Source organism: Miscanthus floridulus, chromosome 12 (assembly GCF_019320115.1).
Source record: "Miscanthus floridulus cultivar M001 chromosome 12, ASM1932011v1, whole genome shotgun sequence".
NCBI classification, from domain to species: Eukaryota; Viridiplantae; Streptophyta; class Magnoliopsida; order Poales; family Poaceae; genus Miscanthus; species Miscanthus floridulus.
Window position 1 is genome coordinate 23,522,802 of NC_089591.1, and position 72,089 is coordinate 23,594,890.

At 44.2% G+C, this 72,089-nt stretch overlaps 1 protein-coding gene across 4 annotated transcripts; it reads left to right on the top strand.

The window, feature by feature from the left end:
* The first annotated feature begins 9,280 nt into the window (after nucleotides 1–9,280).
* On the top strand, nucleotides 9,281–38,305 carry LOC136496684 (protein TRANSPARENT TESTA 9-like). 4 transcript variants are annotated; one of them, XM_066492421.1, is made up of 23 exons: nucleotides 9,281–9,607; nucleotides 10,786–10,837; nucleotides 10,921–10,997; nucleotides 11,069–11,202; nucleotides 11,292–11,388; nucleotides 11,470–11,527; nucleotides 12,169–12,277; nucleotides 12,362–12,485; nucleotides 12,565–12,751; nucleotides 12,842–12,990; nucleotides 13,096–13,155; nucleotides 14,766–14,854; nucleotides 14,939–15,009; nucleotides 15,764–15,874; nucleotides 18,480–18,542; nucleotides 19,242–19,379; nucleotides 19,469–19,525; nucleotides 20,515–20,620; nucleotides 20,715–20,786; nucleotides 21,076–21,122; nucleotides 36,973–37,132; nucleotides 37,243–37,409; nucleotides 37,573–38,305. In XM_066492421.1, the coding sequence occupies exons 1-23, from the start codon at nucleotides 9,405–9,407 to the stop codon at nucleotides 37,876–37,878; spliced, it is 2,637 nt and encodes an 878-aa protein (XP_066348518.1). In that variant the 5' UTR covers nucleotides 9,281–9,404; the 3' UTR covers nucleotides 37,879–38,305. The 4 variants fall into 4 exon arrangements, with proteins under 4 accessions (XP_066348518.1, XP_066348516.1, XP_066348517.1 ...); XM_066492419.1 differs by having other exon boundaries at nucleotides 12,842–13,155; XM_066492420.1 differs by lacking the exon at nucleotides 19,469–19,525 and having other exon boundaries at nucleotides 12,842–13,155.
* Nucleotides 38,306–72,089: the final 33,784 nt, after the last annotated feature.

Here is a 72,089-nt window from a genome sequence, read left to right on the forward strand (position 1 = left end):
ACTCAGAATATCTCAAAAGGGTGCCCCGAACGCCCTTATATAGAGTTCGGGGCCAATGCGCTTACAACAAAGATGGTTCTCTCGACCGAAGGGTCATGAGCCTGAGGAAGGTCCTAGCTAACTTGGCTTGCAAGCTACGCCATCTTGTGGAGTATGTCTGGTCATGGCGGTCGTCATCATCTTGTGGCCATGTCATGGTAGGATGTTGTGTGGCACTTACAATGCCGGCCGTGGGGCACTGTAGGCACAATGGTGGTTTGCCAGCCATCCTATGCGACATGGTCTCCGTCATGGTCCTTGTCGTTGTCTCTTGGTTTTTTGGGGGTGGTACAAGAGTTGATAGCCGCCCTTAGGTCGTTGATCACCTAGACATCGCTGAGGAGTTGAGGACCACGATCCTGATCGTTGGGGTCATGGCTCTTGTTGGTTCGAGTGGCCTTTAAGTCAAGGCTCCCATCGTGGATCCCATCTCATAATGGGTGAGATCGTACATGCGTCTTGTCAGGCTGTGTCTGGCCAGTGATCATCGTGCTTGTCATCACCGCCTTAGGGCGATGTTATCTTATCCGATCTTTGTGGCGTAGGGCTAGCGTCTAACTAGACCGAGGTGACTGCTGTCCCCTCGGTCCTTATAGGGTCAATGAGGCATGTCTGCCCTTGCCACAATAGGTGTACTTGGCAGCACTCGACCTTTCCCTGTCCCTTTCAGGGGTCATGATAGGGGTGAGGTTGCACGCCTTTCGAGCGTCATGCGGCTAAAGCAGGAGGAAGAGGTCATGGCTGACCCTGGCCCCATCATCTAGCCTAGCTTGCTTGGCTTGGCTGGGCCTCGGTCGTTTGGGCCTTTGCAAACTAGCGTATTGTAGGTATATAGAAGTCATTTAAGTTAGCAACGAGAATTAAAGATATAATAAAATCCTTATGACTAGATTGATCTCAATCAGGAACCATGACATTTAATTGGGTAGTATGGATTGTATGCTGAGAATGTTATGAAGTTTTCTTATAAAATATCACATGGAAGACATCTGGTATCATATGAACATGAATCGTCAATATCTCGATTTCAATCCGGTGATGATTCTTTGACAATATCAAATATCTCATGAACTGTGTGATCTTTGCTCATAGCTGAGCACATATAGTTAGGAATTAACATGTATTGTTATTAACAGATAAGAAAACACTGAAATATATGGATAGTGCATAGTCTTTCTAGGATTTGGAGACTATTATTTTGAACTTTTCTTCATACTTTTTAAAATCAACATGTTCTTTTATTGCTTGCAATCTCCATCAATTGTTAATTCATAGGAACCACTATGTAACAAATGATGGGCATGTTTGGGACCATCGTGGCCACACCATGCGATGTGGTATCGATATCGTGACCTCCACCCAGCGATACAAAAAAATCACGAGTGCTAGTTCTCTAGGGTGGAAAGGATCATTGATTCTTGTGGGGTGTTTGGCAGGATTTTCTAGATTCTTGTGGTGAGGCGACCACAAATGTGATTTTAAGCGGTCCCAAACACGCCCGACAATAGTTATGAAGGAATAATTATGATAATTAGTTGAGTGTTGTTTGATCACTGCATGGAAATATGTTGACATTTTGATACAAACACTACTACAAAAGTACTTTGTAGCAACGACTCCTTTTTTAGGGGTGGCTCACTCTGCAGCCGCCCCTATAGTGCCCCCGCTAGGGTCCCACAAGGCTAGCTGTACCTACAAATGGCACAATAAGAGTGGCTGGTGATACGAGCCGTCCTTACAAATGGCTCAATTTGTTGGGGTGGCTCAATCACCAGCCGCCCCTATAAATATTTTCGTATTTTTAAATGTTAGTTCTGGATATTTTTTTATAAATGTATAAAAAACAATTTCCTATATTTGCCTGTACACATAAAAAACAACTTGCAGGTATATATATAATGATACATTTTCTTTTTAAAAAATAAAAAAAAATTTAAAATTTGAAAATTTGAATTTGTGAACTTTGAATTGAATTTTAAGTCAAAAATGATCTAAAATGAAAATCTTATAAACATAAAAGTTATAAAATTTATCAAGATTTACAACTTTTATTTTGGTCGTCCTTTTATGTGACTTAGTCTAAAAAGTTCAAATTTTGAATTTCATAAAATGGCAAGTTCAAACAACATTTTCAAAGAGTAAACGATTTCAGCTAGAAAAGTCATGAATATAAAAGTTGCATAACTTATCAAGATTTAAAACTTTTTTTAATCATTTCTTTATCTGACAAAGTGATAAGAACATTGTTCACAAATTTTACATATCTCTCATATAGTTTCATAAACAATATGAGAGAGATAAAAGTTTTGTGAACAATGTTACTTTTACTTTATCGGATGAAAAATGACCAAAATAAAAGTTATAGGTCTTGATGAGTTTTACAATTTTGGTATTCATTACTTTTTCGGCTGAAATCATTTGGTATTTCAAAATCTAGTTTGAACTTGTCATTTTTTTAAATTTTGTGATTTCTCTTTTTAATCTCTAGCTAAAACTTGTAATTAGTCTTTCTCCCTCATACTAACTTTAAATGTGATAATTTTTCCTAAAATTTTCTAAAATCATGCTCTATTAAGGTATTATATTGATTTTGTCAATCTTTTCATGTGACAAAGTTTGAGCAACTCAAATTTTAAAAAATGACAAGTTCAAACCATATTTTGAAATAACAAATGATTTGAGCTGAAAAAGTGATAAATACCAAAGTTTTAAAACTCATCAAGACCTACAACTTTTATTTTGGTCATTTCTTCATCCGACAAAGTGATAATAAATATTATTCACTAATTCATAAATCTCTTATAGTGTTTATGAAACTATATGAAAGACATGTTGATTTGTGAACAATGTATGCTAACACTTTGTCAGATGAATAAATGACCAAAATAAAAGTTGTAGATCCTGGTGAATTATACAACTTTGGTATTCATCACTTTTTTAGATGAAATCATTTGGTGTTTTAAAATTTGATTTGAACTTATGATTTTTTTAAAATTCAAAATTTGAATTGCTCTAACTTTGTCACACGAAAAGCTAACCAAAATAAATTTTATAGATCTTGATGAGTTCTACAACTTTGGCATTCATGACATTTTCAACTGAAATCATTTGATATTTCAAAATATGGATTGAAGTTGTAATTTTTTAAAATTCAAAATTTAAATTGTCAAAATTTAGTCACATGAATAGATGACCAAAATAAAAAATTTGCATCTCAATGAGTTCTATAACTTTAATATTTACAACATTTTTATTTGAGGTCATTTAGTGTCCTAAAATTCTATTGAAATTTTTGAAATTCAATTTTTTAAATTTTTAAAATGTTTTAAGAAGAAAAATAGAATTATATACATACATATCAACAATTTGTTTTAATATATATGTACTTTTTTACATATATAGAGTAATCCAAATAATTTTATTTATAAAATACAGATATAATATATATAGATTTAATAATTTATATAAATGGAAAAAATTATAGGAACAGCTTAATCAGGAAGCGCTCCTACAAATATATTTGTAGGGGCGGCTGATGTTTTAAGCCGCCTCTACAAATCGTCCTAGATATATAAGCACGGGCACTCGAAGGCTGAAATCAACTAAGTCTTGGACGCTCTCTTCTTTCTCCCGACGCCAGTCAGGTTGTCCAATTTTTCCCCCACGCCCCACCACCGCCATCGCCACCTCCTAGCCCTCTCCCCCTCTCCACACCCTTGAGCCGCACATCGACACCACCAGCCCCCGACGACCAACACTGTGCCTCCCCGCCCATCCCCTGACCTCGACCAACGTCCGCACTACCTCCCCTAATGGCTCTAGTGTCCGCGCGCGCTACACCAGCGGGCCCTGCACTAGTGGCCATGTCCTCCGGCATCCACGCCTCCTCCCCCAGCTGGGCTGCCCCCATGTGCTCTAGCGTCAGCGCTGCCTCCCCCATCGGGCTTGCCTCGATGGCCGTGCATCTAGTGTGCGCATGCTCCATCGCCCCATATGAAAGCTCTAGTTTGGTTTTAGGTGAATTGATAACCCCTAAGTACTAACCTAGTTTATCAAAGTGATCATAAGATAGGTAGCACTATTCTAAGTGATGGAGCAATGGTGAAGATCATGATAATGGTGTGGTGACCATTATGATCAAGTGCTTAGACTTGGAAAAGAAGAAAGAGAAAAATAAAAAGCTCAAGACAAAGGTGAAACTTAATAGGAGCTTTTTGGTTTGGGGATCGAGACACTATAGATAGTGTGATCACATTTAGGATAGATGGTCGTACTATTAAGAGGGGAGCTCTTATCGGACAACTCGATCATCTAGTGCCACTAGGTGTTGAAAAACTTGCATTACATTTTAGCCCTAGTGCACAATCGGTGAGAAGTGAATAACCTTTGAAAAATGTTTGTGAAAATGCTAACACACTTGCACGTGACGGTGAAACACTTGGAGTATTAGCACATTTGTAAAGGTGGTGAAAAATGTGAAGAAAAGGAGGCGTTGCCAGGCTCGGGTGTTGCCCCGAGGGCACCGCCACCCTTGTGACGGTGCACCACCACCCCTGTGGTGGTGACCGTCAGAGGAGGCTGAGAGGGAGGTGCTCTGAGGGGGCACTACCACCCTTGTGGTGTGCCTACCTGGATATGGTTGAGAAGGGTTGGTGCTGGGGCTGGCACCGAAAGTGGTGGTGTGCACCACCATAGGCGCACCGGTGCACCGCTGTGGGCACCGTCACCCTATCTAGGGGCACCGCCCCTTTTCAACAGAGAGCGGGTGAACTGGAGTTGGGCACCCCTAGGCGATGCACCACCCCATTTTTCTAGAGAGCATAGATTTTTGGGTGTTGGCCAGGGTGTCACCGCCACCCCCTATTCGGTGTCCGCCGCCGCCTGTTCAATAACCACTAACAGTCAAACTAGCTGTTGGATTCGACCATTGGAGGGGCACCGCCACCCCATGTTCGGTGCCGCACCGACATGTCCAGTGACACCGCAAAAGCTGACTCAAAGGGGTAATGGCTCCATTTACTTGTGGCTTATAAATAGAGCTAGTAGACGGCCTTGGCCACTCTCTTGGCACCTCTAACAGCTGCAAACACCCTTTGAGAGGTGAGCACACCACTCCACTCACTTGCACACTTGATTTCATCATCTTAAGTGAGATTGGAGAGCCTCTAGTGCATTGCTTAGTGTACCATCTTGTGGCACTAGTTGAGTGATTTGGGCTGGTTGAGTTATTTTTACTCTTGGTGTTGGCTGACACCTAGACGGCCCAATGATTGGTGGATCATCGAGCGTAGGAAGGTAATTGTCTTCAGCTTCGATTATTATGATTATGAGGGGTTATTGTGCCTTCCCCGATGGAGCGCCAAAGGTAACTCTAATGGATTATGCGTGGTTTGTGGATCCTTATCTTGTGTTGGTTGTGTGGCACCCGGTTGTGGGTTTGGCATGTGATGCCAATTAGCGCGTGAACCTCCAAGTGAGTGAATTATCACAACGGAGACTAGCTTGCCGACAAGCAAGTGAACCTCAGAGGAAAAATCATTGTGTCTTGATTGTCTCCTTAATATTCATTGGTATTCATTGATTGATCACTTGTCATGGCGGTATACCTCTCTACTACCCTCTTGTAATACATTGTGCGTTTACTTGTGTAGAGCTTATGGTAGTTGAAACTAGTTAGTGTAGCTTTTAGTTGTAGTTCTCTTGCTAGCTTGCTCACCTAGGTGTAAATTAATGACTTAGCCTTGTTGTGATATACTAGAGATCATAGATTTTAGAATTGGGTAGATGGCTTGCAACACAAGTGTAGTGCTAGCGTAAAATTCGCTTTGTCATCTTATTTACTAATAACTTGTCTTAGTGTTGTTGTAGAATTTTTTAATAGACTATTCACCCCCTTTAGACATTATGACCTTTCACCATGCCCGCCACCCCTTTCTTTGGCTAGGTCTTCTACAGGTATCCCTCACCCCTTCTCCTCCATTCCTGTTCTACTAAGTTCATGTAGTGCTTGCATTTGGTGAATGTGTGTGCTGGTAGCCTTGTAAAATAGAGCTAATAGCCATTGGATGGTAGGAATGATTTTTATTGGGCACTATGTTTGTGCTGTTAAAGAACATGAATTTTTTCTTAAGCTCAACACTAGTAGCATGATATGCCCATTGTTTTTAGACATACTCACTATTTTTATATATGCATATTATTTTTAGACATGCTCACTATTTTTATATATACCCATTGTTTTTAGACATGCTCACTGTGATTACACATGCTCACTGTTTTTATATATGCTCATTGTTTTTAGACATGCTCACTGCTTTTATATATGCCCATTATTTTTAGACATGCTCACTGTTTTTATATATGCCCATTGTTTTTGGACATGCTCACGGTTTTTATATATGCTCATTGTTTTTAGACATGCTCACTGTTTTATATATGCCCATTATTTTTAGACATGCTCACTGTGATTATATATGCCCCCTATTTTTATATATGTCCAGTGCTTTTATATATGCCCACTATGTTTATTTATGCTCACTGTGATTATATATACTTACTGTTTTTATATATGCCTATGATTATATATGCCCACTGTTTTTATATATGCCCACAGTATTTATATATGCTCACTATGATTATATATGTCCCCTGTTTTTATATATGCCCATTATGTTTATATATGCCCACTATGATTGTATATGCCCACTGTTTTTATATATGCTCCTTTTAACATGCAGCAACTGCTTCATAGAGACTCCTCTTCTACTTCTACTGCTTCTACTACTCTTCTGTCCTCTCCTACTACTCCTCTCCTCTCCTACTACTCCTACTTCTACTACTTCTACTATTACTCTCCTCTTCCTTTCCTACTACTCCTTTTACTAATTCTACTACTACTCTCCCTCCTCTCCTCCTACTCCTACTTCTATTACTTCTACTACTACTACTCTCTTGTCCTCTCCTACTACTCCTAGTTCTACTACTTTAACTACTACTTTGTAGAGCCTCCTCTTACTGTGTTTTTATATATGCCCATTGTCTTTATATATGTTCACTGTTTTTGTTTGACCTCCTCTCCTTTCCTCTACTACTACTATGTTTGGGAAGCAACAACTGCTTTTTGACCACTTTTTCCTCTTCTCTATGTTTGGGAAGCAACAACTATTTTTTGCCAACTTTCCTCTCCTCTCCTCTCTCTTTTACTAGAATTATCTAACTCCAGAAAAAATCTGGAATATGAGCTGATGATCATGAACTTGTGAGGAACTTGTCATCATTACCAGACGCCCCTACTGTCTTTTTCTTTATGCTCACTGTGATTATACATGCTCACTGTGTTTATGATGCTATAATGCTCCAAGTTCATGATCAAATAATGATTGATATGTTTCTGAGGCATCCACTATTGCTACTACTCAGTTTTTTTATCTATTGCTATGTTTTTTATCTTCTCGCATATCTAAAGTCAACTTTTTTTGTTCTATTAGAACAAAATGTGAAATGATGCGGACAAGAGATAGTGCAACTCCAAGCCTTGAGCACAGGCCAATCTTTGAAGAGCCAGAACCAGAGCACATTACTTAGGAGCAGTTCAACGATGAGCTAGACAAGAGTCTAGCAAAGATGCTTACTCAGGATCATTCCAACGAGGAAGAGGGAAGAGCAGGAGAGGTTGCTGAAGCGATGACGAAGAAGAAGATGATGATGAAGACAATGATGACGAGGATGAAGATGAGGCATATGAAAGTCCCGAGGATCCTTTCCCATGTGAAGTTAGAAGGAAGGCAACGAAAGAGGAGTTAGACAAGGATTTTGACCCGAACGAGGAGATAGGAATAAAGCCTTAAATTGTAAATTTTGCTAATGCTTTGATCGTGTTACAATTACTAACACTTTGACCTCCTGCATATATAGGCCCCTCCTGAAACTCCAAAAAGACGACATCAACGTCCGCGACATCTTGTTGAATAAGACAGAGTAGAGGGAGGGAGATCAGAGGCAACAACCACAGAGTTAGACATTGCCACCTCTACTCCACAACCCCTTGCCACGGCCACAAACTTGGGTACCAAACCGAAGAGGAAACGGGGTTAAAAAAACCAATATCCAGATAAGACATGCTATGTGATTATAGAGGTCGGGCCAGCATGGAAGATAAAAAGGTTCTGTACAAATGTTATCGCACTAGAAACATAGACAACTACCGTCCTATTTGTTTTCCTCAGGCAAAAGTTTATCCCTGTCACATCGAATATTTAATACATGCATGGAGTATTAAATATAGACAAATTACGAAACTAAAGCATAGATTGAGACTAATTTACGAAACGATTTTTTTAAGACTAATTAGTCCATAATTCGATAATGTGGTGCTATAGTAATATGTGCTAATGATGGATTCATTATGTTTAATAAATTCATCTCGCGGATTACGGATGACTTCTGCAATTTGTTTTTTTATTACTATCCGAGCCCTCGATATGACACCTCATGTGACACCCCATATGATACCCCTAAACTTTAGCTCCTGAATTTAAATACCCCCTTCCTTTCGTTTTCTCTATTTTTTGAGCCAGCTCATCTATATGACATGGCCTAAGACTATCTTCAACAACAACACCCAAAATATAAGACCTATTCGATCTTTGGATAACGCTACAGGCAAAGGGTTCAATACCCATTCAGCATCTTCTTCAACAACGTGATCCAAAAAAGAATTATTTTTGTAAATAGATTTCTAGAAGAGAGGATGCTCATATTTGAATTGTGTCTCTCAGGTAACCTAAAATGAGTTTTCCATATAGGTAACATGTTGTAGGTTGATTTTAGTTTTTTTATTATTCATTTTAGGTTTGGGTGTTCATATGAGTCATTTGGATACCGTCTAAGGCCTTGTTTAAATTCAGGATATAAAGTTTTAGGGTGTCACATGGGGTGTCGCATGGGTATTCGTATACTAATAAAAAAACAAAGTACAGAATAATCCGCAAGACGAATTTATTAAGTCTAATTAATCCGCCATTAGCACATGTGTACCATAGCATATTATTAAATCATAAACTAATTAGATTTAAAAAAATTTATCTCATAAATTAGTCGTAAACTGTGTAATTAGTTTTTTTTAAGTCCTATCTGTCCGGTGCCTATCAACACCGTCGCCGCATCAGCCGAACCTAAACCGGTAGGCCGTAGGTAAAGGCTGCCGAATCCGGCTTGCCTCCAGCCCTCCACTACAGTTGCTGCACCGCATCAGAAGGTGAGGAAAAAAACAAAAGAAAAGAAAAGGAGAATCGAAAAGGCAAAAGGCGAGCCCCCTCGACCCGCGATCCCCGCGCACCGGCCGCCGGCGATCGCCGCCGCCGCGGATGCGATGCGCTCCCCCTCCGGCGGCGGCAGCGTGGTGGCCCGCGCACGTTCGTGACTGGCCTTCCGCCACGCGCCCCGGTTCCTGTGGCTCCGAGTCCGAGCTCGCTCCCCGCGCCCGCGCCATCGCCGCGGGGCGGAGCGGATTCACCAACATGTGGCTTTTCTGGCGCACTAGGAACCGCTTCTCCCTTGAGGAACTCCGGTGAGTCACGTACCCCTTGCGCAGCCCTCCCTGGCTCGACGGCCGACGTGGTCGAATTAGGTCACAGGATGGAGCCGCCCGTAGATCCACGCGGTTGCTCGCCCGGATGTTTTTTCCTCAAAGAACATGCACGAGAGCTGCTATCATTGCATTAAGCCCCGCCGCGCCCCCCCCCCCCCCCCAACTAGAAGAGGATTACAGAAGCTCCACTTAATTTATTAAACATGACCCAAAGCAGATGCAGCAAAAGTCGCCTAGCGACTATGAAACCCCAGAGATAAGATTAAGTGTATTTCACTAGTAATTTTCCATTCAATACAAATGGAAGAGGATCTTACTTCTTACCGAAAGAAAGAAGTTGATAAGTGACCACACGTCCGTGCTATCACTCAAAACTCTTTTGCTTCATGAGTGTAATAGTGGTAGGGAGTTAAAGTGTTGCAGTAGCTGCCAGTTTGATTTCTTCAATTCACAAATATTTATTCTGAAATGTGTCTCCTGTGTACAAAAACAAATTGAGGCCAAGGGATTATATAAAAACTAAACACGTATGAAGTGTACATGATGTAACTGTGTACTTTTCATCTGCAATAATCTTTACCTGGGCATAAAAATTCTGGCTTTATTATGCCCATTTTATTGTTAATCAGCAACAGCAGTCTGTACATAGCACATAAACTCAAATATTTCTGCTAGCTAATACCCTTTTATGAGCTTATTAGAACAAAAAATTAATCTTAAAGGGCGTACCCAGTGCAAAGAGCTCCCGCTCTATGCGGGGTCTGGGGAAGGGTGTTAGTGGCAAGCCTTACCCTCGCCTGTGCAATGCGAGGAGACCGCGACTCGAACCCGGGACCTTCCGGTCACAGGCGTGTATATTCTTCTTATCTTTTGGTTTGTGCAGTTTGATTGCGTATTTTGTCAGTGTTGAAATTGTTTGTTGAAGAAGACAATCCACTGCCAAAAATATCAAAATAGATCCTATGTTGCTATGGTCAATTTCAATTTTTCAGACACTAAGATCCCATTACCTTCCTACTCTTCCCTCCTCAATGTGATTGATGTAAAAAAGTTCTTGCAATTTGATTCTGTATTCATGTTATGTGCTAGAATTTCAAATTCTTCATCATGATCATAATTGTTTCATATTTTGTGATAAGTCAGATCTTTTTCTTCAGGTATCTAACAGACCATCTACAAAAGGTTCATGTTGTCAATGAAGCTAACAAGGCAGGTTTAGCTGGCCATCCTAATATTTTTGAATTCAGTTAGACTTCATAGTTGTTCCATTGATGCTGATGTTTGTCATATAGGATTTTGTGATTGAAGCATTGAGATCAATTGCGGAACTTATGATATATGGTGACCAGCATGATCCTTCGTTTTTTGAGTAAGTGTTGAACAATCAAGTGTTGCAGGAAATTTGCTCTGGTTCTATTTATTTATTGTTTTCTCTTTCAGATATTTTATGGAGAAACAGATCATGGGTGAATTCGCTCGTGTCCTAAGGATCTCTAAGCTGTCAAGAGTGTCACTCCAACTGCTACAGACAATGGGTATCATGATCCAAAATCTGAGAAACGAACATTCAATTTGTATGTTCTCCTACTTTGCAGCATCCACTCAGTTTTTGCAATGCAGATAGTTGAAAGGCCTAATATGCAAGTGTTTATGTTTTCTGCAGATTACATTTTTAGCAATGAGCACATCAACTTCTTGATTACATACCCATTTGACTTTCGAATTGATGAGATGTTATCGTACTACATATCTTTTCTGCGGTTCGTAATACCTGCATATATAACTTTAGTTTTAGTACTGACCATTATATGTATCGGCTTACCTGGTACCATTTTGTGAAGGGCGATAAGTGGGAAGTTGAACAAGAATACAATTTCTTTGCTCGTGAAGACGAAAAATGTATATATCTGAACTTCTGGAAGACAGATACTCTAGCCTTGTTCCTTGCTTCTTTTGTTTGGACTGCTAAGTATATTCTATTCTGTTCCCTTTCATACTTCTTGGTTTGTTTTATGTGTCCAATTAGTGTAGCACAACATTTTTTCTGTATCCAACCAACAATTGTGACTCCTCAGATGTAATGCGGCTTCACTGAGTGGACTGCATTAAAAAAAAAAACTGTTGCCATGTTATTGAGGTCAGCAGCAGCATTTTATCACTTTAAGGACAAATATGCCCAAATAAGAACTCTGGCACTACCGCGGTTAAGTTTGGGATACGAGTGTGCTGTGGGCAATGTTTAGGGATCTGGTTCTTGCCCTGTTTTGCTAGGGGTGTGCCACCCATATTGTTGTTACCCAGTTTTGCTAGGGGTGTGCCACCCATATTGTGCTTACCCTGTTTTGCTAGGGGTGTGCCACCCATATTGAAATATAGGCATATTCTGAAGATAGTTATTTGCTTGTCTCACGCGGCTACTCTAATCGCATCATTCATTTGTTTGCCCATTAAAAGTTTGGACTAGTTGAGCTTTAGAGGCTTGTTGTGCATCGCAGATCCCTTGTTTACTAGCTTCCTCTCACCCCCTTTGTTCTATACAGGATGAGGTTACTTCCTTTCCTCTTTATGTTGAGGCCTTAAAGTTTGCTTTTCATGAGGATAGCATGATTCGAGTTGCTATACGTACCTTGACACTCAATGTCTATCATGGTAAGTTGGTAAGCCCTTGGTGTCCATTATGAATGCTTGTGTCCTGTATCCACTTTTGCTTATTGGGCAATTCTTTGTTTTCAGTTGGAGATGAATCTGTTAACAGATTCATTTCCCGTGTGCCTCTATCAGATTATTTTTCAGACATGGTTCAGTATTTTCAGAAGCAGTGCATTGACTTGGATAAGTTGGTTGCACGCTCCTCACGGTAACTTAGTGACATCACTAGAATGGGTTTTTTGTGTTAAATTTATATTCCTTATGCTGGATTATTTATTTTATTACAGAAATGCGAATTCTTCTTTGCCAATGTCTTCTGTTGAAGATGCAATTGTGCAAATTGAAGACACACTGTATTATTTCAGTGATGTTATGTCTTCTGGTATTCCTGATCTTGAAAGGTTCATCACTGAAAATATCTTGCAAGTTCTGGTATTTCGGTTCTTACTCCCATCATTGCAGAGGCAGAGCACAGTAAGTGCTGAGAAACATTTTACATATTATCTCATCTACTTCTGCGTTTGTTTCTTATTTCTTATATTTTATTATAATGTTTTTCTTTAGGATTTGGACTTAAGTGTCACTACATCCATGTATCTGCTTTGTTGTATACTACACATTTTTAAGAATAAGGATATGGCAAGTACTGTAGCTGCTGCCCTTTTTCATCAACCTGATGGCCCTCATGATAGGAAGCAAGGGACGCCTAATGGGTATACATCTGAGCATGATAATTGCAAATTTGAGAATCATTGCACTACTGCCTCTGCTGTCAAGCAATCAAATGAGGATGAGCCAAATTCTTTGTCTTCTGTTAGTTGGAAATGCTTGCCCGACAATTCACCGCCAAGTGATTGCTGCCAAGGCAACACACCAAGGTCTGTTACTGTTGCTGAAAAGGTGCTTCCATTATGCAAGTTTGTCCTATTCATACTTTATCTGTTCAATGATAGAGGATAAATGCCATATGTAAGATAACAAAATGCATGCTTTTATAGGACTGGGCATTCTGTTTTTTTGGTTTTGTTTCGAGTGCTGCAGTTACATTTTTGAGTGCTGCAATATTCTAATGGCATGCCTTATGCCTTACTAATAATGCTGCAAAGTGAAAATGTCTACTTAGGCCCTATTTCAAAGAGCTCCAGCTCTCACCTTTATGTAAGATCTGGAGTTTGTATGCTAAAAGCCTAACATAAAGTGGTTTAGATCTCTAAAATGTAAAGAAAGTGAACCACCTAAAGATTTTGTTGTACCCCCAGTTCTAGCTCCATGAGTTATTGGAGATATGAATTCCCAGTTTCAAGAACTCGTGGAGCTGGAGCTCTGTCAAACTGGGCTTTATGATCTATGGGCACACACAGCTGTGCCTCAGCTCCCTAGGCATGCTCAGCAGTTTTCCATGTTGGTCCCTAAACTTTGAAATCAAATTTATTTTGGCAGGCCCCTTAATTTGAACATTGTGCTGTGTAAATCAGGACATTTCTCATGATTATGTGCTTTGATGATTTGGTTGTAGAGTAAAGATTGGTGTCTTAGGTAAATGTGTACAAGTGGTTATGGCATAATGGTGTCATGTTAAGCTCATGTTTGTTGGAAGTAACTATAATAGGAGCTATAAAGAACTCATCTGTGCCTTACTGTGCAGTTGTCTTTTACATATCTATTTGTTTTTATATGTAAATTGTGTCCTTGAACCCACTTGTAGTTGTAAGTTTTGGGACCTATGTTTCATTAGATCTGGTTTGTTGGGCATCTGTGTGACAGACAAGGGATTGTGTTCCCTGGTCCCTGAAACTGTTTTGGTTGCTGTCCCAACCTGAATTTCAAATGACTAATTTGCACTTTGATATCCTATCAAAACCTGATAGAGTTCTGAATTCATGAAACTGTTTTCGAGAAAAATGGCAAATCCACTAGTTTAAATATTTATAGATATGTTGTCTGTCTAAATTTAGTAAGTTGACTAGAGAAATTCCAGAATGTCCCCTCTTTTGAGCAGAAGCAGCAGTACCGTTGTTGATAATATAATAGATAACTATATCTACCTTTCTCTGTGGGCTTACATTTTAAAAAAAATGGTTTAAATCTGCATACTATTAATATTCTTTTTCCTTAATGGGACAATCGTGAATTTATTACTATAAATGCTACAAAATTACAAGATTCTAGTGAACAAACGACCACTTAAACGATGGCATCAACTACTATTACACAACTAGAATAAAGCTGAAACCAGACTGAGAGCACCCAGGGCTCCAGATCTGGCCAGTACAAGAACTACAAACTTCGCACAAAGCAATACAACTACATCAAAGCAAGCTCCATTCCTAAAAAGTAGCAACGACTTTAAAGAATTTCCTCCAATGATACATCTAAATAGTATGTTCCTCATCACAACTAGCATACTATTTAGATATTGGAGTATTGCTTTCCGCAGTTCACATATCAGATTATTGTATACAGTGCGTGTTGACTCCTGCAATTTCAGGGAACACTTGCTGTCCTATATCACAGAAGGAGATGATTCACAAGCTTTGGGTTCATTGTGCTTATTCGCTACATTATTGCAGACGAAAGGTGTGCTTGACATTTTCTAATATGCTTAAGCTTTTCACTGTGTCTTTCCCAGAAAATAATTGTAAGTAATTATTGGCTTTATAGAACTTGATGAATCAATGCTGGATGCACTTGGAATCCTCCCTCAAAGAAAGCAGCATAAGAAACTTCTATTAGTAAGTATACTGTCACCTTCCCACTTGGAGAGAAAAACAGTTCTTTTACTTGTTTTCTTACTCTAGTGTGGTCAGTTGTAGAATGCACCCATGTTTTCCTCAACATTAGTCGACTATGTTGTTAGCATCCTAAAATTCTGACACCTTGTTTGTAGATGTCTATGTGAATGGTTATTGTGCTATATTTTTCTTATTTTTTTAGTAGCTACAGTTTGTTCTATACCATGTGCAGGGTTTCTCTTCCCATTAAAAATCACGTAAGGCAGCTAGTATAATGTTTTATGGGTAGTCATGATTGGCGTTAATGTGTTGAAGTATAAAGTGGATTGCCCAACCCTTCCCAAAGGCTTAAGCGTTTGGGTTCATCTGGTTGGTGCATGAAACCTTACATTGTATCAAAGCCAGAGGTCTCGAGTTCGAGTCCTGGCAGAGGCGTCATTTAAGTCCTCCGCTCCTTTATTTCCACGTTTGCACCTTATTATCTGTGGCTGCACGTGAGTGGGAGTGTTGAAGTATAAAGTGGATTGCCCACCTCTTCCCAAAGGCTTAAGCTTTGGGTTCATCTAGTTGGTGCATGAAACCTTACAAAATGAACAAGATTTGGCAGATTTATTGGCCCTTCATTGTTTTGCAGTCCCCTGTTCCTTTCCTTGGTTCTAGTTATGTCTTAGTATTACCTCCTTTGTATTTGAAAACTTGATCATGGTACTACATTTTACTTTGATTTTCTGACACCTGTCTTCTCTACCTGCAGCAAGCTTTAGTAGGTGAAGACCTTGCTGAAAGACAATTATTTTCGTCAAGCAGCGGTCTAACTGATGATAGCATTTGTAGTGATTTTGATATTTATGCAAGGAAGCTTCAGGTACACTGCTGCTCTTTATCCCTACATTTTTTTTTCTCGAATACGCATATTATTTCATTAAATTAGAAGAAATAAAGTGTACAGGTCTTGACACACACATTATAATAAGCGTCTACTTTAAAATGAAAAGAACAATCTCGCTGGAAAAACATGCTAAGGAAAATAAGTATAGCCTATTCCCAATAATAGAATCCGGAGCTCCTTAGCTCTTGCCATGCACCACAAAGTTTCTTACTTGATCACCCTCACGACATTGTTTTATTCTGAAACAGCATCACTGAAACAGCGTTGTTGTGATGTTTCCAAAGCTCCCAGGCAACAAGGATAAGTAGTGAATTTAAACCCTTGTCTTTGTTGTTTATCCACTTGCTTGAGAGTGACTCGACAAAACTAGAAAAACTCCCAGCAGCATTAAAAGGAGAAATCCTCTCAAGTCCAGCCTGTTGGAGAACATTCAACCAAATTTGCTGAGACAACACAACATATAAGGATGTGCTGCGTGGTCTCATCAGCTTGATTACAAAGAGGACATCAAGGAGGATGAGGGAGACCTCTTTTCGCCAACCTATTGGCTGTCTAACATCGTTTAAGAACAGCCAACCATATGAAATATCCACAACATAGAGGAGCCCACGATTTCCAAATTCTTTTCTATGGTGCAAACCTGATGTTGCCCACAAAGATGGCCTTATAGGCAGATTTGCATGTGTATACGCCCAAACTAGACAGCTTCGAAATATGTTGATCCTTCACATCATGTTGCAAGACCATATCCTCGACCAAATCCCAAATCAGTAGATATTCCTCAGTGGCTTGTCTTGTACTGTCAAAGCTCTTTTTATATGAACCACCCAGCGATGATTATCGTAATACAATTTATTTAATACTTGCACCAGTCTCATGCGTCTTCAAACTCCTGTTTTGTACATCAACATGGTCTACAGCAGCATAATGCATATATTATGGGTGTTGGGCCCAGGATGGCCCAGCCTGGGCTGGCGCGAACAGTACCCGTGGTACTGTAGCGCGGCCTATAGCACCCTCCGTTAAGGAAGGAATAAGGATTAGGAAAGAGATTAGGTTAGATCAATTAGAGGGATTTGATCAGTTAGAGACAGGATTAGATTTGGGTCAATTAGTGATAGGATTGGATATGATTTGGTATTATTTGATTGGGCCTTCCTTAGGTGGCCAGGAGTCCTCTCTATATAAAGGGAGGTGATCTACCAAGGAAAGGAATGAAGAAAGAACAAACAATCCAATTCCCCTAAATACTCTAGTCTCTCTAGTCTCCCTCCAAGCAGACTTTTCCCAGCTATCTTCCTGGCAATGGTTCTCCCTATCCCCAAATGAACCTTCATAACATACTAGTGGGAGAATTTTGAAAAGGTGCTTGCTTTCTAAGATATCAGAAAGAGAAAGGGGGTATCTGGGTATCGAATGTTTCAGATTGGCTGTCTGGTAACACACGCTATTCATATAAGAAAAAAAGAATTTGACCGCAAATCCCCTCTTATGTCTCACAAATTGGCATATCATGCCATATACTTGAATTTCTAGAAAGAGAACAGAATAAGTGCTTTGAGTTACCTACCAACTATTGCAGTCCTGGGTCTATGGTAAAACGTATCAAGTGCTCGAAGCCATTTAGCCATCGGATGAAAAACAAATTAATGTGATTGTGGAAGTGGGATTCAGCATCTTCTTGTACATTTGCACCTCAGCCCCTTAGCAATGCATAGAGCGCAATGTCTATCACTCATCCATTACATTCTGTTCTTAGATTCTGATCATATTGGAGCAGAAGATACACTCTGAGTCCCCATTTGTTTGAAGAAACTTCAAAATTAGAAGATAAATGGACTTTTGTTATATATAGACTTTGTATGGTGGTAGACTACCACAACTTTATTCAATTTCTCTTTGTTTTTGGAAATTCATATTTATTTTCTGAATAATAGGGATGAAGTGAATCTGATGTGAACTGTGTGGTTGCACCACTCATCCATGTTTTGTAAGCGAATATGAATATTCAAAATAGATTGAGTGGCATATAATTACAAATATCTACTCAATTCTGTACGTTAATGGTGGGATATTAGTGATATTTCAACCTCATACCATCACAGCTCATGGTTGTAATTTATTCATTCAACCTAAACAAAGATGTATCACATTAATTCTGAAGTTCTGTTCAACTATCTGGAGTTTCTGGAACTGCATTAATCTTTTTTTATTATAAATATATGCACTGCTGTGATAAACTTTTGCTTGATGCAACTGTATGTGGAACATGTGACTTAGTTGAGTAAATTTAAGAGAACTACACATGGTCTGAATTAAAAACCACAGCTTCTGGAATACATCATAAACTATTTTGTCTGACGTGCGGGACTGAATGCTAATTGATGTCCAAGCTATCGGTGTAGGTTTGTGAAATTTAGATCAAGTATGGTTATCCAAAATTTACTCTAATTCGATTTCATATATGAAATACTGATAGCAGTTTTATTTAGTTTCTCACACTTGCTATCTTAACTTTTTATCGTTCTTTAGATTCTTAGTTTGTCAGGACATCCTTAATATACCATTTTCCTCTCTACAGGATAAATATGGGCTACAGTGTCACCATCCACGGCAAATGACTTCCAAAGTTCACAGATATCAGGTTTATTTGTTGATCCTCACACAAATTACCTGTTTGGTTCCTTTATCTGTGGAGTACTGGAGTGTGTTTTCTTGAAATAATGATGGCATCCTTCATTTGTGTACTTTGAATCAGAAAATAACATTGCTTTTGTATCAATGCAGAAATAATCTTTATTGCTTTGCTTTCATTGAGAGCATGTGCATGTACCAAACACCTCTAGGCACCTTAATAAAGTGTATCCTAAGGTGTTGGATGTGATGTCTCCAAATTACTTCAACTTTTCGTCTAGGCTAATGTTACAGTTCATCCATTGAGATTTTGTGTTACCACTGTGGGCATCTCTATTGGGCATCCCAGTAACTGATATAACTTGTCTTTTAATTCTTTTATTAGGATTATCTTGTAAGTTAGTAACCTAGAAAGGTTATTTTAAGTAATTGTTTACAGCATTAGAATTTTTATCCAGACCTATCTGTGTCACAGATGCTGATCTCCTGGACTTAGCTAATAATATTGTATCTGCTCGCTAGTTTTAGTTATAGTTCTTCGTTAATGTTTGGAGGGTGATTGTGACACATGCTATCAACTTTAAACTTACATTTAAAATATTGACCTTTTGCTTTATGAGCCTTTTTTTTTTCTGAACACGTGATGCTTTATGATGTCGTGGGATGCTTACGTGTTTCTTTGCCATTTATACACCTTGATTGTTTGTAGGTGCTCGATGCTTTAGTCGACCTTTTCTGCAGATCAAAGGTTTCTGCAGATGTTCGATTGGTTGGTGGCTGGCTTTTCCGGCAACTGCTGCCCCATGGAGAGGAAGAATTCACTGCTTTTCATCTAAGGCGACTAAAGGTACATTCGTACTGCCTTATCATTCCTGTAATACTTATGCTGGGGTTTAGAGATATAATAACAGTCTGCTTCCTTGATTTCTTTCCCAGCAAAATGCAAGGGGAGAACTACGATTCTTTTCCTGTTTATTATTATCAAATTTCGCTGTGAGAACACTTTTCTTGGAATCAGTTCATATTGGTGCCTCAACAAAATACAGTAGAGTTTTAACTTTCTGTGGTCTCTATGTTATTGGTGCTGTAGTGACAATTCTTGCTTGTTTGCATTGAAGCAACATTGCCTCATCTCACTTATGTTTTTAAGCAGCTTTCTTTGAATGCCATGAGATGTGTCTGGAACCTGTCAGATAAAATTATATTAGAGCTGGGTTTCCACATTGATATTTTCTCTTCGGTTTCTTGCAACCCAGCTTTCTATCTTTCACTAGATGTTGCTTTTTCTGTTCAAAATTGCATATAAAGAAAACACTGTACTTCCTCCGTTCCAAATTGCAAGTCGTTTTGTCTTTTCTAGGTACATAGCTTTTATTATGCATCTAGATATATGCTATGTTTGGATATGTAGTAAAAACAATGTATCTAAAAACGCCAAAACGACTTACAATTTGGAAAGGAGTAGATGTGAAGTAGGCACTATATTTAAATTCCTAACTGGGCTTTAGGGCACTCCCAATGCAGAAACCAGCATGGTTTGTATCTCTATTAATTACCTTGCCAGGTAGACATTTTGCTGATGTGGCAAGTAATTTATTGAGGAGAGATTAAAAATCGAAGAAACAGTTTCTAAACAAAAACTGTGCCTTCACGCAAATCGATGGTAGAAGAAACTACAGGCATTGCATTGGGGAGGGCTGCTAGTTTCTTCCTGTTCTTGGACATGGAGAGCGGATTGGATGGAGGTAAGAAAGGGCCCCATACAAAAAATTCTGCATTGTGAGTTGTGGTTTCCATGGGTAGTTTCTTAGGCTATGGAAAATATCCAGCTGTATTGAGAGTGCCCTTACCCAAACGTATAGAAGTCTTGCAGAGAAGTGAAATGCCTTTCTTAAATGTTTATCCTATTGAATCAGCCTTACCAGAGATGTAGACATATTAGTGTTCTTTGCCTCCTGCTGATTATTAAGTGCTATCTGTAGGATTCACACAAGGATTGTAGCTCAAAGCTTTCTGAGGAATCTGTAGGATGCTGGTGTGACATGCTTCTTCCTATTGTTAAAGAGGCTTGGAGGAACTGCAAGAAAGGTAAATTTCAATCTTGATATGAATGTTATCTGTTTTTATATGTGTTCTGTACGTAACATTCCCACCTAATATTTGTGTTTTTCTTTGGAGTTAGCAATTGAGGCATCTTCGCCACCAAAAGGATCCAAATCTATTATTGTACCCATGAATTTGTGTTCATTTGGAGGTCAGTATTAGAGCATAAACATGCTTCTGTATATTGATTGATTGATAACAGCAGAGGTTACAAGGATTTATAGAAGCTAAGGTAGTAATTAAGAAAGGGGGAGAATCCCAGACAACACGCCAGGGAAGAATCCCAGGCAACAGCATGCTGGCAATAAACACAGTATTAAACATGCTAACAGTTAGGACTAATTGATATATTATCCTCGGCCCAAATTATGTCTTACGAATACACAGTGATAAGTTTCCATAAACTTGTGATGTACTGAGTCATATGCACTGTATTTCAGGTGATTCTTCTGTTGCCATCGCAGAGGGAGTCTATGAGATGGTTAAGGTATGGATGGATCTTTATTAGTTGATATCCCACATTTTGCTTTTTCCCCTAAAATGTATACAATTCCAAATCACAAGCTTGTTCTGTCCTCCCATTGGATAAGGAGCTCGTAATAATAATCATGAATGGAATGAATGTTATCTTTACCTTTCCAAGCGGTGCTTAATGCTTATATGGTCAAACTACACCTTACTGAGATTATTAATTGTTAGCACATCTCACAAGAAAGTGCTTACCGGCAATGTTTTCAAGGTGGTAAGGCGAGGCGAGGCGACTGACTACCACCTTACGCTTAAGCGACTAAAGCGTGAGGCGAGGCGACGCCTTAAGAAATTAATTAAAAAATGAAAACAGCAGCTTAGAGCAGTAGATGAAGAAAAAAGGAAAGGAAAAAAAGAAAAAGAAAGGAGCCGAGTAAGAAGTGGGCTCGCCCAGCCCACTAGGCAGACCATGTGCTCCTTCCCCTCCTGGCAGTGTGGCTTCATCGAAGTCCCTATCCCGAGTTCCCGAACCCATCAGCGCCGCCGCTCCCCACTGCTATTCCGCCTCCACACGACGGCACGACCGCACGAGTGGCTGCTCTGCTTCCCTCCGCCCCTCTCCGGATGCCCTGCTCTGCTTCCCTCTCCTCCTGATGCGCTGCTCTGCTCTTCCCTCCGCCCCTCTGCTTCCCCTTCCTCTCTCTCCTCTGCTTCCCCTTCCTCTCTGGTCAGTGCTCTCAGATCGACAGCCGCCGCCGTCTCCCCTTCAAGATCTCCCTCGTGCTCCTCTCTTTGCACTGTATTTCTCCGCGCATCTCTCTCTGCGCGCGTGCCAATTTCTCCTGCGTGCCAGCTCTCTCTGCGCACTCTTGTTTGCCGCCCAGAATTAGACCTGTGTATGGCGCCCGCCACGCACGATTTGGCGCGAATCGGACGCCAAAGCGACGATTTCTGGACGTCACGGTCATAAGGCGGACGCCATACGAATCTAAGGCGAGTCGTCTGTTGTGGCGTCCTGCATGGAGCGCCTTGGCGATTAAGCGACGACAAAGCGACGCCTTGAAAACATTGCTTACCGGCGTTAGCCTTCATATGCAGATGCATTATCCAATGTCAAAGAAGAAACAAGTTATGTTCATATTCATGCATTGTTTCTAAAGATGCTTTACTCAGATTTGCTTCTGAATTTTGCCTTCTAAATGTGCATGAAGTTTGTAGTCATTTTTGTATTTTGTGACCATTGAGCAAGTGACACAATATCCCTTATTTGATTACAAAATATGCAATTCAATTGAATGGTTAAGATGTACAACCAAATTTCTTAATAGAAAATGCCATAACTTTTCCCTGGTGGTTGTGCTGGACTCTAGGAAATTGGGGCACAAAATACGATAAATCAATTGGATGTGCTTACACTCAGGAAAACTGAAGGAAAAAGTACACTTTACTCCTGTGAAGTGAATAGGATTTTATAGGGATAGTGAATGAATGAGATTTTAATTTAAGAGCTGGAATGAACAAAGGAGCATGACTGCAGGAATTTATCCACACATGTTTTGAATACCTATTTCTTTTGGAATGTCATTACTGATTCCTCAACTATCAAATGGTCATAACGACTTTAATTTTTTATTTCTATTAAGCAAATCTTGTGATTGGAACACAATACCAAACGCTAAATATTTTCATACATGCAGCATTGCATTCTTGCTAGTTGTAGAATTACGAAAGACGATGAAGACTGCCAAGAGGAAAGCCCACCCAAATACTTAGGATACCCTCCATGCATCTCCAAGGACATAGAAACATTTTCCTGGTGCAAGCAACCAATGGGGGAAGAAGAGATCTATACTAGCAGAATGGAGGAATACTCACACAGCTACATTAAACCGCTGATGTCGTCGACTCATGATGCAAAGAGAGGTTGTAGAAGGCAGACTTTCAGCAGCTACAAGCTGCAACTGCTTACTGTGCTGAACAATTGCTATAAACTGCAACAGCTTAACACGCTGAACACTTGAGTTGAACATTTGGGAAGCTTACAGAAGAGGATCGGGTTGCTTGGCCAGTTGCCATATACTAGGGGTTGCTTCAGGACTATGGATTCAACTGTGCTTCAGTGTTTTCTTCTTTGTATAATTCGATCAACCCTATATTACCTCAATGCAAGTGCATAACTATGCATGTCTGATATATTTTACATCTTGATTGAAATTGGAAAATTTAGGTTCATACCATTGCTTCAATTGGCGTTTACCTCTGCCTTTTGAATTATTATAGGCTCATGCCTCTAGCCCCAAAACCTTTTCAGGGTCATGCCACGTAAGAGCAAATGCTATCTGGTGATTCATTTGATCATTCCAAATGACCCTCCCTTTTCTTTCCGCCCCATTGTTTTTCTTCTTCCTCTGGCAGGAGCGCACAACACAATACTGCCCAAAATCTAGCTCCATGCAGCCAGACTTGGTTCCATGTGGCTATCACATAGCAGTGCCCAGAGCGCTGCTGTGCTCCCTCTTTGTCCTCTATCTAGAAAAAACTCAGACCTCTGGGGGGTAAGGCAGCCCTCGGGCGTTGCATAAGAAGACCTTGTCACGCAGGTCGAGAGAACCCCCGAACCCCTTAGCCACCCATGTTGGAAGACCTTGTCATGCAGGTCAAGATTATGTATACCTGAACCACCAAATTCCAAAGGCATCTGAACCCTTTGCCAGGACATAAGACAATTGCCCTCCATTGGCTTGTTCTTGACCTTTCCAAAGAAAACCTTGACGTTTCTTGTCAATTTCTTTAATTACGCACTTCGGGAGGTCAGGGGCAGTCATAAGATAAACGGGAGTAGCAGTCAGCAACGTTGGGACCATTATCAGACGCCCAGCTTGGTTCATCAAGGATGCCTTCCATCCTGGGAGGTGATGTGTGTAAGACATAATCTGCTGCTGCTCTCCCTCTCTTTTCCTGCGCAGCAGGAGTTGGCAAAGGTCAGCTCTTGCTGTCCTGTTTCTTGTTCAAGTATGGCAATAGGCCATCACTTGTACCTGGGTGTACCTTAGGTAGATATGGCTTAGCTCAGCCATCTTTAGTTGTTGGGGCTGATATCAGCCATGTCCTAGAGGACATTGTAGTAGGTGTACTAGTGCACCTTGTATGGTACTAAGTAGTTGTATATACTCTACATTCAAGCAATGGAAAATTCATTTCAGCTGAGCCACATTTCAGAGCAGTAGTGCTGTTGTTCGTGCTGTGTGTGTGTGCTGTGCTCCTCCCCTTCTTCCACCTCGAGCCGACTGAGTTTGAGTGTGTTGGTGAGATAGCTGCTCACCTGTGTGGCAAGATCGAGGGCCCACAAGTGGTAGCGGAGCCGAGGCTGTCATTGCGGTTGATCACCGGAAATGACCGGTGAGGATGGCTGATTGGTGTAGGGTGGTGGAATAGAGGTTCCATTGCGCTAGGAGGTCATCGTGCAGAGGATCGTGTGGGAGGTTAGCGATGGCTGGTCCTCACCCGCACAAACTACGGCGGGTGGGCGGTGCATGTGAAGGTCAAGCTCAGGGTATGGAAGCTCTGGAAGGCCATCGATGAGGGCACCGAGGATGAAGAGGACTGCTCGGCGATGGATGTGATCCTCTCCGCCGTGCCTCATGAGTACGTGGAATCGCTGCTTGGGACGCCCTCAAGGCCATGCGCATCGGGTCTGATCGCGCGAAGATGGCGAAGGCACATTAGCTTCGGCGGGAGTATGACGTGTTGGTGTTCCGCGACGGCGAGGCAGTGGAGGATTTCTCACTCCGTCTGCAGTCGTTCATCAGCCAATTGGCGGCGCATGGCGTCACCATCACCGACGAGGAGGCGGTCGCCAAGTACCTGCGCGTCGTGCCGCCCAAGTACATGCAGATCTCACTCCACCCTCACAATTGAAGATGTGACTAGGCGGTTGAGGGCGGTGGATGATCGTGTGGAGGAGGCCACGACAGCGGCTGGCGACAATTTGTTGATGACCGGGGAGTGGACGGCCCGAATGCAGGAGAAGCGGTCCGGGGAAGGCTCCTCAAGCCGCGGCGGCGACGACAAGCGCCGCGGCAAGGCCCCGCAGAAGGACGGTGAGCCTCTCGACAGGGACACCTGTCGTCTTTGTGGGAAGACAGGCCATTGCAAGAATCTGAAGGAGAAGGCGGAGGCTCACCTCACGCAGGTGGACGACGATGAGCCTACTCTCCTGATGGCGACGTTCTACGCATTGCATGACGTCGAGCCAGAGCCAGAGCAAGAGGCGAAGGAGGAGGTGGTGGCTGTGGAGCAGGGGAAGGCATCATAGGTCATCTACCTCGACGAGTCGCGCGCCCAAGTCCACCTCGGACGAGTGGGCAGTGGCATGGAGCAGAGGTGGTACCTGGACTCGGGCTGCTAGCAACCACATGACCGGCTCTAGGGAGGCCTTCTCCGAGCTCAACGGCGGTGTGATGGGCTCAGTCAAGTTCGGTGATGGCTCGATGGTGGTGATTCGAGGCGGTGGCAAAGTGATCTTCCGATGCCTAGAACGGGGAGCATCGCGCGCTGACGGATGTCTATTGCATCCCTTAGCTACACTTGAGCATCGTCAGCATCGGCCAACTGGATGAGCGTGGCTGAAGTGCTCGTCAAGAGCAGCGTGCTTGAGGATTAGGGACCGGGCGCAACGACTTCTCGCTAAGGTACAACGCTCCCGTAACCGTTTGTACTTGCTCGATTTGAAGTGGAGCAGCCGGTGTGCCTGGCGGCGCGACACGCGCGGTTCGGGCACTTGAGCTTGGACGCGATCAGGCGGTTGGAGAAGATGGTGCGAGGGCTGCCCCACATCGAGCACGTCGGCGAGCTTTGTGACAGTTGCTTGGCGGGAAAGTAGAGGAGGACGTTGTTTCCGAAGACGGCCAAGTTTCGCTCGGGGAACGTGCTCGAGCTCGTCCACGGCGACCTTTGCGGGCCTATCGTGTCGGCCGCACACGGCGGGCGGCGCTACTTGCTGCTCGTGGATGATTGCAGCCGCTATATGTAGCTGCAGCTCCTAACGAGCAAGGATGTGGCGGCGGCGGCGATCAGGCGTTTCCAGGCGCGGGCTGAGGTAGAGTCTGGGAAGAAGCTGCGAGGATGGATCGCGGTGGCGAGTTCACATCGGTGGAAATCACCGCCTATTGCCACGCCATACTCGTCGCAACAAAATGGCGTGGTGGAGTGGCGGAACCAGACGATGGTGGGCGTGGCTCGAAGCATGATGAAGGCATAGGGCATGCCGATAGAATTCTAGGGAGAGGCGGTGAGCATGGCGGTGTTCATCCTTAATTGTTCGCCTTCGAGGAGCTTGAAGGGCATGACGCCGTTCGAGGGCGAAAGCTGGGCGTCTCCTTCCTCAGGACATTCAGGTGCATCGGCCACGTCAAGAAGAACAAGCCAAACCTCACCAAGCTAGAAGATAGGAGCACACCGATTGTGCTCCTGGGTTACGAGGAGGGCAGCAAGGCCTACCAGATGTTTGATCCGCGTGGAGGCAAGGTGGTGGACTTGTAGGATATGGTGTTCGATGAAATGGCGGCCTGGGATTGGAAGGATTCGGGCGCGGGGGAAGCCAGCGGCGTCGGCGAGACGTTCGTCAACACATGGTCATCCGCGGAGGAGATGTAGACCAGCAGCTGTGGCGGCACCCGATGAGCCGCCAAGTCTGGCCATGGCGGGCGCGGGTGAGCAGACTCCACCAGCATTCGCGCACACACTACCACTGTCCCCTGATGCAACATGGCAGGGGACACCGCTAGCGACACCGGTCGAGTTTGCCTCTCCTCCGAGCAACAATGACGAGTATGTGGATGCCTTCCATGACGGCGAGGAGTTGATCTTCCGCACCATGGACAACCTCATCGGCGACTTGGCTGCACTAGGTTTGGCGAGTTGGCTACTCGGTGATCAGGAGCTACTCCTTGTCAGTGCAGCCCACGTTCGCGTAGGCCAAGCGAGATGCCAATTGGAGGGCGGCGATGTTGGAAGACATGAAGGCGATCGAAGAAAATAAGACTTGGGAGCTCATCGATCTGCCTCCAGGCTGCTGTCTGATCGGGCTGAAATGGGTCTACAAAGTGAAGCGGGACGAGCGCGGCGCCATCGTCAAAGCACAAAGCGCGTCTTGTCGCCCGCGGCTTCATCTAGCGCGAGGACATTGATTTCGAGAAAGTCTTTGCGCCGGTGGCACGCATGGAGTAGGTCTGCCTGCCGTTGGCTTTGGCAATGACGAAGGATTGGCGCGTTCACCACCGGAACTCAAATCGGTCTTCCTCAACGGCGAGCTGGCTGAGACTGATAGTCTTCGTCAACCAAGCTCTGGTCTTCGCCGTCGACGGAGCAGAGCACAAGGTGCTGTGGCTTCACAAGGCCCTGTACGGGCTGAGGCAGGCACCACGGGCATGGAATGCCAAGCTCGACGCCACGCTGGGTGCGCTTGGGTTCGCACGCTGTCCACCGGAGCATGGCTCTACACGTGGTGACGGGGAAGGAGGAGCTCGTCGTCGGCGTGTACGTGGACGACTTGATCGTCACCAGAGCGCACGCGGAGGACATCAACGGCTTCAAGCGCGAGACGGCGGCTTGGTTCCACATGAGCGATCTCGGCCAACTCTCCTACTACCTCGGCATTGAGTTGAAGCAGAGAGCGACTCCAATCTCCCTGGGCCAGCGCGCCTACGCAGAGAAGTTGCTGGAACGCGGTGGCATGGCTAATTGCAAGCTGTATGCGACTCCGACGGAGGAGCGGCTGAAGCTGTCAAAAGACATCACCGCGGCCAAGGTGGACGCGATGCGCTATTGGAGTATCGTCAGCGGGCTGTGGTACCTGACTCATACCCGACCGAACATCGCGTTTGCGGTCGGGGGGGGGGGGGATCATTGGGCTATAGTGAAGCGGCTGCTACGCTATGTCAAGGGGTCGGTGGACTAGGGGGTCATCTTCCCCAAGGCCGGTGGCGGAGGTGGGCTGCGGCTCACTGTTTTCAGCGATGTAGACAGTGGGCGACATTGATGGGCGGAAGAGCACCTCTGGCTTGCTCGTTTTCCTTGGATCAACCCCAATATCGTGGTAATCGATGAAGCATAAGGTGGTGGTGCTGTCTACGTGCGAGGCGGAGTACGTGGCGGCAGCTACAGTGGTGTGCCAGGCGGTCTGGCTGCGCCGGCTGCTGGGCGAGCTAGCTGGCGAGGAAGCTCGTCCGCCAGCTCTGATGGTGGACAACCAGCCTGCCCTTGCCCTCGCCAAGAACCATGTCCTCCACGACCAGAGCAAGCACATTGACGTCAAGTTTCATTTCTTTCAGGATTGCGTCGATGGAGGACAGCTTGTCGTCAAGTTCGTCGAGACCGGCGGACAGCTCACTGACATCCTCACCAAGTCACTCGGGCGACTTCAGTTCTTGGAGCTGAAGAAGATGATTGGCATGGTTGAGGTCAAGGCATCGGGTTAGCAGTAGGATTAGGGGAAGAATTGTAAGACATAATCGACCTTTCAAAAAATTGTAAGACAATCTGCTGCTGCCCTCCCTCTCTTTTCCTGCACAGCAGGAGTTGGCAAAGGTCAGCTTTTGCTGTCCTGTTTCCTGTTTAAGCATGGCAATAGGCCATCACTTGTACCAGGCTGTAGCTTAGGTAGATGTGGCTTAGCTCAGCCATCTTTAGTTGTTGGGGCTGATATCAGCCATGTCCTAGAAGACATTGTAGTAGGTGTACTGGTGTACCTTGTATGGTACTAAGTAGTTGTATATACTCTACATCCAAGCAATGGAAAATTCTGTTCAGCTGAGCCACATTTCAGAGCAGCAGAGCTGCTGTTCGTGCTCTGTGTGTGTGCTGTGCTCATCCCCTTCTTCCACCTCTAGCCGAGTGAGTTTGTGAGTGTGTTGGTAAGCTAGCTGCTCACCTGAGCAGGGAGATCGAGTACCAACAATGTGCAACCTTTTCAATTAGAGGTAAAAACTTTGTATTAGTAGGCTTCCGCGAGGAGAGAGGAAGTCCAAGATAAGTGCATGGGAATTCCTTGACCGGGCAAGACATAATTTCCGAATGTCAGTAGTTAGCCTAGTGTTCTTGTTTTTCTAAGTTACCTACTATAGATATTTACTATTCACTGTAATGTGTTTCCTTGGCAACCAAGTTGATCATGGTGCCTTGGCAACCAAGTAGGAATCATAGCATTTGCTTTATGCAGTTAGAATATGCTAAGGAGTAGGTACACCACTTGCCTATATATGCAGTGGTTAGCATCTTTGTAGCACTAAGTCATTTTTGCAATACAATCCAAGCGGCCTGTTGGCCAAGCTGCCCACTGGCAGCCAACAATTGGTATCTAGAGCCGGTTGAGAGACAGGGAAGAGCATGGCCACCTCCGCAGAGAGAGCAGCAGCAGCAGCCGCCGCCGCCGAGCAGCGGGCGCAGCGTCTGGCCGCGGCAGAGGCCGCAGCCGCGCAGGCGCAGCAGGCTGCGGAGGCCGCCGCAGCAGCAGCTCGGAATGCAGCCGCCACGGCCGCGGCTCTGCGTCGAGAGTTGGTGGAGGAGGATCCGCCGCGTGATCGCCGCCCGTTTCCGCGGAGGAGTCCGGAGCGCGAGCGCAGGCAGACGCGGTCGCCCGATCGGGATCAGGATCGCCGCCACGGACGGGCTAGGGGCCGCTCGCCGGTGATCCAGACCGTGTACAAGGACTCTGGCGCAAGTTCCACCTGGCCGATGCTCAACAAGACAAATTACCATGAGTGGGCCTCGATCATGAAGCTGAAGCTCCAGGCGCGGCAACTCTGGGATGCGATCGAGTACCAGGACCTGCCATACCATGAGGACAGGCGCACGGTGGAGGCGATCATCGCCGCCGTGCCACAGGAGATGCAGATGCCGCTGTCCGAGAAGGGATCGACCAAGGAGGCCTGGGACTCCATCGCCGCCGCGCGGATCGGAGTCGATCGAGTGCGCCGCGCCACGCTCCAGCGACTCCGCAGCGACTGGGAGAAGCTCGCCTTCCGTCCAGGTGAGCAGATCGAGGACTTCACCCTTCGCTTGATGGCCCTGAAGCAGCAGCTTCTTCTCCACGGCGACGACGACATCGATGAAGAGCGCGCGGTGGAGAGACTCCTACGCGCCGTGCCGCCAAAGTACGCTCAGCTCCGGATCGCCATCGAGACGCTTCTGGACTTCCAGGACCTCACCATCGAGGAGGTGTCTGGACGCTTGAAGACGGTGGACGACATGGAGGCGTTGGACGCGGAACCAGGCCGCCATCGGTGGACTGCTGCTGACAAGGGAGCAGTGGCGTGCCAAGGAGAAGGAGGAGGCTGCCGCTTCCGCGTCGGGCAAGGAACCACGACGTCGTCCACGCGGTGGCAAGAAGCAGCGCGGGAAGGGAAATCGCGGTGGAGGAGACAGAGGCGGTGGCGACGATCGCGGGGTAAACGACGACACCTGCCTCAACTGTGGTGATCGCGGCCACTGGGCGCGCGACTGCCGCCAGCCGCGCCGTGGTGGTGGTGACCGCGGCGGCGGCGGTGGCAACCAACGCGGAGGAGGCAACCGTGTTGGAGGTGATCGAGGTGGACGGCGCGGTGGAGGGCGTGGCGGTGCTGCGCACGTCGCAGAAGCAGAGGACGATGATGGTGCTCTGTTTTTCGCCCACGGCTTCCTCAAGCTTGACGAGAAGGACGAAGCCGTCTGCTCCAAGGCCACGGTCTCCCTCGACATCAACGAGCCGCGCGTGCGTGTCTTCCTCAACACCAGCGCCAACGAGGAGGCGCTCGACGGATGGTACCTCGACAGCGGGGCCACGCATCACATGACCGGCTGCCGGGAGCTCTTCGCCGAGCTCGACACCACGGCGCGCGGCACGGTGCGTTTCGGCGACTCGTCTCGAGTGGAAATCAAGGGGACCGGCTCCATCGTCTTCCAGGCCAAAAACGGAGATCAGCGCGTCCTCCACGGCGTCTTCTACATCCCAGCGCTCCGGAACTCGATTATGAGTTTGGGGCAGCTCGACGAAGGAGGCTCCAGGATGGAGATTGATCATGGAGTGCTCCGCATCTGGGACCGGCGTAGTCGCCTTCTCGCCAAGGTACATCGTGGGCCCAGTCGGCTGTACGTCCTGCACTTGGAGGCCGCGCGGCCGGTATGTCTTGCCGCCACGAAAGAGGACGAGTCATGGAGGTGGCATGAGCGCTATGGGCATCTCAGCTTCGAGGCGCTGCACCAGCTCGGCAAGAAGGAGATGGTGAGGGGGATGCCGGTGATCAAGCATGCGGAGCAAGTCTGCGACACCTGCGTCACTACCAAGCTCCGCCGCAAGCCATTTCCGCAGCAGGCGCAGTACCGCGCGCAGGCGCCCTTGGACCTCGTCCACGGCGACTTGTGTGGGCCGGTGACGCCGGCGACGCCAGGAGGGCGCCGCTACTTCTTGCTGATGGTGGACGACGCCACCCGCTTCATGTGGGCGGTGCTTCTGCCGACCAAGGATGCTGTTGCGGATGCCGTGAAGCGGGTGAAGGCCGAAGCAGAGAGGAGACCGGCCGTGAGCTCAAGGTACTGCGGACCGACAATGGAGGAGAGTTCACCGTCGGCGAGCTGGCGCAGTACTTCGCCGCCGAAGGAGTCAAGCGGCACTACTCTGCACCACACTCACCGCAGCAAAACGGTGTTGTGGAACGGCGCAATCAGACGGTCGTGGCGACCGCGCGCGCGCTCCTGAAGCAGAGGTCCATGCCGGCCAAATTCTGGGGGGAGGCGGTAATGACGGCGGTACATCTGCTCAACCGCGCGCCGACAAGAAGCTTGCAAGGCAAGACCCCCTATGAAGCCTGGCACGGACGAGCGCCGGCGGTGAGCTACCTGCGTACATTCGGCTGTGTCGCCTACACAAGGGAGCTCGGGCACCTGCGCAAGCTCGACGACCGCGGCAAGGCTGGGGTCTTCATCGGCTACGCCGAGGGCGCCAAGGCCTACCGGGTCCTCGATCCGGCGACGGGACGCGTTAAGGTGAGCCGCGACGTGGTGTTTGATGAAGGGCGCGGCTGGGATTGGTCCAATTCGGCCGCCGGGACGTCTGCTTCCGCCTCCAGTGACTTCGACATCGAGTTCTGGGGAGTCGACACAGACGGAGCTCCGCCGCACACGCCGTCACCAGCTCCAGGGGAGCACGATCCACAAGCCTCCTCTGCTTCACCAGCTTCCTCTGCTTCACCAGCAGCAGAAACCGAGCAGGCGGACCCAGTTGAGTTCGCGTCACCGCTCGAGGACGACGACGATCGCCTTGATGCTTCCTATGGTGGCGAGCAGCTGCGGTACCGTACCATGCCCAACATCATCGGGAACGCACCCACACCGCTGCCGGCTTCACGTCTCTTCGCCGAGCTTCACCTCACGCACGCCGGCGAGCCGGCCAACTTCACGGAGGCTGAAGGCGATCCTGCCTGGCAGGCCGCCATGGAGCAGGAGATCAAGGCAGTTGAGCAGAACTGCACTTGGGAACTTGTGGAGCTTCCTCCCGGTCATCGGCCCATCACTCTGAAGTGGGTCTACAAGCTCAAGAAGGACGAGCGGGGCGCGGTGACCAAGTACAAGGCGTGTTTGGTGGCGCGGGGCTTCGTCCAGCAGGAAGGGATCGACTTCGACGACGCGTTTGCTCCCGTGGCGCGCATGGAATCCGTCCGAGTTCTCCTCGCGCTGGCGGCCCAAGAAGGATGGCGCGTCCACCACATGGATGTCAAATCAGCCTTCCTCAACGGCGACCTCAAGGAGGAGGTGTATGTGAAGCAGCCGTCTGGCTTCACCGTCGCCGGAAGGAGAAGATGGTGTACCGTCTGCGCAAGGCTCTGTATGGCCTACGTCAGGCTCCGCGAGCTTGGAACGCCAAGCTGGATGCCACCCTCAAGGAGATGGGTTTCTAGCAAAGCGACCATGAAGCTGCGATGTACAGGCGAGGAACAGGGGAGGAGCTGCTGCTGATCGGTGTCTATGTTGACGATTTGATCATCACCGGTGTCAGCACTCAAGCCATAGAAGGTTTCAAGGCTCAGATGAAGAAGGTCTTCGACATGAGCGACCTCGGCCTTCTGTCCTTCTACCTGGGAGTCGAAGTACATCAAGATTCAGCTGGGATCACTCTGAGGCAGACCCATTATGCCAAGAGGATCCTTGAGCTAGGAGGCATGGATGCCTGCAACCCTGCCCATACACCAATGGAGGAGCGGTTGAGGTTGAGCAGGCAGAGCACGGCTGCAGAAGTTGATCCTACCCAATACAGAAGATTGGTGGGCAGCCTGCGATACTTGGTCCACACAAGACCTGACTTAGCCTTCTCAGTTGGCTTTGTCAGTCGATTCATGGAGAGGCCAACAGCAGAGCACCAAGCTGCCATCAAGCGCATCCTGAGATATGTGGCTGGTACTCTGGAATTCGGACTTCACTACACTAAAGCTCCAGGGAGAGCAAGGTTTGTTGGATACTGCGACAGTGACTTGGCTGGGGACATTGACACCAGCAAAAGCACTAGCGGCACTCTGTTCTTCCTGGGAAGCAATCTTGTGTGCTGGCAGTCTGTGAAGCAGAAGGTGGTGGCTCTATCTAGTTGTGAAGCTGAGTACATTGCCACTACCACAGCTGCAAAACAAGCTATTTGGCTATCCAGGCTGCTAGCAGATCTCCTTGGAAGGAATGTGGAAGTGGTCGAACTGAAGGTTGACAGTAAGTCTGCACTTGCTCTAGCCAAGAATCCAGTCTTTCATGAGCGCAGTAAACACATCAGAATCAAGTACCATTTCATCAGAAATTGCTTGGAAGATGGAAGTATCAAGGCTGATCACATATCCACCACTAATCAGCTAGGTGACATTCTAACCAAGTCTCTTGGAAGATCAAAATTTGAAGAGATGAGGGGAAGAATTGGGCTCAAGCACATCACTTCCAAGGACCACAAGGCTAAAGGGGAGAATTGTCAGTAGTTAGCCTAGTGTTCTTGTTTTTCTAAGTTACCTACTATAGATATTTACTTTTCACTGTAATGTGTTTCCTTGGCAACCAAGTTGATCATGGTGCCTTGGCAACCAAGTAGGAATCATAGCATTTGCTTTATGCAGTTAGAATATGCTAAGGAGTAGGTACACCACTTGCCTATATATGCAGTGGTTAGCATCTTTGTATCACTAAGTCATTTTTGCAATACAATCCAAGCGGCCTGTTGGCCAAGCTGCCCACTGGCAGCCAACACCGAAGTGAGTTTCGAAGCAGTGAATAGGAGAGGCTGAACTCTTTGCCAAGTTTGTCTGGAGAACAGAGACATGCCCAAAATATTTAGGCAAATTTTGCTGTGGGACACGGAGAAACATGGTATTGGCCAGTTCACACCGCCAACGATGAAATTTGCTGAGTGCCATTATGAAATCGTGATTATTTGCCGTAAGACACCAATTTTTTTTTCTCGAATATGAAGGATAGCTTCTTATCTTTGTATTATAGAGAGAAAGAACCAGCCATTATAGAGAGAAAGAACCAGCCCTACAATCACCACCACCTCACTCCGAGCTGAGCCATGAGGGGTTGAATTTTACATGAACAGGACTTACTCTCAAGAAACACGGGAGAGATGAGACCTGACCCACAAAGAGCGAGGAAACAAACTAAGACAGCCCCGTCTCCCTGACCTTGACCCAACGCTCTCGGACTTCGAGCTCCAGCAAGACACCAGAGGTGTTGCTCTTCTCTGAACATCCGGAGGAGGTCGTTGATGCTCGGCCACGTGCCATCAAAAACACATGCATTACCATGTCTCCAGATTACCTAGGCGCCCAAAATGATAATAAAGTTCAACCCTTTTTTTTATCTTTCTGAACCTTTTTCACTGCTTTTCTCCACCAATCTGCAAAAGACAATTCATGACGACCTGGAACCCGATCTTGTAAGCCCAAAGGTGCAAGAACCCGAAACCAGAAATCCCTGGAGAACACACATGTGGTGAGCAGATGTTGAATGTCTTCTTCCTCCTGGTCACATAGTGGACACTTGGGCGGATGCGGAAGGCCTCGCCACTCAAGTCTGTCCACTGTCTAGCACCGGTTCCGGATGGCGAGTCAAAGAAAAACTTTGCATTTTGATGGAGCCCAGGATTTCCATAGCCGACGCCAATGCTCAAAAGGGATTGCTCCATTGAAGAAAGCACGATAAGCAGATTTTGAGAAACTACCCGAGCCATCCAGTCTCCATATATGCACATCTTCATCCTGGGAAATATGTATATCCAGTAACATCCCACAATTGAAAATACTCGAAAAGCCCTATTAGTAATAGTCCTCCTTGGATATCCGCAGGCCAGGATTGGTCATGCAGGGCCTGTGCTACTGTGTGTTGCTTATGGGTTTTTGAAGAAAACACCAATTTTGAGTTTTCATCAATGGTAAAAACGCTTAAAAAAGATGTGATATTATCATTCAACCATGGTTGTTTTTTTTATAATGGGACTTGTTGCCACATATGAAAGGAACTCTATATTATTACTGTATTGTCACTTTAATGTGTCTCTTGCTAAAATAGTTTAAATCTTAAACCATCAACCTTTACTCCTGGTGTCCACTGAAAAAGCTGATTGGTATAGCTTTATATTTAAATCCAGCGGATTTATTTTGATGCGATTATATTCCATCTTTTAAACATGGATAGTTGTTTGTACAAAGAAAGATGCTCTGCTTGAAGTGTTTTGCAGCTAATGCGCTTACAATAGTTGGCTGACATTTTTACTATTGATCTTCAAGGGTTATGTGGCCATCAGTTTCATACTGAAAATACCACAAAAAAAATGCATTGTAGAAATTAAGACAGTTGTATCGAAATTTAATCTTAACTTGCAACTGTGACTTGGTAAAAATGGGGATCTGGTTTAAAATTTCTATAGTTCTCATTTCCAGACTGACAAATTTACAAATCAATGCGTTTTATTGTTTACCTTGAATTTTTTGTCAAACGTTTGGTAGGGCAGATAGCAGGACCATTGGTTTTACTACGTGGCTCAGCAGCACAGCTTCACTGACATGTAGACATTAGAATTTGGCAGTGGTTGATGTGTTGAGTGTGCACAGTTAGCAGGCACTAGCACACACGTTGATCCTGGTAGCTCCAGAACATGGCAGTTTCATGTGAACACATGGCTTGGAAGCAGCTGTGTTTGGAAAACAAAAGTATGTGGCAGCAGTGGTGTCTACGCCGGTGTCCCATGGGCCTCCCTGGCTTGGTTGTAGCAGAGAAAACAGGGATGGCATGGTGGTTGCTACACAACAGCGGTAGCTGGTTGCTGGTGCCATGATATTGGTGGCCACAGATGGTTGTGTTCATATTGTTGAGTTCATGCACATAGGAGTTGGGAGGTTAAGGAAACGAAGCGAATGGCAGGAGTGCACCAGAATATACTCATTCTACCTCAGTAGAGTATTTTGAAATCAATTGTCAGTCTTCATTTGCATTCTTCAATTTTATTTTCGGTGGAGGATCGCCAGTTAAAATTTCCAGTTAACATTCCTTTGTTTGGTGGTGAGCATCAATAAGTTGTGCTAGAATTTTTTTTTCCTCCTAAGTCCTAACAGATCAACTGGAGTGTACTACCTTAGCAGAGCTGCTGCTACAGTACCTCGATTAGACAAATATTCTGTATTTCCTCTAGCTTGCATGCTTGCGTAAGAAACATTAATGATGGCTTTTGAGGTTTAATGTCATGAAGTGAATTTTTTGAACTGCATATTCTGTTTTGGATTTTCCGTCGTTACGTTGATTGGACTTCTCTGCTTAATTTGTAGATGAATCTATGAGTTATGCAAGTTCGCTGAATTATTGTGATTTTTCAGGGTTTTGTGCTGCAGCATCAAGTTATACTCTTCTGCCTTGGAGAAACTTTCACAGAGCAACCTCCTATTTACCCTCCTGTTGATTTGCCTGTAAATACTAGGGCAAATGCTGCAGATTTTGGGGGTTCAGTGCCTAAACCTGGGCTTGAGGTCAACTTAGGTCTGTGTTTACCGATAAATCTTTATGTGCTAGCATTATGAGAAATGCAAAGCTATCTTAGTTCCTCTAGATTTGATAAAGCATAATTGTCTGGCATGTTATTCTTGCAGTCGACGCTGTTCCTTGTCGAATAGCCTTTGAGAGGGGCAAAGAACGCCACTTCTGCTTTTTGGCCATATCTCACGGAACTTCTGGTTGGATTCTTCTTCTAGAACAATTACCTCTAAAGCAAGAACGAGGAATTGTCCGTGTCATGGCTCCTTTGGCAGGATCTGATGTATGTGTCATGATGCCATGGAAAATCTGTTTCATTGCTCTTTTTGCTTTGTTGTCGTCATTATATGAAGTCAACCATATTCTATGAATTGTGGTGCACCAAAACAAACTTATTTGTCACAGGCATATCTCATTGGGATATCCTTGGTTTTGCTTTCTTTCAGCCAAGAATAGATACGAAGCATGAGAAGTGGTTGCATCTACGCATTCGACCTTCTTCAGTGCCTTTTTTGGACACTGAAAAACATAAAGCGAAGACAAAGAAGTATCTTGTTGACGGGAGATGGACCCTTGCTTTTAGTGACGAGCAGTCCTGTAAGGTTGCAGAGAGTATGGTTATCGAAGAGATGAAACTCCAACGAGATGCTGTTGGAGAACAATTGAAGCCATTGGTTGAATTTGACATGCCTGAGGATGGATTGCAGCACGCCCAGCCTTCACATGAAACCCCTTCTGATGATGGATCATGACTAAGTTTTCATCAAGTGCAGCGTTGAGCTTCTCAATTACGGAGACATGGCAACAGATCGCCGCAAAAATGCAGCATTGAACATCTCAACCATGGCTGCAGGAAAACCCACCATGGTAAGCCATCGAAAATTCTGTACATTATATGGGAAGATTAGAGGTGTCTCCTTGTTAACACACAACTGTAGAGTTCTGGGCCATCTTGAGTTGAACTAGCTGGATAGGATTCTTTGTACAATAGTTTGTTTCTCTCCTTGCCCCTTGTAACCTTATATATACAAATCAAAACCCATTCTTTGATAAGTTTCAGGGCATAGTTGTGTTGTGTACACTAAATGTTTAAAGAAATTTGCAGTTAGTCATACCTGTTGTCAAAACAAGCCCTGCCTGTGGTAATAAAATGTCAGATCGATAATTTTTTCTTTGCAATATGAATTTTCATGGACTGTTGGTTCCAGTCTTTTTTTTTTCTTTGAATAACTATTGCCAGTAACACCAAGGGCTTTCGGTTATATATATGAGACATCAAGGTTCATGTAATTCCCTTGTACAGTTTGTCGGCTGTTATTTATTGAATTTTACTGTTGAAGTGGAACACCTAGTTGGGGATATTTTATGTGTGGAACATGTTGCATGCTGGTGTAATGGCGTTATAAGTTGACTGATCAGAGAATTGATGTCCAGAGTTCTGCATTGGTGTAGGGTGATGAGTATTCTGTAAATTTCCTACAAAGGTAGGGAACCAGATAACTTGCGATCAAGCTATGATGGCATTTGGTTTCCTGCCCGGTAACGTGAACAGAAATGGAAATAGATGACGGGGGGAGTTTCAGGGACCAATGATTCCCTGTTTTTTTTTTTTTTTTTTTTTTTTTTTTTTTTTTTTTTTTTTGATTTACCGATATATACTGGCAGCCCCAAATATTCTTTCGTTGCTTGCAAGCTGTGAAACACCCAATTCTGTGAGCACCTGTCTCTGGACATGCATCTCTGTATTAGGACTGAACATGTATCATCAGCGAAGAAAAGATGGCTGACCCGTTCAGCGACTCAAAATAATTGAATTCCTTCCAATTCTCCCTTCTCTGCTCTCTTAAAAAGAGCGGATAGGCCTTCAGCACATATAATAAACAGATATGGAGGAAGAGGGTCGCCTTGACGAAGACCTCGATGTGGCCATGTGTTCAGAATAATCGCCATTAACCTTCACTCTGTAGGTGACTAGACACGCACTTCATAATCAAATCAACCCATCGTGTGGCAAAATCCCATCTTAGTCATGATTTTCTCTAGGAATATCCACTCAATCCGATCATATGCTTTACTCATATCCGGTTTAATGGCAACCATCCCCTCTTTGCCTTTTCTTCTATTCCTTAAGTGGTGTGTCAACTCATATACCAATAGCACATTGTCAGTAAGCACCCTGGGATAAAAGCACTCTAGGAAGGAGAAACGATCTCTGGAAGATTTTTTTAAGGCGATTATCAAGGACCTTGGATACCAATTTGTATAGCACATTACATAAGCTAATAGGCTGGAGATCTTTAACTTTATCAGGATTTTTAACTTTTGGAATGAGAACTATGAAGGTATCATTCCATGTTTTTGGCATAGGATTACCATTCAAAACAGCCAACACCTCCTCCTTCACTTTATCCCCCATAACCCCCATAAGCGTTTGAGCAAAAAATGGAGGGTATACCATCTGGACCTAGGGCTTTCAGATCTCCAATACTATTCAGAGCCTCCTCAACCTCATCGCCTGTGAAGGATTTAAGTAAGATTTCATTCGTAGAAGAAGAGACCCGACTCTTGACCATTTGAAGTACCTCTTCCATTCTTTCGTCTACATGAGATAAAAAAAAAGATTTTTCAAAAATGGTTAGTGATAAAAGGCAAGTCTCTTCCCCGCTACCTAGGGATGAAAACGGATCGGATACGGACGGATATCACCGATATTACATTTGTTTTCATATTTTTGTCCGGATTTGGATTCGAATACGGATAGTGTCAACTACGTCGGATATGATACGATTGGATATCGACATCATAAATATGTGATTTGAGTATTCGGATATGGATACGGTATCGGATGTTGGATATCCGGACTTGGATACGGACAGATCTCAACCTCTCTAAACGGATTCGGTTTCGAATACGGTCGGAAAATATCCATACCGTTTTCATCCCTACCGCCACCATATCGCCTCCTTCCCCCTTGAACGCCTTAATATAACTTCTTCTTTTACGCTCTGAGGCACATGTATGAAAAAAACATCGTGTTTCTATGGCCTTTAGTCAGCCACGAGTGTGCTCTTTGCTTGCAGTAAATGTGCAATTGTTCCTGCAATCTGTCCAGTTTGAATCTAAGCACATGCTCCACGTTCACATTTTCCTGGGACAATGTTGCTCTTCTACAGATCTCCAGCTCCTTCTTTAGTCTACTAATTCTCTTTTCCAGCACCCCAAGAACATTCCTGTCCCACTCTTTAAGATCACCTAGGATATTCCTTTGAATGTCCACCAAGGTTACAGCTCCCGCATCAATAGCCTCAGTCCAAGCTTTCTCCACGCGACATATGCAATCCTCCTCACCATTTTGATTCAGACTTGAGCGATGCAGCCTGCTTATGACCAACCTGATTTGGCTCCCTCTCTCTGCACTCAACAATTATTGGTCTATGGTCTGAATGTCGGGATCCCCATTTACCACTCTCACCAGGGCGAACAGGCTCCGCCACTCCATATTTGCCACATCACGGTCTAGTCTTTCTTTGATATAACTTTTTGCACAATGAAGATGATTTCTCCAAGTAAACAGGTCACCCACAAAGCCTAAGTCCTGCAACCTACAATCTTCTAATGTGTTCCTGAAACACTCCATACAGGTTGCCCCCCTTCCTTCTCATATCCAAACAGGATTTCATTAAAAATCCCTTAGGCATAACCATGGATTTGCGTTGATTGTTTAGAATTCTAAAGAAACGCCATGTCCTTCCTTTTTCTTCTGTTTTTTGTTCTCCATACACCCCTGTCATTCTCCACTCCACCCTCTTCCTGTACAAGAGCATCAATATGATATTTTGAAAGACTCTTAACAGCAACCTCCATACCCCTCCTCCAAAGTAAAGCTGAACCACCGCTGCACCCTTTGCAATCCCTCACCACAAGATTAGGCACATTCAAAATCCACCGGAAACGATCTATCCTCTTTCTTTCCATTTTTGTTTCACGAAGAAAGAGGATCATTGTCGGTGCTTTGAGAACCGACCAGTAAATTTATCGCCACACTACTCAAGGGATTCATTCGATGGCTAGCACTCAGAACACAAAGAATTTATATTGGTTTGGGACAAGGCCCTATGTCCAGTGCCGGAGACCTGTGAGTACGTGTTCCTCAATGCCAAAGTGCTCCAAAAGGCTTACAACAGGGGGTATGCAAGCTACAGTCCTACTGGTAGGAAGAGTTCAAGGAAGGGGAAATCGATCGTCTAGAGTCTGATCATTTGGAAGAAGGCCTAGGCCAGGTTACATGCAGAGTAGGGTTCTCTCAGCCCGAGTGGCCAGGAGCCCAAGGAATGGAGAAGCTAGCGTGCTTGTTAAGCAGTCCGTCTGGTCTTGTCGTCGTGTCGGGGTATGGTCGCCTTGAGCTTGCTCCTTACGCCAAAGGCATGGCGTACGATAGCTGTACTGTTCCGGCCATGGCGGCGCAATGGGAGTGGTGATCGCTCACCACTCCCCTACCCAGTATGGCTTGCTTGCTGTCATCGTGGTCTTCGTCCTTGCGCTCTGCTTCTTCGGGGAGAAGTCGTGATGTCACTGTATGGGAGAAATGTCGTGGGCTGCCTGCTCCTAAGTGAAAGCCCTAGTTTGGTTTTGGATAATTGATAAAACCTATTTGGACTAACCCTATGTTCTAAGTGTGAAGTTGAGATAGGTTGGTCTAATCAAAGTGATGGAGCTAGGTGGCACTTAAGGATGGAGATGGCCACATAAAATGATGATCAAGTGCTCCAACTTGAAAAAGAAGAAAGAGAAAAATAAAACCCTATGGAGATCAAGGCAAAGGTATAAATAGGGATTTTATTTTGCCGGTCAAAAGACCATAGAGTGTGACCGGGTTTAGGATAGATGGCCATACTATTAAGAGGGGAGCTCTATTAGACATTTCAGTCATCTAGTGTCACTAGGTGTTGGAATACATTGCATTGCATGTAGGCCTAGTGCACGTCGGAGAGCAAGCGAAAAATATTTATGGAAAATGTTTTTGAAAATGCTAACTTGGCTCTAACATGTTTTGAGAAAACATCTTGAGAGTTAGCATTGCTTGCGGAGACAAGTTTGGGTTGTTCGTGGGTCGAAAAACAACCAAACTTGTAGCAACACCCTTTTGTATTTTGGGCATAACTTTTAGCTCCGAATTTCAATTTCGATGATCTTGGACTTTTAGGAAAGCTAATGAAAAGATCTACAACCTTGCCCTAGGGGTGGCACCACCCCCCTCTGACGGGGGCACCCCCCATGGTAGTGCACTGCCCCTATGGCGATGCCAGGAACTATGCCAGCAACTAGTCACCAGTCACCGCCATGACCACTGTACACCACCGTGGCTCGGGCAGTGCACTGCCCCTTTTTTCTAGAGAGTGTTTTTTCAAGTGTTGGAGAAGATGGGCACCGTCACCCTAGGGCGGTGGCACCACTCCTTTTTTCCCGAGGGTGACGAAAACTTGATCGGGCACAATTGTGGGCACAACCCCCTATGCGCGGTGCCAGGCACTGTGCCAACAGATTCGATAGCTGGAGGGCACAGCCACGCTAGGGCGGTGTGGCACCACCCTGTCCGATGCCCTCGCAAAAATTGCTCCAAAGGGGTAACAACTCTATTTCTAGGTGGGGCTTATAAATAGCCCCCTTGGCTGACCATGGCCACTCTCTTGGATCCCCTAAGTGCTGAGAGATCATACTGTGAGCAATAGAAAGCAATCCACTCTGCTTCATCACTTGAGATTACATTTGTATGTGAGATTGAGAGCCTCTAGTGCATTGCATTGTGTTGTTGCATCTTGTGGCACTAGTTGGGCGTGTTGGGCTGGTCGAGCGCTTGTTACTCTTGGTGTTTGCCGACACCTAGATGGCACATTGATTGGAGGATCGTTGAGCAGAGTTGGTGATTGTCTCCGGCTCCGATCGGTTGCTTGTGATAGGTGTTGTGCCTTCCCCAGCGAAAATCCAAAAGGTAACTCTAGTAAATTGCTCATGTCATTGAGTACCCTCACTTGTGTGTGTTGGTTCTTGTGGTGCCCAATTGTTGGGCTAGGCTTATGAATGCCTATTAGCTCGCCGAACCACCAAGAAAACGGTCGACACAACAGGGGCTAGCGTGCTGGCAAGCACGGGAACCTCAGGAGAAAAATCATTGTGTCATTTGTCTCCTTGGATCACTTGGTATTCATTGATTGATTGTCTCTTGCCGGGATTGGTAACTATCTCTATCACTTGTATTTACATTTTGATATACTTGTGTAGTGGTAGAAGTAGTTAGTATTGCTAGTTAAGTAGAGTTGCAATTGGTTGAGTAGCTAGAAGTTATTAGTTGTAATTCTTGTGCTAGCAAGCTCAATAGTATAGAATTAACAACCTAAACTCTTGTGTGTCATAGAGATCATAATTCACTAGAATAGATTGGATAAGTGGCTTGCATCACTTTGTAGAGCTAGAGCAAAACTTGCTATCCCATTTGTTGTACTAATCATTTTGCTCTAAGTGGTTTGTAGAATTTTTATTAGGCTATTCACCCCTCTAGCCATTTAGGACCTTTCAAGTGGTATTGGAGCCGTGATCACTATTTAATCAACGCTTAACAACCTTCGTGTTAATGATGGCTCAAGTTGTGTTCAACCATATTGGGGCAAACCACCATTCTTTGATGGCACATATTATGATCATTGGAAGAAAAAGATGAAGATGTATTTGGGTTTAATCAATGAGAAGGTTTGGGAGGTGGTAGAGAATGACTTTGTGGTTCTAAATCCCACAAGGCCAACCCCAAGAGAGCAAGAGAGCAAGCAATGCAATACCATGGCCATCAACACAATCTTAGTGCAATTGATCCAAAAGTGTTTGAGCAAATCAAAGATCTTGATAGAGCATATGAGGTTTGGAAGAGATTGGAAGAAACCTATGAGGGCACAATGGCAGTCAAGAGTGCCAAGCTATATATCCTCAAAGACAAATTGACAAGCTTCAGTATGGCTTGTGCTAGCTAGCTCACTAATATAGAATTAGCAACCTAGACTCTTGTGTGTCATAGAGATCATAATTCACTAGAATTGATTGGATAGGTGGCTTGCATTACTTGGTAGAGCAAGAGCAAAACTTGCTATCACTATTTGTTATATTAATCATTTTGCTCTAAGCGGTTTGTAGAATTTTTATTAGGCTATTCACCCTCTAGCCATTTAGGACCATTCACCGGGGTCGGGTTCCCATTGCCTCGACCTCCTGGGGTTGGATCGGGGGCATAGGATCTGGTCAGAGTGGAAGAGCTGACTCCCTATTGTAACAAAACCGTCCAATTTATAAGAGCACAAGTACAATGGTAGCCCGCAAGCGGTCGCACTATCATACTTGAGCCCATATAAACCCGGTAGTCCATCGAGTACCTCGAAGGGTCTCGATTCATCACCAACATATAACCAAGATCGTACATGATTCAACATACATGCCATATGTTACATAGAGTTCACAAATACATTGCCATACATCAGAGTACGATTGAAGTTATTACAAACCAAGTTCAAATAAAGTAGTAGCGGAAGCAAAGTAGTTTTTAAACCCAACACCTCCCACCATGGTTCAAATACTTGCTAGTTTGTGATCACAACCCACAAAAGCATCATAGCTTAGATATATAAATGGAAGCGCCTTGCCCGGGCCTACTTCTCGTCCACCGCGGGACAGAAGCAATTCTTATAGTAGCTATGATAAATAGTATTATCTGTAACAAGTGAGAAATAAACCCTGAGTATAAGAAGGTACTCGGCTAGACTTACCCATCATAAACCAAAAATAAAGTGACTCCAAGGATCATGCAAGGGTTTATAAGTGTAGCTAGCTTGACAACATGTTGCATAAAAAGCCACTAATTCAACTATATATTTTATAATTCATCACCAAGTTAATTATAGCTATTCATCTCTAGATTAGCAACTAACCTGTGCTAAACATGTGGTTATCCATAGTGATAGAACAATAGTAACGATAGCAGTTTATTATATCATTCTCAGAACCATTCCACTTGCTATTATCACAACGATAGAAGGAAGTTCAGTCAAGTTTCTCACTATCCGGGAGAGATGGCAATTCAAATCGATTACAACTAGTTGGGCAGTATTCCTAATATAAACCCAGGTCTACCAGCCACGATAGCCTTAGGTCACCTTTGGTACAACTTAGGTACACATTTCGTGGGTTCAATCAGCACCACACCCTCAGGGACACTACCGGATGCCAGGACTATAACCATGAAATCTTAGGAAAAGCTAGGTGATCAAGTTATCTACAACTTTGTTATTAACAAGTTTCATGGAAAAAGTCACTATCATCATGAATTTGTCAGCACAACAGAAACTACTCATGCAGCCATCTAGTTGAATTATAAAACAATGATTAAGTAGCTGCCTATAACCAATCAATTTCAAGCACAACTACTAATATCAACAGATCATATGCATCACAAGCACCATAAAAACATCATGGTTAAGTCCAAATAATTTACTTATGTGCATTTATTAACTTCCTTATATAATAAGGTGATTTAAATGATAAATATTTTTAGTTCTCAATAAATTCTAAGAAAATTATAGTAGCCTACATATGACTCCAATAGTCTACTGTACAAATTTCATGCCATTTGGATAAGAATAGAAACCTCTACAAAAATGACAAGTTGCATAGGCTTATTTTAGCAAAAAATAGTTTAGCCTAGTGAAACTGTCAAACAACATATTTCATATTTTTCTTACTTTTGCCCTAGCATAAGAACACTATGCAAAAATTTGCATGATCATAAGTTATATATTTTTACCCCATTTATTTTCACTAGAAACTAGTAATTATTTAAGATTGAATAGGAAGACCATATTCCAAGTATGCCTACTGTAGGTTTAGTATTTTTCCTAGCTAGAGCATGTCAACACAAGACCAAAAAAATTGGAATCACAATTTTTGCACTTTCCTAGCTCAAGATATGCATTTTACAAGATAGAAACTAATTTAAAAGCACTTATCTAGCTCAATTTAATTCTCCCTGAAAAATATTCCAAACAGTAGGTTCCATATTTTTATTAAATAGTACACTTCATGAAGAATCCAGCAAAATTTGGATCACCCCATTTGGATGCTCCTAACTAAAGATATAAATTTTGCAAGATTGCTACAAAATCAGGAAATAATAAATAAAGAAAACCAAATTTCAAATCGAGCTCCGCTGCTAGGTGCACTCGGTCCCATGTACCCACGGTGACTGACACACGGGTCCTGTAGGTCAACTGACCCCACTTGACAGTGAGATAGAGCAGGGCATGCGGTTGACCGTGGAGAACTCGTCGATGGCGAGGTCACCACCATCGTGTTCCCCACCCTCTCGCACACCTAATGGTACCCTTGGTTGGCTCGGCGGATCACCGGAGCTACTTGGCCAGCGAGCATGGTGGCTTGACGGTGGCGTGCGGTGGCGGACTCGCCTTCTTCGGCGACAATAAGGCCAGGCGATTGGGGCTACCGCGTTAGGAGGTCTTAGCAGAGCTCTAGGGCTAGGTCCGAGCTACGATGAAGCGGCGGTGAGCTCCGGCCATGTGCATGGCGGCACGAGTGCATGGTGGTTGTGCCTCCCGTTCTAACGATACGGCTGCCGGTGGCGAGTCTCCATCTTTGGGGATAGTGCTAGGGTTCATGGCAATGCAGAAACACACGCTAGAGGGGGACAATAGGGTCTAGTCAGGGCCAGCCATGGTGAGCTTGAGCTCACGGCCATGGCGGACGTGAACGACGCGATCGCGCATTCCTGCACTGTTGCGGTGGTAGAGGTTAAACGGGTTGTGGCACTAGCATCTAGATCCTATGACGATGATGGACCAGGGCAGAGGAAGGTAGGAGGAGCAGTGGTGATGGATGGCCATGGGAGAGCTTGAGCTCGACGGCGCACCACGGCCATGGCAGCGACGACGACATGCGATGTGGCCTCACCTGGGCTTGAGCGGCTACAATGGTGGGTCGGGGAGGTAGAGGAGATGGTGGCAAAGCTATGGGTGAGATGGATTGGTTGGTGGTGCGGCAGGGACGGCGTGCGAGCATGACAAAGGCACATGGCGATGGCAACGGCGGCGCGCGGTGCTGTTGCCGCTGCGGGAGGGAGAATGGAGGGATGAAGGGCGCAAATGAGCAAGGAGGAGGCAGTAGCGCCTTGCCTTCACCCTTGTGTTTCCAGCACGACGGTAGTGGGGGCGGCCACAGCACATGCCGGCCACGCGACGCCATGGCCTTCAGCCAGTCGTCCACGACGCACACGAGTGACGCCGGTTCAGGCAATGGAGTTGCCGACTCACAGAGCAACTTCAAGTCATTAGTACTCCTAATCTGTGGTGATTTTGTGGAAACTTCAGTAATACAAAATATTGAGCTACAAGAGATCTATAACTTTGCTTAAAGGAGTTTTGTCTAATTCGCAATGGTTTTCAAACTACAGAACTCCAAAGTAGGCTACTTTGAAACTGAAAACCAACTTTAGCAAAATTTCTATGTCCCTAAACAACATTTGATTGCTATTTGTGGGCTCTATTTGACCATGCTAGGCACTAAATTTGCTCATGACCATTAAATAAATTTTGCTCCCCATGTCATGGACTACAACTTTTATTAAGGGTACACTGCCATGCAAATACTCTATGCTATAGTTCAACTTTGGTCAAACTAGCATCATGTAAAAGGCATTTCAAAGTAAACCAACACTTAAAAGCAAATTTGGGCTAGGTCATGAATACAAACATTGTTCCATTTCCCATCCTAGATGTGTCTAAGGTGTTTTTGTGGCCCCACAACCATTTTCTCACATTGGTCACACATGATTACAAGCATATGTAAGTATATAAGCAACATCACATGTGATAACATATAAAGAATGAGATGAAATTTCATATGCCCATGCTCATGAATGTTTGGAGGATGCTTGTGCTCATGAAATGCAAGTGCCAAATGCATGCTTAACACTAGGGTGTTACACCCATCATGGTCCCCACGTCATGATGGGTGTGATCGTACGCCCGTCCATCAGTCTATACAGGATTTGGGCGGTGCCAAGCCATGTGGAGTGATGTAGCTATGCCCTAGTGTGGTCTTGTCCATCAACGGGGTGTTGATCGAGGCGACACTTTGCCCCATGTCCCGATGGTCAGAGGGGCGTCGTCCTTCTTGTACCTGGCGGAGTGCGTGCGTGCGCATCCTATCCGAGCAGGCGTACTACACGTGTCTTCCCACCTCTCTCCCTTCCCTTAGCGGCTAAGGTAGAAGGTGGTCGGGGGCACCGCGTGGTGCAAGGTCGAGAGATGGGACGAGAAGTCGAGGCAGGCCTCGTATGGCTCAAGGGTGAGGGATCGAGGCAGGCTATTTTTGGCCAGGCTAGTGGCTAGCTGGGCCATCCTAAGCAGCTCTTAAGGCCGGGCTATGGGGTATCATGTTTACATAACCTTGACAATCATGGGCGGAACCACTCTAGGAGCATGGTGGGGCGACCGCCCCCGCTACTGGCGTGGTCACCTAAGACCCCTCCTTCCTTACCTCTGGCGACTGAGTGCTAACCCGAGCATCCGTCGATGCCGCGATATGGTGAGGAATGGCCGAACAACGATAGAAGAAGGCTGATGCCTGGGCCTCACTTTGATTTAGTCAGCACACCAGGCAACAACGGGCCCATTAAAGGCCCAACCGTCCCACATAACGCAAGTGACCGGTTTCTTCCCCAATGGATGCATCGGTCATCCTCCGCGTGTGACTCCAATCTTCTGTTCTTGCATCCCAACTCCAAACCCTAAGCTAGCACCTAGCGAGCACGGAGCACCGAGGGCCAGGCAAGGAGTCATTGTGGCATCGCCTGCTGCCAATCAGACGGATGGAGGGCGGGGGCCCCATGGCCGAGTGCCTCAGCTAGTCAGCCCTCAAGGCCTAGCCGTGTAGCTGGCCAGGTGGCCATCGGCCATGTGAGTGTGCGGTCACTAGAGCAAGAGCGGCCCATGGCTTGTCGGCGACCAGCCGGAGTTTGCGAGCAGTGATAGAGGCAGGAGAGTAGAAGCGATGCTAATTGCTAATAGATCTTCGTACAATTTAAAGGTTCATCCATTCTTGGTTTCTTGTATTTTGCAATGTATAATGTATGGCTCAATCGGACCAAAACTTAATTTATTCTTTAAATTTTGATTCCAGCATTTTTCCATAATTTGTACATGTGAACACGGTGAGTCTTTTGGTTCACATTTTCATTAGAACTTGCTACAGCTTTTTTCATGGCTCCACCACTCAACAGGATGTCTGGGGTTTCCCACTTCTAGATGTCGAGAAGCCCACAAATTGCCGAGGCATTCTCCAAACCCCGTCAGTTCCATGTTGTGATCTTCATTTTGTCGGGCGAAGCTGTCTGTGCAGCCCCACCTCCAATAGAGAAGTTACAGTCTCTACCTACACAACATCCCCTTCCTGGTCCCTCCACATTTCCTTCCTAACTCAATTGTCTTCCATTTTGCTTTGCAAACTAACCACAACCATCAGAGACTGACCTGTTTGCAGTTCGCCACCCCACTTCAGCTAGCACTACAGAGTTCCCATCTGATTTTTTGCCCCTGAGCCCTACTCTTTGAGATCCGGCTTCTTGCCTCCTCCATACTTCGTCGACGTGACAACCAGTCTTGAAGTTCTAGACCAAATGGTTTTTTCTTCTCCTTCTAGCCACCATGCCCCAATAAACCACAGGAGTACCTAAAGTTGGGAAGAAATTCATACTCCAGTGGACACCATTGGGTTCTACCATCTGTCCCAACCTCCATTGTAACTCCTCTCAGTAGTGGTTTCTGGATGTCGAATTGAACCTCGATATGTAGGAATTTTCCAATTGCTAACCCCACTTCATCCATGTCCACTTCAATGGGTTTAGCCACTTTGGTTCCAATTTCTTCCCTTATCTCCACATTCATCATTCCAATTGGGAGTCTAAACATCCTAACCCACATAGGTGTGAATACAAACTCCACTTCTTCTAGCATATAGCTTTCATCAAACTCCCTCACGATGAGTAGATCTCCGCCAAACTCCCAGGGACCATCCTCAATGGCTCTCCTCTTACTAGCCGGCTGGAGAAAAGTGAAGAGAAACAAAATTTACCCTAAATCCCTACAACGAATCCCTTTGCAAGGACACCAAATATTACCTATTGCATTCATAATACCCTCTGCATTCCTAGGTTTATATGAAAAGAGCTTTCCTACCGCCTGCATCTCGCCACTGGAACCTCCCCCATTCTACCTCCAAGAGCCCTTCATCACTGAGCTTTCAGCTTTCGACAGCTTCAAGCCACATAGCCCAACTCCGTTCCTGCCCCCCTTACTGTGCGCCATGGATGCCACCAGGAACCCACGCGCTAGCTTTCTTGCGATTGAAATTGGTGGGAAAGATGGATGGTTGGATGAACAGAAGAGATGTGGATGAGCACGAAAGTGGATTTGGCTTGGGAAATTTGAGACTTTTGGTGGAGAAACCTACTCGAAGCCCAAGATTTTTGTCTAGGTCTCGAGACCGCTCTAAGACGCCCAAGCTACATGGGAAGCTTTACGACCAGAGACCATTCCCTGATTTTGTTTGGTTGCACATGGTAAAGGTAATGAATACCAAAGTGGTGAGACAGGAAATTGTTGCCACATGTAGTATGTTCTTCCTCGAAACAGGAAATTGTGACAATGGTTTCTACTCCTATTTTTTGTTGGACATGGTACATATATTTGGGCATGAACAGCGGTCACAAAAGTCTGAATGACGTGTTGCTTGATGTCGCATTTTGTTTGTGCACTACTACCTTCAGTGCTGTTGTAGAAGTGCTGCTCTATGACTGGTTACCGGAGAATCACTAGTGACTAATGTCTAGCTCAACCGAGCACGGTGGCAACTGAAAAAAAATAAAATGGAGTACTCCATCTATCTTGTGCTACCTCTGTTCCAAACTATAAGACATTTTTATATTTGCACATACATTCTTTTTACTATGTATCTAACTTAGTGTAAAAAACTATATATCTCAAAAAATCAAAGCTTGCATATCTTGTAATATAGTGCATTTTAGAGATTTTAGAACAAACTAAAAGAGACAGTGTTTTCCACGAACAAACAAATAGGTTTAATTTTTATATATGGGTTACGTGTATAACCTGTATTGCATCTCTAATTTAATAAAACTATCACTTCCTCTAAAATATTTTATATTTAGTTATAGTTTTTGAATGTGTCAATGCGCTGTACTAGGCGTGGAGGGAGTAGATCTCTAATTTATGATCATGATGAAGACGGGTTTTCTTTCAGCAACGATGACACAATGGACTATCGAGCCATTATTGTACAGTGAGTTCTCAGTACATAAATGTCGGGGTACATAACCGGGGTACCCCTGGACGCGGATAGGAGAGTCACTAAGGACGACCTAGCTAGCCATAGCCTAGCAGAATCATGGCCTGTCTCAACCTCTCTCCCCCAAGACGTACTAGGCCCACCTCGACCTCTCCCGCCTCACAACCATGCACCATGTGGTGGCCTCGATCACCTCCTCCCTTAGCCACTAAGAAAGGAGCGAGAGATGGTGGACGCATTATGTACACATGCCCAGATGGGACGCGCACGCGCACTTCATCGAGTATGGGAAGGACAACCACCCCGTAAGGCCGCCAGGCCTTGGAACAGAGCGTCATCTTGGGCAGCACTCCAATGACAGACAAGACAATACCAGGACTCGACTACGTCATCCCACGTGGCTCTTCACCACCCAAATCGTGTCCAACCTGATCGGCAGGCGTACGATCTTACCCACTATGGTATGGAAATCACGACTGGGTGCCAACCCCTCACAAACCATCCACATCTAATGCCCCCCAACCCGGCCATGAGAGGTCAGGGTAACGGGGCCATGACCTAGAGAGAAGGCAACCTGCGATGGACAACCACTCTCCCCGTATGATGACATCACGACTTCTTCCTGAAGAAATGGATGCCATGACGAAGGCCACGGCGATCACGATGGGCCCATGCCATATAGGGGAGTTGGCAAACAACCACCACTCCCGTGGCACCCCCACGGTCGGAACGATGCTGCCACCATACGCCATGCCTTGGCGTAAGGAGCAAGCTCACGATGACCATGCCCGGACATGGTAACAAGACCGACAGGATTGCCGACCAAGCTTACTAGCTTCTCCCTCCCTCGGGCTCCTGGCCACTCGGGCTAAGAAACCCTACTTTTCTGCATGTAACCTAGCCCCCGTGGCTATATAAGGGGAGCCAGGCCATCTTCCCAGTTAATTGATTTCCCCTTCCTCCAATCCTTTCTACCTGTAGAACCCTAACTTGCATACCCTCTATTGTAAGCCGTTTGGAGCACTTTGACATTGAGGAACACGTACTCACAGTCTTCGGTACTGGATGTAGGGCTTCATCCCAAACCAGTATAATTTCTGTATCCTAAGTGCTAGCAATCGAATCCCTTGAGCAACGTGGCGCTAAATTTACATGTCGGTTCTCAAAACACCGACAATAAAATGGAGGAAACAGAGAAGATGCAATGCCATAAGTTGTTTCATATTTTTGTTGTCATAAAAATTGGCATGCATGAGTCATCTTGACCGAGGACGCTGCAACAACTTGGTACATTCTGTTTTGATAAAAAAGCTTGACTTGACCATGCGACCACATCCACATCGATACTGTTTACACCAAAATGTGGAGAGAAAAACGCAGGAACTCGGAGCTTCCAAAATCATGCCAATCAAGCAATCGATTGCATAAAGATCGATATCAGCTGATTCAGATACGACTCTAGAATCGGATCTCTTTGGATGATGTCAGTAGATAGTGATGATGAGCTATGGTTGGCGCCAGGAAATTACATATCAGACTCTACAAAAAGGGAAAGATTAGTGTCCAATTTATCTTAAATTAGGAATGTTTTCTTCTATACCGAAGATTGTAATGAGTCGTGCTCAAGTAGGATTCATGTTTAGGCTCCGGGTATAAATATTGGATCCCGGCTATTGTAAAGAATACACAATCAATCAAATACAAGTTACTTACTTTTTTTAGCTCCGGCCACCCCTTAGGAGTAGGTGTAGAGTAGATCTCGGTGAGTTCTTCAGCGAGCATGGCTGCATCGGTCCGACTGACCTTTGGCTTGTCTGTAAGTATCGTCATGGCTTATACTTCTGTTCATACGGCTACATTGATCCGGTCGACCTCCACTGCGACTCTGGTATAAGCTAGTTATCGAATCTTGTTTAGTTCAAGTACGGCTGCATCGATCCGGTCGACCTCCACTGCTCGAACTAGATTAAGGTCAAGTTATCGGCTCTATCTAAGGGTGGCGTCCTTCAGATAGATTCATTAAGTTACCGATATTGCTTATTGCTTTCATTGCTTATTTAATTACAACAATATCATTTTGCCCGATTGGGATTGATCTAGATCGGCCTTATATCCTGTTTAACCCCATTGTTTGTTAATCTAAACTGATCTAATCTATATCTTAAATGATGAGTTATGTTTTATCGGCTGTTTTATGTCAATCTTGATCATGCATAGTGTGCGGTTAAGGCATGTCTAGTCTTGAATAGATCTATTGGCTAACAAAAACCGTTCCATGCCCGTTATCATGGCCTGTGTGATTCTGCCTCACACCCCACTATTAGCACCGTGGAGTGAGGATCGTTATTTGGTAGATCTGTTCCTGATAGAGCATGACCTTAACTATGCGCTATGCCTGAATCGACTGTTTTAGCCGATATCGAGTGCTTTCACATATGCAGTTCACGCCATGAGACCGTTGAAGTAAAGATAGGTTGAAAGATGTGTTAGCCCCATGATCTTATTATTGAATTACGACCTGCGTGATTCTGCCTCACACCCCACTGATATTAGTAATAAGTTAGGGTCATCGAATTTATCGCTATTTTTATGGCCTGCATGATTCTGCCTCATGCCCCACTGGTCATAACGATAGATGAGATATAATATGTTCATTAGATTTATCTCTATTAAATGGTTAAATGATGATAAGCTGCTTCTTTTATATAAAAAGGGATTAGGTTACTTGCAGTCATTGGCTTAGCAAAAACTGATTATTGTTGGCATTCTATTGCCATTGATTAATATTTGTCTAAATAACAAGATTCATCCTGAATGATAACTGATTTTCCTTCCATAACTCCATGACCCTTTAACTGATTTATTCTTATGTGTATGCTAGAATCGACTATTTAGTCGATCTCCTTCCACATCGGCTCTTAGAGCCACACATTCGGGACTGTCTGGCAACACCGGTATGTTCTACCATAAATTACTGATTAGCTTTCTCTCCTTGTCAATTATAGGGTCAAATGGACTGGCACATCTTGGGAGGAGTACGCAGGATCGGTAATCCCTACACTGAAGCTAGGCGGATCTCTAGCTCCATCGAGCAGACCCTTCTAGCTTGCTCATGTGCCCTTGGCATGGGACAAAATTTCATGCCAACACATGTTTCTGGCATGCCTGGTGGGACCCCACAATCATCATGGCGGTTTATAACAACAACGACATCCTTATGGTACATTACGAAGACTTACCTGATAGAGATAAAGATATCATTAGTAAAGCTATAGAAGAATTTCAGAACAAGTGTTTGTTATCCTATACCAAAACACGTAACAATACAATTATTCAAAAATATCCACTACCTATAGTTCTGTTACATGGGCAGACAGATGCAGATGAGACTACAAACAGACATTTCTTCACAAAGGCTATGAACAAGCCTGTTCATGATGCTATATCTAACCATAATGAAATTTTCTTGAACACATTCCATAACACCATGAAAGAGGTGTTTTATGGGTTTCTAGTTGATCAGGTTGGACTGGCTTATTACAACATTCCACATCCATCGACTCAAGGGACTAATCAAACCAGTACTAGCCATCAAGAAGCAGCACCAGCTAGTAATGATGATGTCCAGGCAGTTCAGAGTTCATTTGAATAAGCTCAAGGTGTTACTACAAATCAGATACAGTATAATTCCAGATTGTCAGTGCAGCATGTGCAACAGCCGGCGGGGTCAGATCAGAACTAGGTGATTAATTTTGGCACATTAGGCCACATACCGTCGTCGGCTCAAAAAATAGCACCATCAATTCAAAGGATCTGTAGAGATGTAGATCCTAATGTCTATAACCAGAGACTTTAAGCAGCAAACCAGCAAAGGACCCAACAGATAGCGATTCCACAGGGGTATCATTATGGCACAGATTATAACACCCTTCATATGATTCCGAATCCAGGGTATCAAGGCACATGGGATTTCAATTCACAGATAGGTCAGCAAGTACAGAGAAATCCAAATTCACATGCTGACGAGTTGTTGCTAAAGGTGACCGAGATGATGAAGAATTAGTTCGGTCTGAAGCCAAAAGGATTGACCTTCTCATACAAACGCCCATATCCAAAATGGTATGATTTGGTCACTCTTCCTACAAATTACAGGCTCCCAGAGTTTGCTAAGTTCACTGGCCAAGACAGCACAAGCACAATAGAATATGTCCGTCAGTATCTTACACAGTTGGACGAAGCATCCGTTGAAGAGGCCCATCGAGTTTGTTTCTTCTCCTTGTCCCTGTCAGGACCAGCCTTCACTTGATTTTCATCACTACCAGTCAACTCCATTGCCAATTAGGATGACCTGGAGAAGCAATTTCATACATATTTTTATACTAGGACTAGAGAAAAGAAGATTATCAATTTGACAACTATAAGGCAGAAAACTAACGAATTGGGCACTGAGTTTCTTCAAAGGTTCTGAGAGACTAGGAATTTGTGCTTCTCATTAAATTTGGCTGATGATCAACTAGCTGCTTTGGCCATTCAAGGAATGCTACCAATGTGGAAAGAAAAGCTGCTGGGACAAGAATTTGACAACTTAGGTCAATTGACTCAATGAGTGGTGGCGCTCAATAGCCAATTCCAGAGTATGTGTAGAGATACCCAATTCCAGAAGAGCACCACAGTGGCCGAAGCTTATAATCCATAATCAGTCGATGACGGCTATGAAGATGAAGAAGAAGATGTTGCCGTAGCTAAATGGAATTGGGGCAAAAAGATAGTAATGGTACCAAATCCTTAGGGAAGAGGAGTCGAGGAGAGCTATGACTTTGATGTTATAAAATCAGACAAGCTCTTCGATTTCTTGCTTGAGAAGGGACAGATCAAGCTACCCAATAATCATGTTATGTTGCCCCCTGATCAGTTGAAGAATAAGAAGTTCTGCAAGTTCCATAACACCACTTCTCATTCCACTAATGAATGCTGAATTTTTTGGCAGCATATACTGAGGGCTATTCAGTAAGGAAGACTCAAATTTGATACGCCTTGAAAAATGAAAATTCATGATAGTCCTTTCCTAGGAGATCAAAACATGGTCGATACTAGGCTACCTAAAGGAAAGACTAAGGTCCTAACATCAACCAAATCAAGAGAAGCTAGAACAGTCGATCTCGAGAAGCAAATATTGGCTGATGAATACAAAGAAATTAGAAGACATCGCGACAAGCAAAAGAGCCGATATGAGCTGGGAGAAACATCAAAAGAAGGGGCAACAAAGCCGCGAGTTACATCTCAAATTATGTTGAATAAATGGCAGCAACAGAAGGAAAATGATTATCAGCGTTAGTTAGAAAAGCAAGAATACCAGCGTCAACATGAAAAAGAGAGGTATGAAAGAAAGTAAGCTGAATTGTATTGGAATTATCCTTTCTTCAGACATTGCTAGAACGAAGGTTTGAAGTTGCCTACCATGAATAACTATCCAAAGTGCAGTGATCAGTATTGGGAGTTTAGGCAATCTCAAGCCAATTGTCGGTTTATCCATGCTCAAGATGCATATCATCATGGTAACATGGATCGACGCTTAAAAAATAGAAGTGTTCATAATTGGCTTGGAAAGAGAGTTGTCGATCAAGACTGGGCTGATTATGAAGAAGAAGGCAACGATAGAAAATATGTTTGGCAGGAAGGCCAATGGTGTCTAGGAGGTTTGATAGGAAGCCAGAAGAGAATGGTGCAATGCCTAAGGAATAAAGAGTTACAACAGGCTCAGGCATCCGGTAAACTTCAAGTATGGCATGCTAAGCAAACAGTCGATAGAAGGCAATCATCGACTAATATTCAAATGGCTTTTCTATTGCCATCAGAGTTCAGAGCTCCGACAAATCAAAAAGTTTATTCAGATTTTGATGAATCGGAGTATGAAGAGATAGTTGCCAAGCCGACGGTTATACAACAGGCGATATTCGATAAACTAGTCAAGCATCGGCACTTAAAGGCTTTATATGTAAAAGGTTTGGTTGATGGGAAGCTAATGAACAAGATGTTGGTGGACGGAGGTGCTTCTGTCAATCTCATGCCTTACACCACTTTTCGTAAGCTTGGCAAAGGACTAGAAGATCTGATTGAGACTGACATGATGCTTAAGGACTTTGGGGGTAATGCGTCTAAGACCCGAGGGGCAATGAACGTCAAACTAACAATCAGGAGTAAGACTCTGCTCATCACATTCTTCGTCATCGATGGAAAAGGGTCGTATAGTTTGCTCCTTGGTCATGATAGGATTCATGCGAACTATTGTGTGTAACACCCTAGGTGTTAGCCTTGCATAACTTGACTTGCATAGCATGAGCATGATCATCAAGCATTCATATATAAGCATTTACACTTGAAACATTTGATTGAAACATATGCAACATTTCTTATTATTTCATGTTTCCATGTGTATATACATATGATCATGAGTGTATACAGGTAATTGGTTGATATGAGTCACAAAAGCATATTAGCAACACTTAGGTTAGCAAAGAGAACATGGTTCATGGGTTGACCTAGATAGCCCTATGTGTGACTAATACATGAAATGATGGTGTGACCTTGCAATTAGCTTAAACATGTTTAGAGTATCATTATGAACAACTTTGATATTCATGGTTAGGGGTAAATAGGTCATTAAGCCCTAGTTTGAAGGTATACCATCATTTAAATGTGACATGTTTGACCAAGTTTGAACTATATGCTAGAGACCTTGCATGGAGGTGGTCACTAAAGCAAAGTTGTAGTGTTTGGCAAGAGGAACAACTTTGATTTTTGGGTCATTGACTGATTTAGCTCCTAACATGCTTGAATTAGGCTCACAAAAATCAGCAAATCCACATTTTCAACACTTAGCAATTTTCGCTAAGTCTCTTGCAACCGACAGACTAACAAGCCGACTTTGGGGATGATGTAACTCAATTTTGGTTGCGAATTAGCACATGATTCTTTAAGAACAAATGGAGCTGGTACATAGGTCTACAAAAGTCGTTTAGGTCATTTGCACTATGGAGCTACGGTTTAGCAGTTAAATCGTTGTCAATTCGCGCTGTCAGGCTTGCATCACGGTTTCTGAATGAACTGAATGACGCCGATTCAGTGGCCGACACCGGCAGACCTTGCGCGCCGCGTGGAGGCAGGCATGGCCATGCATCACCGGCGCCCTGCCCTGTGCGACCAAGCTAGGCCAGCACGCGCCTTAACATCCCCAGCACCCGCCCGCACTGAGCCGCGCTCGCCATTTGCATTTCCTCGGCCTCCTTCGCTGTGGCAGCAGCCGTAGCACCGAGCGCCCGCCGCCGTTGCCATCACCGGCGCCAGCTCGCCCTCACCACTCCTCCATCACCACAGCCTCCCCGCCATGCTCGCACCGTCCCACTGCACCTGCTTTGCTTGCTGTAACCGCACGGTAAGCCTCCTTGCCACGCACAGTCATCGCCATTGCTCTGCCGCTACCCTCCATCGCCGTGGTCCGGCCAAATCCGACCACCGTATGCCACGATAGAGCGTGCAATAGGTGCACCGTAGTTCGTTGGTGCTCGTTCGCGCCTTAGTTGGAACCGCCGTGGTCACCACCAACATAACGCCGATTGTCCAGCTCCGCCGAGCCACCATGGCCACCGTCATCATCGTTAGCGCTAGCAAGAGGCCCCACCAAGTAGCTCAATCGATGCGCTAGGTCACGAGGGTCATGTCGTGTTGGTGTCATCGCTGGCGAAGCTCGCCGTCGATGAGTCGTGGCCGCGCCATGTCGCGCAGCGCTGCTGCTCTACTTCTGTGTCACTGACGCATGGGGTCCACTGTCAGGCGGGACCTAGCTGTCAGCGACTGGTGAAAGTAGGATAGGTCATTTATTTATAGTTTTGGTACAATCTTTGAAATTTGATAAGTTGGGCTATGTAGCTTCAAAAATTATGAAATAGATTTGGTAGTGTTCCTTAGGAAGTGTAGTATTTAGGAAAAATATAATCTTGACACTTGCAGTAGAATTTTTGGAAGATTTAAATTAAAACTTGAAATGTGTTTTTGAATGCATGCAAACTTGTTTATTTTATATCTAGAGTTCCTGTGCTCTAAAAATTATGAATTTTTTATGGTAAGCTATTCTTGACATGTATGAGCTCTGGTAAACATTTGAGGATCAGTGCATGTATAGATTTGTAGTTATAGATTTTTCTTTTATAAATAGGTAATCCTTGTATGAATTTTTATAAATTATTTACGAATCCAATATTCATGAAATTTGTTGGAGGTTATCCCAGTACCATATGGATGCTAAGAAAAATATAACATCTGTTGCTTGACACTTTTCACTAGGGTTTTCTAATTATGCTATTTCAAGCCTTTCTGCCTTGTCATTTTTATATAGAATGTTCTACTTGGTAAAATTGCATGAAACATTTACAGTAGTCTTTTGGTAGCATTAGTAAGGCACTGTAAATTTTTGAGAATTTATGACACACATTTAGTATAGGTTTATTATTTAACCTAAGTATCTAAATAAAATGATAAAGGCATTTAAATAAATATTTTGGGCTTCACCATTATGTTTTCTTGAGTGTATTTGGTATGCTTGCACTGTTGGTAGACTTTGTGTTGTAAAAATTTGAATACTTATATGAAGTAGATGTATTGTTGCTTTATAATTCGAATTGAGCGGGTTTTCAGACAGATTTGGTAGTTTGGTATGTTGCATGGTGACAATGGTGTTTGCGGTAAAAATAGTTAATAACAATGTTGTAGAAAACTTCTTCATGTATCTTGTGTTAAAATTTCAGGACCATAGGCTAGAGGGTTTAGGAGTTATGGCTGTTCAAAGTTAGTGTTTCCGAATTGCTTGCTCTCTGAAATTTCTGGACAGCATTGGGTTGCTTGTCTGTTTTGGTTAAGATAAATTGTGAATTAGCTTTTCGTGATTAAATAAGAGTTGTAGGCAATTTTATAAGATTTCCAGAAAGTACAAGATCACCATATTTGGATAAGTAGAACTATAGTTATGAGTAAAATGAGTAGCTGCTGTTTTGTAGTGTGGTACATGAATTGTTGAAGTAGTTAATTAAATATTCAAGAAGAGATATGCACATACTCAGTAAAACACAATGCACTTGTTATTACTTCAGCACCATGATGTTAAGAGTACTTACAAGAGTGCATTCATCACGTATCATCATATTATACTTGTCGGCATGCATACATTCGCAATATCTTATGCCATATTCATGCATCTAGGATCGGAGGAAGAAATAACGTTGCTGGAGTTCGACAAAGTAGAGGAAGAGGACCACCAGGAGAATCCTCAAGCCGTAGCTCCCGAAGGCGAGGAGCAGAACCCTGAAGAGCTTCTGGAGTGTCCTGATCACCGCCCCACGTCCTTTCTGAAAGGCAAGCCCCGGAGGATTTTAAGTCTTCCAGTATTTTACAAATGATTACTTAAGTCCTTATGATTGATGCATTAGGTTATAAGAGTTGAATGGAACCACTTGATGCATATAAATTCCTTGTCTAGATATATACACCGTTAACCCTATGTAGGTCCAGAATCGAATATATGCTTAGCCATGCTTAGATCGGTAGAAGTCGGGTGATTTCCTGTCACCTACGAGATATAGGTGGGTACCGGAGCACGGTTGGCTATATTTTCTATCGTGGAACAGAACCATGGGGTGATGTAAATTGAGGCCGGGTGGAGTCTATGCGTAGGTTGACTCATGTGATTCCATCTGTGTCGATTAAGGACCGTACCATTGTTGGCGCTTCTGACAAGATTGAACGCATGCCTATCACTTAGCTGGCCAGATAACTCATTCCGACCACGAAGCCAAGTAGCTCAACTCAGGCCAGGCCCTGTTCTGTTGTGCGCTCCTTGTAGGGAACCAAACTGAGCCCAAGGGTAGGGTAGTCCTGAACGTCCTGACATTTGGTGTTCCCGATTGTGCGGCGCGGTATGAACCTGCGAAATGTGTACCTGAGTTGTACCAAAGGTGACCTAAGGCGACTAATGATCTAGTCTGCTGGGGTTTGTGTTAGGAATAAATTCCCAGCTGGTTGAAATCGATTCGAATTGCCGTTTCTCCCGGATAGTGAGAAACTTGGCTAGTCCCACCATCGTAGTAACTGTGTTATGGAACGTGATGGTTCGAATGAATATGGAATTACAATACCGGCTATGGTTACTATTGTATGCTTCTAAAATGATATACCACATGTTTGGCATAGGTTAGTTGCTAATTTAGAGATGGATAGTTATAATTAATTTGATAACAGAATCATAATTGTATAACTGAGTTAATCGCTTTTATGCAAAATGTGGTCAAGCTATCTCCACTTATACAGCCTTGCATGATCCTTGGAGTCGTTTTATTTCTAGTTTATGATGGGTAAGTCTAGCTGAGTACCTTCTCGTACTCAGGGTTTTATTTCCCATTGTTGCAGATGGCACTGTGTATCATGGTTATTGCAAGAGTTGCTTCTATCCCGCTGTGGATGAGGAGTAAGCCTTGGGTAGGCTTCTTTATTAATCCCTCTACTTGCTTTTGTGGACTGTGATCCTATTTCGGCACTGCACTAAACTATGTTGGAAACTTTACTTTCAAACTTAATTTGCTTCCGCTTTTATCTATCAAAGTCGATTTGTAATAACTTGGTTTCATACTCTGATGATGAAAAATGTATCTGCGAACTTTATGTAATATGTGACATGTATGTTGAATCATGTACGGTCTTGGTTGTTGTAAATCATTTATCGAGACCTGTCGTGGTACTCGATGGACTACCGGGTTTATATGGGTTCAAGTATGACAGTGCGACCGCTTGCGGGCTACCATTGTACTTATACTCTTATAAATTAGTCGGTTCTATGATAGCTAGTATCAGAGCAAGATTCAACGTTAATTGTCACATGAGTATTTAAAACAAAAGTTTTTGTTTTCCAAAACCTTTTCTAGCAACTAATAGCTATATAAATAGGCATTTGAAATCTAAAGTGTGCCAATGATCACTTTCCTTATGCCCAAATTAAGGACTATTAGGTGGCTATTTAAGTACTAACATGAGGGTTTTTACTTCGTCGTCCATATGGCGTGCTATTGTATGGATGCCATTCACTTGAGTGGTAATGTATGGATCAAATGCCTCTACGCTAAGGTAAGATGATGAGTGGCATGACCGCAAGATGTGAGCATGCGGTCGGGGACAATTAGCTTTGGTACGGCTATGTATGCATGCTTGCATGTGTATGTGGTGCGTATTTAATTGTGGGTTTAAATTGTTATCGGGTAGCTTAATACGGAAGTATATGTATGGGTATACATATATGGAAGTATTTAAATTTACATTCTGCATATTTCATTATGGGTTTGGGCTGAAATAAAATTCTTATGCAGGTACACTAACAATGAAACATGTAGCTCGACTAGTTATGCTATATATGAGAGAACGTATGTATGCCACCGTGTCTACCGTTAGAAACAATTTTTCCTAAGTTTGTGAGGAAGTACGGAACAAGCATGCATCATGATAATTAGCATTCAAATAATTACATTGTTCCTCCCCTTATAAATTTCTTACTCGATTATGTAGCTCTTATCCATTATGGTCTTGTCTCACAAAGTTGTACATGTTGATGGTACAGATGGCAGCACTAGTTGGATGTGAGAATTTCCTGATGGTTTTTGGAACACCTACCCTATTGTGGAGAGTTCTGCACTTTGCGGGGTACCATGAACCGCCCCTTTATCATTGGATTGAAGAGTACTTGGAAGGACAGCCATGGTACGAGGTGCGGATCACTATACCAGCCTATCACAGAACCGTCCAATTTATAAGAGCACAAGTACAATAGCAATCACCGAAGCGATCAAACCGTCATACTTGAGCCCATATAAACCCGGTAGTCCAACGAAACCGCGAAAGGATCTCAAACAACCAACATACAAACCAAGATCGTAGAGATTCAACACAACCAGTCACATGTTACATCACAGTTCACAAATAGGTCTCATACATCAGAGTTTGAATAATTATTACAAACCAAGTTTGAAGGTAGCGGAAGCAAAGTAGTTTAACATCAACATCACACAGTAGTTTAATACAAAGCCAGTGTCATAGTCATCTCCAACCAAAAGCACAAAGGTGAGATGATATATAGAATTGACCATTGCCCATGGTCCTAGTCCTCATCCACAGTAGGAGCAAGATAGTTCTTGCAGTAGCCATGAAACATAACGTTATCTGCAACAAAGGGAATCAAACCCTGAGTACGAGAAGGTACTCAGCGAGACTTACCCGTCCGACTAATATACTAAGACACCAAGGAGTATGCAAGGCTTTATAAGTAGAGCTGGTAGACATTATTTGTAGAAAAGCATAAGTTATCCAACATCTCTTTAATTGGAAATCACTAGTTATTAATCCTGTCTCATACTAGATTAGCAACTATCCTATGCCAAACATGTTGATACCATTAATTCATCACAATAATAACCATATCCAGTTGAGTTCTTGCATAATCTCATAACCATCATTTTCATCCTTTCCATAACTTACTACGATGAAAGGAACTCAAGTCAAGTTCTCACTATCCGGGAGAGATGGCGATTCGAATCGATTCCTACCCAGCTGGGGAAATATTCCTAACACACACCTAGGCATGCCTCATGAAGGTAGCCTTAGGTCACCTTTGGTACAAATCAGGAACCAAATTCATGGGTACGACCAGCGCCGCACAATCAGAGAACCACTCTGCCAAGGGTGATCGGGACTCTAACCCGCCCTTGGGCTTACGCCAATGGCTCTTCGCACATCCTTACTACCATCCAGAGTGCGCACTTGAACTGCTCGTGGTCCCGGCCTGAGATGAGATACTCGGCTTCGCGGTCGGAACGACTTATCCAACCAACTATGTGAGATGCTGCGTTCAACATGACAAGATGATCCTCCAACGTCCGGTCCTTAAACGACACAGGTGGAGTCACTATAGTACCACATATAAGACTCCACCCGGTCTCCATTTGTTCAACAATACCAGGTTATGTTCCACGATAGCACAATATAGCCAACCGTGATTAAGTTATCACCTATAGCTCGCAGGTGACAGGGAATCACCTGACTTCTACCGGTCTAAGCAGAGCTAAGCATGATAAACGTTCCTGGACTTAAATAGGATCCGTGGTAGATATATCTGGTCAAGGAATGGTAGTATGCAGGCAAGTGTTTACAAACAACTCCTGTCACGTAATGCAGCAATACGAATAACTTTAAGTGACATTAATAAAATAGGGAGACTTATAATGCTCCGGGGCTTGCCTTTCACAAACGTCGAAGGCTGGTGATCGGGGCACTCGGGAAGGTGATCGGCTTCAGGCTCTCCTTCTCCAGAAACCTCCAGGTGCTGAACTTCCCGATTCTCCTCCTGTGGCTTGGCGTCGAGTTCCACAAGTGTGATCCCCACGGTTGCACCTATTGCATGCATATGCATAAATAAGTACCATGAATGCATAAGATGGATCACGGAGGATGTGATAACAGGATGTACATGCTATGACAATGATGTTAAGTAGAAAAAATGATAACAATGCTAACTCCTTATTTGCCTAGTAGGTGCATATCTCTTCTCTAGTTATTTACAAATTTCACAAAAAGCAATATCTAAGTTACACATGACTAGTTACAAGTTTATATCATAACTGAAGTTATACTTATCCAAATGCTATGATCTTAGACTTTATGGAAAGCTTATAAAATTGTCTACAACTCTTATTTAATCACCAAAAGCTGAATCACAATCTATCCTAGACAAAATAGGCAATCTATGCAGTGCTGTCCAGAAATTCCAGAGAACACGCAATTCGGAAAACTAAATTTAAACATCTATAACTCCTAAACCCTTTGGCCTATTGACCTGAAATTTTAACACAAGATAGATGAAGAAGTTACCTACAACTTTGTTATTAACCATTTCTACAGAAAACATCATTTTGACTATGCAACATAACAAGCAACAGAATCTGTCCGAAAACATGTTAAATCGAATTATAAAGCGACAATATTTCTACTGCATGTAAACATTCAAAATTTGGCACCACCAAGTACACCAACAGTTTAGGAACATCAAATACACTCAAGAAAAACTAATGGCAAAGCCCAAACTATTGATTTAATTGCCTTTCTTAATTTATTTAGATAATTAGGTTAAATAATAAACCTATACCAAATGTGCATAATAAATTCTCAGAAAATTATAGTGGCTTACAAGTTCCCTCAATATACTACTGTAAAAGTTTCATACCATTTTAACATGTATAACCTTCTTTACAAAAATGACAAACCAGCAAAGTCTATTTTAGCAAAAATAGTAAACCCTAGTAGAAAAGTGTCAAACAACATATTATATATTTTTATAAACAACTACACTTAATAAGGAACACAACAAAATTTGGTTCACAAAAATTGGACCTCTAGAACTCCACTTATCATTTTTCAAAGTTTGTATCAAATCTAGACAAATGAACTAGCTTTATTTGAACTGGTCACTGTAGCGACCGAAACAGAGCACCCACGCGGGACGGCGCAGGAATCGGCGGAGTTCACCGCCGGCGACCGTTTCCGGCGACGGCAACGAACCAAGAGCATCCCCACGACATCCCGAACACACCGTGCTAACTAATTGAACCAATGGCCGGAGCTACCGACTACGGCGGCGGCCATGGCGGTGTGGCGGTGCGGCTCGACGGCAAGACGCCAGGAGCTGGCCGTGACTACTTGATTAAGGGTTCGGCCGAGACTCTCTAGACCACGGCGAAACTAATTCACACGTTAGCGAGACAAGTGGTGGTCGGAGGCGAGCTGGCCACCGCGACGGGGCACGGCGGCGGAAGAACGGCGAGGTTCACGCGCGGCGAGACGGCTTACCGAGCGATTCTGGCTAGCAAACGTGGACATGGTGGTGTGGTGGGACCACGGTGAAGCTATGGCAGAGATGGAGGAGGGACGCGGTGCGCTCCGGCCGGCAATGGCGACGGCGGCACTGTGGCGGCTGCTGCGCTGCTTGCTGCGGGCGAGCGCGAAGGCGAGGGAGAAGGCAGGAAATGCAAATGGAGCGCTGGGGTTCACGGGCGAGCGCTGGGGCTTGATGTGGCGCACGACAGCCCATCGTGGCCTGGCCGGTCAGGACGTCGGTGACGACGCAGGCCACCCACGTGGCAGTCGAAGCCTGAAACGGTCGGCCCTGTAGACTCCATCAGTTAAGGACATCAGCGCTCGATAGCTCGACTGACAGCGCAACTTGACAGCGTTCAAACTCCTAAACCGTGGCTCAACAGCGAAAACTATATTAACGAAAGTTGAAGCCCTACATACCATCTTCAACTTCTATTAAAGGATCATAGTCTAATTCTCAAAGAATCAAGAGTAAAATCGTCTCAAAGTAGGGCCAGCGAAACTATAAACCGGTTTTGGACTTAGAAAATTCTAAGTGCTGGAAATCAGTGAATTATAGATTTTTGTGAGCTCAAAATGACTACTCTATGCACTGAATTAGCTCATGGCCCAAAAATAAAAGTTGTTGCTCTACTCAAATACTACAACTTTGCTTAAAGGTTCACTGCCATGCAAAGACTCTATCACATAGTTCAAACTAGGTCAAACATAGCACTTTAAAATTATGTCATACACCATATCCATGACTTAGAAACTAAACTAACCCTGGACATGAATACCAAAGTTATTCCTTACACTATTCTAAACATGTTTAAGGTATTCCCAAGGTTCCACACACATTTCATACATTGGTTCCATGTAAACCCTAACTTAAGTAAGGTAATTAAGTAATACACATGAAATGTAAGCTAACATGGTATAGCAATTGAGATGCTCATGCACATGCATGCTCATGGATGCTTATGATCATGCAATGTCAAGGTTAAGTGCATGCTTAACACCAAGGGTGTTACAGCCCTTCCCCCCTAAAAGAAATCTCGCCCCGAGATTGCACGACCTACCATTCCATGTAGAAACTCGAATAAACCTCACGAAGATAGTCCTCACGCTCCCACGTAGCATCTTGCTCACTATGATTATTCCAAACCACCTTGTAGAACTTGGTGACTTTGCTACGGGTCACTCTTTCCATTTCTTCAAGCACTTTAATAGGTCTCTCTTCATATGTCAAATCCAACTGAACCTTGATACTAGTAGGTTCAATAGCTTCTTCGGGCACACGAAGACATTTCTTGAGTTGGGAGACATGAAAAACACTGAATATAGCTTTCATTTCTGGAGGTAACTAGAGTTTGTAGGCTACAGGCCCTTTTCATGCAATGATCTGGTATGGTCCAATATACCTAGGAGCAAGTTTTCGTTTCACTCCAAATCTTTGCACTCTCCTCATTGGGGATACCTTCAGATACACATAATCTCCAACTTGGAATATAATAGGACTTCTCCTCTTATCTGCATAACTCTTTTGTCTTGATTGAGCGGCTTCTATATGTTGCCGAATGATTTGAACTCGTTCTTCAGCTTCTTTGACAAAATCAATTCCATAATATCTTCTTTCACCAGGCTCAATCCAATTTAGAGGGGTCCTACATTTGCGACCATATAAAGCTTCAAATGGAGCCATTCTGATACTCTCTTGATAACTATTACTGTAGGAGAATTCAACCAAAGGTAACCAGTCCTCCCATGAACCCTTGGAAGAAATCACACATGCTCTCAACATATCTTCCTAGGATCTGATTCACACGTTCAGTTTGACCTGCGGTCTGGGGGTGATAAGCAGAGCTACGAATCAATGTGGTACCAAAGTACTTATGCAGATGTTCCCAAAAATGGTTAACAAATTGGGACCCTCGATCTGATACAATACTCTTAGGTACACCATGCAATCTGACAATTTGTTCCATGTATAGCTTTGCATATTGATGAGGTCGATACTAGACATTAACAGGAATAAAATGCGCAGACTTGGTGAGACGGTCAATAATTACCCATATTGAATCATGACCTTTTTGGGTCTTTGGAAGTCCAACAATGAAATCCATACTAATGTCATCCCATTTCCAACTTGGAATAGACAGTGGCTGAAGTAAACCTGCTGGTTTCATATGAATGGCCTTCACTCGGCAACAATTATCACATCTTGCCACATATGCCGCAATTTCTTTCTTCATTTTTGTCCACCAAAATCTAGTCTTCAAATCTTGATACATCTTACTGCTACCCGGGTGAATGGATAGCTTGGACGAATGAGCTTCCTCTAGGATTTGGTTCCTCAACTCCCTATCTTTAGGCACTACAAGTCGATCTTTAAACCATAGAACATCATTCTCATCTAACCGAAAATGTTTACTTTCTTCTTCTTTCATTTTTCTCTTGATGTGGAATATACCAACATCGGTCTTTTGTAGCTCAATGATCCTTGACTCTATAGAACAACTAACTGTGATATTGTGTAGGACCGCCGGATGCAATAAATTGAAACCATCTTCCAACAAAGAATTACCATGATACTTCTGACTTAAGGCATCGACAACTACATTGGCTTTACCCGGATGATAATGCACTTCTAGGTTGTAGTCCTTGATCAATTCTAGCCATCTTCGTTGCCTCATGTTCAACTCAGGTTGAGTGAAAATGTACTTCAGGCTCTTGTGATCAGTGTAGATATGGCAAACATTACCAAGCAAGTAATGTCTCCAAATCTTCAAAGCATGGACAACTGCTGGCAAGCTCTAAATCATGTGTTGGATAGTTGACTTCATGCTTTCTCAATTGGCGCGAGGCATAAGCAATGACTCGGCCTTCCTGCATCAGAACACACCCTAAACCGGTTCCTGAGGCATCACAAAATACATCAAATGGCTTCTCAATATCAGGCTATGCCAACACAGGAGCAGTAGTCAGCAACGTCCGCAATGTGTGAAAAGCCGCTTCACACTCTGGTGTCTAAACAAACTTCTCATCCTTCTGAAGTAACTTGGTCATAGGCTTGGATATCTTAGAGAAATCCAGGATAAACCGACGATAATATCTAGCTAAACCAAGAAAACTTCAGACTTCATGAACTGAGGTTGGGGCTTTCCAATCCATCACTTCTTGTACTTTGGATGGGTCTACAGAGATTCCATTTTCTGATAAAACGTGACCTAGGAAAGGTACCTTCTTCAACCAAAACTCACATTTACTAAACTTTGCATATAGCTTATGCTCTCTTAGTCTCAACAATACCACTCTCAAGTGCTCTTCATGTTCTTCTGCCGTCTCAGAATAAATCAAGATATCATCGATGAACACAACCACAAACTTGTCAAGTTCAGGCATGAACACCGAGTTCATCAAATACATAAAGTAGGCAGGAGCATTGGTCAATCCAAAGGACATGACTAAATACTCATAAAGGCCATACCTAGTGGAAAAAGCAGTCTTAGGTACGTCTTCGGGCCTAATCTTGATTTGGTGATAACCTGACCTTAAATCAATCTTAGAGAACACTTTTGCTTTCGACAATTGATCAAACAAGATATCAATGCGAGGCAAAGGATACTTGTTCTTGATAGTAACAGCATTGAGTGGGCAGTAATCCACACACATTCGCAAAGACTTGTCCTTCTTTTTCACGAATATGGTGGGACAACCCCAAGGTGACGAACTGGGGCGAATGAGACCCTTCTCTAAAAGTTCATGCAACTAAATCTTCAATTTAGCTAATTCATTAGGAGGCATTCTGTACGGTCTTCGAGAAATAGGTGCGGTACCAGGTAACAATTCTATCTTGAACTCTATCTCTCTGTTCGGTGGTAACCCAGGCAATTCATCAGGAAAGACATCCGAAAATTCACATACTACCGGAATATCAGCAAGGGCCATAGGCTAGATAGCATTGGCCACATTATGGAGATCAAACTCCCGGGGAAGGGGTACTAGAAAAGCCTCATTATTCTTGGGATCCCTCAACATAACAGTTCTAGTCGAGGTATCAATAAGAACACCATGGTTCTTCATCCAATTCATCCCCAAGATCACATCAATACCCAATCCCGGTAATATCACTAGGTTAGCCATATACTCCCGTTCACTTATTTGGATGCGTACACCTCTAACTATCTGATTGGTAGAAATGTTACTCCCAGCAGCACTTATGCAATAACCACCCTTTTCTACTACAACTATTTTCTGATCATACTTGGATGCAAATATTGGACTCATGAACGAATGCGAAGCTCCTAGAATCAAATAAAACAACTGCAGGATGATGATTCACGAGAAACATACCAGCCGTGACCACTTCACCAGAGGGAATCTCTTCCATGGTGGTATAGTGTACATGTCCCTGACGTCCACTAGAATTGCCCTGCTTCTGGTTGTTGTTCTTCCTGGGATATGGACAATTTCTTGACCAATGGCCAGCCTTGTTGCAATTCCAGCTTGGCATACCATTAGGTGGAACATTGGAGCTACTATGTCCAGTGCTACCCTTAGGTAGAGCAACAGAATAAGCCTTGCGGTATACTTGCTGGTTCTGACTTGGCTGTGCCTTCTTCTGGGGTGGTCCATACTTTGGAGCTAGAGGGCGGAACTGGGGTCTTGCATTGGTAGGAGCTTTGGACTGAGATACTCCTGCTTCAAAAGCTCAGCTTGCGATTCTTAGATGTTGTATAGATGTTGTTCTGATTCTCTTGGGTTAGTGCATCACTAACAAACTCATTGAAGGTAGCACTTTTGTTGTTAGCTAGCGTCTTCATCAGCTTCGGGCTAAGGCCCCTCTTGAAACTCACAATTTTCTTTGCATCTGTATCCACAAATTCTATAGCATACCTTGACAGATTATTAAAGGCATGCAGATACTCTGTCAAACCCTTAGTTCCCTGTGTCAGCCTCATGAATTCCGTATGCTTCATGCTCATCAGACCTGGGGGAATATAATGCCCCCTAAATGCAACCTTGAACTGATTCCATGCGATTCGTGCATCTCTAGGCAAGGTGGATCGATGGTGACTCCACCATATGCCCGCTGGTCCATGCAACTGGTGCAATGCGTACTCGGTCTTCAAGTGTTCAGTGAGCCTTAAAAGGCGGAACTTCTGTTCAATTGTATTCAACCACTCATCTGACTACAGTGGTTCTTCTGCTTCCTTAAATACAGGAGGCTTGGTGTCGAGAAAGTCCTTAAAAGTACTGAACTGGTTAGGTTCAGGTCCGTGATGCTGATCTCTTCCACATCCTTGTCCAGCATTCTGCGCGAGACCGCACAGCACTTCACCCATAGCACGTTGAGTCTCCATGAGCTGAGCCATCATCTCAGCTGGGGTAGGATGCGGTGGTGGGGGAAGATCCTCATGACCATTGCCACGGCCATCACTACCACTTGCATTATCACCAAAAGTTCCCCTACGAGTGCGCGTCATCTGCGAAATCGCAACAATCAGGGATTATTGGATGATGTCAAGAGATTGTAGAAGAATTGCAAAAATTATGCCATACTGTAATTACTGGAGAGAATCATAATTTCATACAATAACACAGAGGCACA

Bases quoted from the DNA above. Each gene is read 5' to 3' on its own strand.
- LOC136496684 (XM_066492419.1), top strand. From the start codon at position 9,405: ATGCGATGCGCTCCCCCTCCGGCGGCGGCAGCGTGGTGGCCCGCGCAC. The intron at 15,875-18,479 runs GTACACTGCTGC...TCCTCTCTACAG, and splicing joins TTTATGCAAGGAAGCTTCAG to GATAAATATGGGCTACAGTG. The intron at 19,526-20,514 runs GTGAGAACACTT...TGCTATCTGTAG, and splicing joins TATTATTATCAAATTTCGCT to GATTCACACAAGGATTGTAG.